This window comes from Hippopotamus amphibius, chromosome 10 (genome assembly GCF_030028045.1).
Source record: "Hippopotamus amphibius kiboko isolate mHipAmp2 chromosome 10, mHipAmp2.hap2, whole genome shotgun sequence".
Lineage (NCBI taxonomy): Eukaryota > Metazoa > Chordata > Mammalia > Artiodactyla > Hippopotamidae > Hippopotamus > Hippopotamus amphibius.
In genome coordinates, this window is record NC_080195.1 from 114,253,242 (window position 1) to 114,324,270 (window position 71,029).

Sequence of the window (71,029 nt, forward strand, 5' to 3'; positions counted from 1 at the left end):
TGCCCTAAGTGAGCCGAACAGGATGGTCCTTCCTTCCTTGAAGCACGTTTCTGACTGTGCTAAATTAAGGTCGAGGCTTCATTAAGTGCTGAGCTCTCCTCGGATCCCAGGAAATAAACACAGACGTTGCCACCCACGGGACCTTCCGGAAGCCCAGTCCCCCAGCCCAGAGCAGTATCAGCCCAGGTACCCGACACCTGGGCGTGTGTCTGAGCTGCCAGGGAGGCCTGGCTGGGCTGGGGCGGGGATCCGGCCCTCAGGGGCCGTGGGGTGAGGCGGCTCCTCCAGCCTCCGTCCCTCTGGGCTGCAGGGGAGCCCGGGAAGCTCCCAGCATGTCCTAGAACCTCCCACAACTGTTCACACAGATGCAGGCAAGCCTTGGGGAAGGCACAGGCCTGGGGCTGTGAAGAGGGACGGGCCAGGGGGCTGAGGGGGAGGGGCTTGACCAGTGGGGAGGGGTGCTGGGACGCCGGGCAAGGGAGAGCAGCGGTCCGTGAGGGCACAGCCCTGAGCCAGCCTGGCTGGGAGGCACAGCGTCACCCCCCTGTAGCAGGACGGGCCACCAGGGGCGCTGCTCACTGCCCAGACAGTGCTGAGGGGTGCAGACCCCAGACGCAGGTGGCACTCTGTGTGTGTGGCCCTGAAGCCGTGGCCTTGTGGGCTGCAGAGGACACGAAAGAGGGAGCCACTTTCTCAAGGCCGTGGGGCCCGAGGCTCAGCACCCCCGCCGAGGTCCCCACCAAGCGTAGCGAGAGGGGAGACGACGCTTCCCCTGGTTTCACGGGAATGCTGCTGGCCGGGCCGCCTCCCAGGGTGTTCCCAGGAGGCCCGGCAGCTGGGGCGGCCTGCGGTGGGGACAGCTGCCCTCTGGGACCATGGCATTCTCTAGGGCCACAGAAGGACCCTGGGGAGGGGATCTGGCAAGAATTAGCCTTCCTGTATCAGCAGCGGGGACCTCGGAGGGGCTGGTGATGGGGCACTGAGATAAGGGGTGCTGTTAGTACCCGCACCTTGCACGTGAGTAAAAGTAGGCCAACCCTCTAAGTAACTTGCCCAAGGTCACATGGCGAGGGCGTGACCTTGATAAAGAAGCTATTACAGAACATAAGTGCAATATATACATGTATATATATACACATACACATATACACACACACACACACGTATATACATATATTTATGGGACCCATACACGTACTGCACCCCTGATTCCATGGTGCCCTGTGGAGGTCACCATGGGGGTCACCATGCAGGTCAGATTGGGCTGTGGCCTCTCCCACTCTTTCTTTAGGTAGAAGGGAGTAAGAGGGATGCCAACAGGGACGCTGGCCCCTTGAAGCCCAAAACAGCAGCTAGGGGTGTTTAGAGCGCAAACCTCATCTCCAAATATATATGTAGTGAATATATACCACCTCTTCTGCATATGCAGTCCTCCCTCATGGCTCACAGGTTCCCTGTGTGCAAATTCACCTCCTCGCTGTGACTTGTTTGCAACCCCAGAGCCAGCGCTGCCCAGCTTTCATGGTTGTCTGCTACACGAGCGTGCCCACAGCAGGGAGAGGCTGAGGGTCCCCAACCGAGGGCGGATAGGGCGACCCTGCCTTCTTGTTTCAGCTCACCCTGTAAACCAGCATCCTTTCAGGGCCTGTTCAAAACCTCGTGTTTCAATTTTTTGTGCTTTTTTGTTGGTTTCACTGTTCACATGCCCCCAAGCACAGCGGGCATTGCTGTCCAGGGTCCCAAGTGCGGGGAAGGTTGGGATGGGCCCCCGGAGAGAACACGCGTGTCAGATGAGCTTTGTTACAGGAGTGAGTTATGGGGCTGCTGGCGTGAGTTGTGTTAACGAAACAACAATAGATATTAAAGAAGTTGTTTTTAAACAGAAACACACATCAAGCAAGGTCTCGTGCTGCTTGGCTGATGAAATTGGGTAACAGGCTTTCAGGCAGTGGTTCCCCCAGTCGCACTGGTTCGCTATTTGCTAATTCGAGGTCAATGATTTCACAGCGTAGAACTGCCTCGAATCACAGAATCCACTGCATGTGTATTCAGTATACAGGGGGCATGTGGGGAACAGGACGCGTACGTGTACATCCTGAGGACCCACCCCGGTCTGGGCGCAGTCACGCTGCTCTGTGCGGCATGTGGAAGGTGTGCAGACAGGAGCAGCAGACAGCCCTGGGAGGAGCACCGTTTAGTGGGAGCCGGCCGTGCACCAGGCAGCTCACAAAGGTCAGTTTTAATTCCCACCGCGACCTTGCTAGGGGTGTGGTCATCACCCATGATTTACAAACAGCACTCCCGCAACCCTGAGCAAGAGGAGAACCTCCCCTAGGTCACACACCAGCCCTGCGATGTCTCCTGCGGTTTCTGCCCCAGAGCCCTGGCCCACCCCCTCTCCGGTGACTGCCTCTCAAAGCAGCTTCGTTACCTGAACCCTCTGGGCAAGGACCTGGGTGGACCCCCGGAGCCGGGGGACCAGGACAGTGGGAGCGAGGCATGGAGCTGCATCCCTCCCACTGCCAGACCCTCTGTACCAAGCCTGCCTCCTCCACCACCAGCTACGTCCCAGCTGAGCCCAGCGGGGGCCGTGGGTGCCTCTGGAGGGAGAGGGCACGGGGCAGAGGAGGAGAGGGAGGGAGAGGAAACAACGGAGGAGGAGGACGTGTTCATTGTCTGATGGGGGGACGGGTTCCAAATGTCACTAGCTTCTGTTCCAGGGACAACACGGACGCCCGCCCCGCACGCCCACCATGAGCCACTTACAGAAGGAGGACAGGGACAGTCTGAAGCACGTTGGGAGACCAGGCAGTTCTTTATAATTGATTGTGCTGGAGCAAGAGGAGTTATAGAAATAATGTCAAACAGATTTGAACAGCCTAAGGACCCCCAAGCCTGAGGAATGCTACTGAAATTGCTTCCAAATCTAAAAATCTGCACTCAGTTATCAGAAGGGCCATTAGGAGTCGGCTGGGAAATGAGGGTGTCAGTGCATCCGAGAGAATCTACGAGAGGAGGTAGGATTGGGGGTGGGGTGTGAGGACTCCTGAGAAAGAACCAGGGCTCCTGGACCTGCAGCCCTGGAACAGGATGCCTGAGACCAGAAGCTTCCACCAGACGCTGAATCCAAGACAGCCTGGGGCCACTCCGGGAGCAGAACCGCCCAGCTCCCACTCCAGGCGTTGGGGTACAAATAATTCATGTGTCAAAGACCCTTTCCCAAATACGCCGACACCAGGGCCTGACTTGGTGCTGCGGTGGGGGCGGGGGCGGCTGACTTGGGGACACACGACCTGCACGTGAGGACACGGCACCCAGCGAGGAATCCGTTCACAAACGCCGAGCCTGTCTCCACCGGCCACTTGTCTTGAGTGTTTCAGGCCCCGTGTTCCAGGAGGAACTGGTGTTTTATGGGGCATGTGTGTGTGTTATTCGCAAGATAAAGATGCAACAGTGACCTAAGGCTGTTTGGAACCCCTTCTCAACATAAGGGTCCCAAGAGGGGATGTGGGGCCAAGTTCCTTCCTGGAAGAAACACCTTTGAAAATTCCCACCTTTCAATGCAAAGCCAGTGTCACCCAGAAGGAGAGGCCCTCAGTTTCCAGGGTGACCATGGGCCTGGGCTGGAGGAGGAGGCGGGGAGGAGAGACAGGCCACAGAAAGTCCAGCCTTGGGTCTCCCACCCTGCACTCCCACCCTGAGCCTCAGTATGTCAGGATCCCTTCACCCAGAAGCCTGAAATATCTTTCACGCAATAACCTTCCCACAGGCTGCATAAAAGCCTCGATGGAAGCTGTCAGCTTCCTCTGGAACAGCTTTCAAGTCGTAGCACAACGGATGCCACGGCCGCTCGCTCCCAGGCCTGGGGAGAATGCATAGACGCTAACATGGCACAAGTCCCCAGCTCACCTTTGGAAGAGATATTTGGGTGCGGTGGTCTGGGATGCACTTGTACAAGTAAAGCAACTTTGTAATTGCAACCTGAAATTATATGTTACTCCAAGAGTAGCATGTAATTTTTAATATGTTTTTAGATGTAAAGTCATTTGAATTTTTATACAGTGATTTGGTATGAGCGTTACAAAGGGATCATGGATTCTGAATCCCTTATGTGCAATATGTTTCACGGTCAGAGTAGCCTGAACGTATTACATGAATTCTTGCTCTTATAGAAAATGAAAGAATATTAAAACTACACACACACTCATACATGTACTCTCAATCTCTCTCTCGCTCTCTCTCGCTCTCTCTCGCTCACACCCACACGCTGCTATTGCCACCTGTGTCAATGAAACAAAAATGAAATTTAGCAGATTTTAAGGATTTTCTTTATTCGAAGAAACTGAATGTTAAGCCATTGAAAAGGATAAAAAGCAGATTAAGAAAACCCAGGAATTTGGGAACCATGAAATCTGAAACTGTAAGATGGTGTATGTTCTTCTTTTGTTTCAGAACATCCAAGGAGCCTGGCGGGTTCTCTGAAGCCACTGCCTCTTAATAATGACAGTCTAGAAATATAAATGCAAGATGGTCAGTGAGCGCGTCGGGGAGCCGGGGAGCCTGGGCTAAGAGGCTCTGTGGGTTCACGGGACTACAGCCCTAGTCCAGCCGTCCCTGCTGGAGAAGGAGCTGCCTTCGGGGACACAGTCCCTTGGGGCCAAAGGCCCTCTGGGGATCCATTCTCCCCAGGTGCCTGTTAATTTTCCAGGTAGACCCTTAGGTCACACAAGAAAATCACTTGGAAATTTCTGAAAGTAAAGGCCATGCTCTTTGGAGCCCCCTGATTTCCTGAGAAGGGGGAGAGGCACCCTTTGAGTACAAGGGCATCCTTCCCCTCTTTTGGAAACACCTGGTCTTTCTTTGATCTCATCAAACTCGGTGTCGGGGGCTCACTGGAGCTAAGGGGGTGGGGGAGGGGAGATGGCCCTCCTGGGACTGGCGCTGGGGTAGGACCTGTCACGGGCGATCGCGGGAGAGAACGGCGGGGTCCACGAGAGAAGGGACCATGTCTGCCTCTCCCTGGGTCCCACCCACCACGCCCAGCACAGCATGTGGCATTCAGAAACCTCCAAAATAGTGCCACCACCCAGCTGTGCTTGGACCTGGGGGGCGGCCAAGAAAGACTTTTACCACCATCACAAGAGACACAGCCGGCGTGCCGGAGGGTTTCACTCATTAAAAAAGAGCTGGCGTGGTTGCGAATACTCTGGAATTGCCTTCTGAGCCGGTTCACAATAAAGGTGGCTTCCCACACGAGTAGACTTTTTCCTCAGCTGGGCACCCATTGGCCGGGATGGCATCAGGCATTCTGTCCAGCCTAAGGCCTCCCCCAGCCCGGAACCGGACATTACCTTCCACAGGGATCGGGTAAAAGCACCAGGGCACTTGGGGGATGGTGTCAGAGAAACAGCAGCTTCTAGAGGCGCACTCCTCGGAGCTGATGCCGGGGTAGCCGCAGTCCTTGCGGTCTGAGACCTCCATGACGCACGCCTCTGACTCTGCCATGCGCCACCGGATGGGGGGACAACACGGGGACTCCATTAGGGCCAGCTAGCTAACCAGATGCATCCATCCCATCCTCCCAGGGGAGCACCCCTGGGCTCACAGGCTTGGGGGAGCGTGGGGGCTTCTGGGACTGTCACACCTCAACGAAGTCTGGGTGCCAGCAGGTGGCCACCCGTTCCTTCCCAAAGAGGGCAAAAGTCAGAAGATTTGGAGGGAAAATCATCTCACTTCCCTGGACTTGACACGGCTCTGTAAAGTGGGGTGGCCCACCATGCCTCCTATGGGGACCCTTTAAGTATGTAAAGCATTTGAGCAAAGAATTGAAACCCAATGACGCTTCCACTACCGGGAGAGCCCTGGCTACAGCCAGCCAGCAACCCGCTGTCGGGCCTGGGAGCCTCTGGCAGGCAGCCTCAGGGGATGTGGACGAGAGGTGTGGACGGGAGGTGTGGACAGGAGGCTGAGGGTGCTGAGTCCACACACACGGGTCTGCTTTGCACACAGACGTTTTTGTGTGCACGCCTTGGAATCCGTGACTTTCTAACTTGATAAGACGCACAGACACAAACCTCACTCTCAAAAGGTAACTCGAGGAGTCTTTTAACTGAGTTTCTCAACATTCGGGGTCTGTTTGCAATTACGTTAATAATGCCCTGATTTTAATGCCTTCATGTCCCTTAGAAGCTTCTTAAGGGGACTGAGAGTTGCTTTTTCTTCAAATACAGTCGAACAGATGGGTTCCCACAGGTCTCCTGCAAAGGGCACATGGCTGGCCCTCGGGGTCCAGTGTGGACATGGGGGTCAGGGCACGTTTTTCCCTCCCCTGGGGCTGGCCCGGGGGTGTCGGAGCCCTGGGAAGCCGGGTCCTGGGCTGCTGGCGGGGCACAGGAGGGGGGCCCAGTTCTCCTGGACGTTACCTTGCTTGGGGAGGGGCTTGAAGCACCAGGGGACCCTGGGGATGCTGGAGTCGAAGCAGCAGCTGGAGTTGAAGCAGTCGTTGCTGGTGATGCCCGGGTAGCCGCAGTTCACCCTGTTCTTAAGGCTCAAGCGCGAGCACTGGCAGGGCTCTGCGGAGAGGTCCCGGGTCAGCCAGCCCCCCACGTGCGCCCCTGCCCTTGGGCACGTCCAGCACCCCCATCAGGGTCGCTCCCACCCCAGGAAAGGCCGTCTCATCTCACTCGTATTTGAACCACGCAGTGTCCTTAAGAGGAACTGACAGGGCTTCGCTGAAAGTGTTTCATTAGTTTAAAAAAAAAAACCATTCTGGCAAGAGGGTGAACAGATGGATTCAGGCCATGGTTGGGATGAAAGTGAGCAAGTCTGGACCTCTAGGAGCCCTTGGTGGGCCTCCTACAGAGCCCCTGACCAATCCTGAAGGGAGTCCTCCGGGAGGTCTCTCCCGCCGCCCCAGCATCCCGCTGTCCTCCCTGAGCAGCAGGGAAGCGGGTGGACGCACGCCAGAGCCAGCATCCCAAACCCTAGGACACCTTCCCACCTGCTGCCCTTCTCAGGTTAGCTCATCCCCCGCCTTTTCTCTTTGAGGGAAACTACCGTGAACAGAGACCCCCCCACCCCACCCCCGAGGGGCAGAGAGCCAGGGCCTCTCACACACCCCCGCCCCCCACTGCGCGCGGGGCACCAGAAGCCTCCCCCGGGCTCGCTGGCCCGAACGCTCCCTGCCCCCGGAGGCCCTGAGCCTTGCACACCGGGTTTCTCGGCCTCCGCCAGGGCACACAGCGCCAGCAGGAGAAGCGCCGCCAGGAGTCGGGCGCCGCGGGGTCCCATGGCCACGCTCAGCTGCATCCCCAGGGCTGCCAGAAGAGTGCACCCTCCCCGCTGCCAGGGGTGTTTTATAAGCGTCTCTCTGTTTGCTCAGCAAGCAAGATAACCTCCTCTCACCCCGTGGCACCAAGGCTTTGGAGCCTTTGTCAGGAAAAGGAGCTGAGATAGCTTGGCTGGGGGCCAAGCGGTGACAGAGCAGGGCGTCGGGCTCCCTGAGCTCAGCCAGGCCTCCCCCTGCCCCAGGCAGGGAGCCAGGGCGTGCCAGGATGCCGACGTGGAAGGCGGGCCACGTGCGCGTGCGGCACTGGACACTCAGGGGTCCCACCTAGGAAGGGAGAAGTCGTGTACTTCTCCTGATACAGTACGTGGCTCCTGCAGGAATGTTTAAACACGGAGCCCAGGACTATTGGGGGAAGTGACTGGGCAGCTGCAGACAGAGAGGAGACCCCCTCCAGGAATGGGACGGTCTCCGAGGATGGCAGGAGACCCTCCTCCAGGGCTGCAGACCCCTCTCCTAGCCCCTGTCTGTATCTCCTTGTCTCCATCTCTGGGAGGGGGCTGCTTTCCGTGGAGATGAGGCTGACCGGGTAAAAGGAGTAGCCCCGGAGGTGGGTAGAAGTAACAAGTTCGTTTCAGCAAAGCCTGAAGTGTGCCATTTTTTCTTCACTGGGAACTGTCTGTGTTTCCTAAAAGATGATACCTGTAAGCCAGCCCGTGCCCAGGATAAGATGCTCTGGGGAAGGGAGTCTGTGGATGGGACCCAAAGAGAGAGAAGAGAAATGCAGAGAAGACGCCCAACAGAAAAAGCACAGAGATGTGATGGGGAGGCAGGAGGGGGTCATAAACTCCCTGCTCCAGGGGGCTTCCGGGACCCCCGGCCTGTCAAACACAGCTTGAGCAGCCAGGAACCCAGAGACGCAGGGAATCTGAATCCCTGGGTCCTCGGGTCTGGAAAGCGGGTCTGCGTGTTCAGGGCCTCTGCCAGACCCAGGTCCAGCCCCACCCCCCCCCCCCACCTAACCCCCGCTGAGGAATCACTATGATTCCGTCTTGGCAAACCTTGAAAAAGTGACCTTTCCCCACAGTGTCCCTGTCACCCTTAGTCACCACCAAAACATAAGGCCTTCAGTCCTCCCTCCTCCCCCAGATTCTCATCCCCACTTTCCCCTCCACTTCCTTCCCCTTGGCCTGACTTCCCAGCGTGCCCTCCTGGCCCTTCCAGGGTTCTCACCCAAGAGACAGCTCATCAGCCCCTTGGTCTCTGGCCCTCCTCTGGCTCTCACAGGAGCCTGCATCTTCCCTGAGATGCTCCTCTTGCATCCATCTCAAGTGGAGGTGTTCAGGCCCCCACCCAGGGCACCATCTGCCCACATGGTGCTTTTGTGCTTTTAGAAAAATGTGCATTTTCTTCAAGACGAGTTACTTCCACTTATGGGGAGGTCTACAGCTCGGGCAGTGTCTACAGCATGAGCGCACCCACCTGAGCGTGGAGCTGTGTGCACGGCACACCCTCTAAGCCGTGTTGGGTGGCTGTGCTCCCATCACGTGGGCTCGGGCTGGGGGCTGGAGGTTGACCTTGAGCCCCAGTGTCACCCATGCTCCTTGGAGACGCAGCTGTGACTGTACCACCTTCAAGGCCCCTGCCTCACCATCATCCGCTGACCGTCAGCCTGCTCCTTCTGAAGGGCTTAGCACCGAGCTCACAGTGTTCCTTGTCACACCAAGACATGCGACATCCCAGACGGCTCCAGCATTCCAGGGACGACTCACCCAAAGCCGCAGGAGCTCAGGCTCTTACTTCCTCCGCGTCTTTGGGAGCGTCCATCCCTCCTCCACTCTGCCACCCCTACCACGATCACACTCAGAACCCACGCTCCACCTCTGGAAGAGGACGGGCAAATGTCCTTCCTGTTCAGGTTGTCTAAGCGGGTGCTGCCACATGGACGCCCCGTCTCAGGCCCGCCCCCCCACCCAGTGGGATTGCAATTCTGCTTTGTAGTAATGTTGCCTATCAATTCTCACAGGAAATAGAAGCCAACAAATGGGGGCTCCCTCAGGTGTCACCCATGTCCCTCTGCTTCTGATTCTTCTGGAGGTGCTGGTACCAGACTCTCCCTTCTGCCATAAGTAACTCTGAACCTCGGTGGAATAACTGTTTACAGATGCTGAGCCACGGGCTGTGCGGGACAGAGAGGGGAGCAGTGTGGGGAGGCCCGCGGCCCCTGGTTTTCTGCCTAGAGACACTGTCTGGACCTCAGAACACGGGAGGCTTGCGGGGCTGAGGGACAGAGGCTGGAATCGGAGACCCCGGGGCATTTCCAGGGTGGGGGCTGGAGGAGAGGGGGTGCCCGAAACAGGTCGGGGGCTCCCTGGGTTTAGTCAGACGCTAAGCGGCCACGCACACAAAGGCATGCAGACACATGGGGGGGAACACGTGTCAAGGAGACTAGGCCATCACCAGCCGGACTCACGTGAGTTCTGACCAGCCACAGGGGAAGGCTTGGCAACCGCCCAAGCACGGAGCAGGGACGCAGAACGATCTTGCCGTGTCTTCGCTCGGGCGGCCATAATGCAATACCACAGGCAGCTGGGTTAAACAACAGACCTTGGTTTCTTACCATTCTGGAGGCTGGAAGTCCCTGATCAGGGAGCCCACGGGGTCGGGTTCTGGTGAGGGCTCTCTTCCTGGCTCACAGATATCGGCCTTCTCACCGTGTCCTCGCCTGGTGCAGAGAGAAAGAGACTAAGCTCTATGGTGTCTGTTCCTATAAGAGCACTAACCACACCATGGGGCTCCACCCTCATGACCTCCTAACCCTAATTTCCTCCCAAAGTCCCCACCTCCAAATATCACCACGTTGGGGGTTACGGCTTCAACATATGACTGTGGGGGAACACAAATATTAGGTCCACAACATCCCATAAGAGCAGGCTTGATCTCGTTGTGGACTAAAGCCACTCTATACCCCTTCCAGCAAACTTTTGAAACAAGTCTTTAAAAATCGAGGCACACAATATAGCATTCACAATATTCAACACAAACTCAAAAGTAACTGGACGTGTGAAGAAGCATGACCTACAATCATTAGAAATAACAGAGAACAGAAACAGACCGGAGGCTGCATTAAGATGTTCAACACCTTAAAGAGAAACATAGAAATATAGCTTCTAGTGGCGCAGTGGTTAAGAATCGCCTGCCAGTGCAGGGGACAGGAAGATCCCACATGCCACGAAGCAAATAAGTCCCTGACCCACAACTACTGGGCCTATGCTCTGGGGCCTGTGAGCCCCAACTATTGAGCCCTCATGCCACAACTGCTGAAGCCCTTGAGCCTGGAGCCCGTGCTCCACAACAGGGGAAGCCACCTCAATGAGAAGCACCACAGTGAGGAGTAGCCCCCCTTCACCTCAACTAGAGAAAGCCTGTGCCCAGCAACGAAGACCCAATGCAGCCAAAAAGTAAATAAATAAATTGAAAAAAAATTGGTAAAATCTGAATAAAGAAATGGAAACTAAAAACGAACCAAGTGGAAATTCTAGGCATGAAAAATACCATATCTGCAATGAAAAATTCTAATTTAGACTAGATACTGTAGAAGAAATGGCCAGTTTATTGGAAGTCACTGCAGAATTAGCTCTCCAAACTGGGGCATAGAGAGAAAGGGGGCTGAAACAAAAAGAAACAGAACCTCCGTGACCTGTGAGACAGCATCAGCAGACTAACATACATGTAATTAGTGTACTAGTAGGAGAGGAAGAAGTATTTGAGCAAGAAAATGTATTTGAAAAAAGTCATGGCCCAAGTTTTTTTGTAAACTTGATGAAAAATATAAACTCATATATTCTAGAAGCTCGATGAATGCCAAACAAGATAAAGAAAACCATGTCAAGACACAGTGTGATCAGATTGTTGAAAATAAGTAATTTTAAAATGTTTCACAGCAACTGGAGGAAAGACACTGCATACAGAGGAGCACATTAAGAATTATAAGTGACCTCTCATCTGAAACAATGCAGTCTGGAAGGCAATGGAAGGATGATATTAAAGTGTTAAAAGAGAAAACCTTGTCAGGTCAGAATTATATACTCACTGAAAATATCCTTCAAAAATAAAGGCAAAATACTTTTTAAAAAATAGGTTTTGTATTTTAGAGCAGCTCTAGATTCACAGCAGAATTGAGCAGAAGGTACTCAAAGATTTCAAAATACTTTTTTAGACAAAGGATGTAAGGATCTGTCACTTGCCAACCTGTTCTCCAAGGAATCGGAAGGTGGTTCCTCTGGCTGAAGCCGTGGTGGCCCCTGATGTAGGGCATGAGTTCTCCAGGTTGCCACTGCCACTTCCCATCTGGCTGGGTTTATTCAGTTACGGCAGTTGTTTGGCCTCTGTCGGCGTTTGTGTTTACAGCTCAGTCCAGTGTCATGATTTCTCCCACGGTTTGCTACAATTATTTCCTAACTACTCTCTCAGCCAGAGTTTTGTCCTCATCCAGACAAAAGTCTGGTGCCTTGATTACCTTTGTAAAGTGACAATCAGTATATGTCACTCTCCTGCTACTCCCTCTGTCCTCCCAGTCCAAAGGGTAAATAAAGCTCAAGTATGAGTTTCTTGGGCTTGAAAAGCAGGACCCTTTAGGAACTGGACCCCATATATTCCACCACCCTCTTCTGTTGCCAGGTCTCCCTCATAATGTGAGCATCTTGCCCTCTAGACACACCCTGACCTTTGGCCCTTTGTCTGCCTGTCCTCCTCTCTCTGCAATGCTCTTCCTCCACTCTTTGCCTTGCTAACGCCTGTCTGTCCTTCAGCACTTGACTCAGGAGCCACTTCTTCCAGGAAGGCCTCCTTCACTTCCCCTGAGAAGACAGGTGCCCTTCCCCCCTCCCCAAGCATCCTTTGTTCACCTGATTGACAACATTTAGCCACTTCTGCATTTTAGGTGGAGTTTTACTTTTCTGGCTCCTTTATTAATTGTACCAAAGGTAACAGCTAATACTGCAGGCCAACTTTGTGCCAGGTGATAACCTAAGGATCTCACATGCTATATCTCATTTAATCCTTACAGCAATCCAAAGGAAGATCTAAAATTATCACCCCCGTTTTATAGTCTATGTGGAAAAATAATTTCCCCAAACAACACAGAAAGTAAGTGTAGGGGGGCATCCAGAAGTGGATGCATGCCTCATTCATTTTGAATCCCTAGAACCAAACCCAGCATCTGCACAAACTAGATCCACTTAGTGAGGGGGCGTAGGGTGGGAAAATGGCCAAGTGACACCCAGGAGATGAGGAACAGGAGTCTGACTCCTAATGTCACCCAGCACCCAAATTTCCTTCTGGAATTCATAAAATGACACCGACGCGGATATATGCAAATAAGTAAGGCAAGCGTCTTCTCACCTCTGGGTTAGTTTCCTCATCTGTGAAATGAGAGCTGGAATGAGGGCTTATTAAGTTTTCTCCAGGGTCTCACATGCCTGGTTAAACCCTCACTAGGACCCTGACTAGGATAATACATCATTTTTACAGTCATCAGGGGAAAAAGTACATTTTTATCACCGACATTTACATGCCGGGTGTTTCTAAATATAGAAGGTGGGGCTGAAAAACATGGAAATTCCATCTCCCGCCCCAGCATGCTGGGTTCTGGGGTTTGGCTGTGCTGACCCATAGAGTGGGTAAAGAATAGGCTCTTCTAAGCCCAGGACTTGATTTATCTACAAAATAAAGAATGTGGCCAAAGCTGGGAGGAGGAATAAACAACCCAATGCTGATGAGAATTTGATGGAGTTTGGGAGGGAACATCTTGATGAGTCATCTTGGGGGTTACAACTGGACAGACATAAACCTTAGCATTTTTCAGTGTTTTGTGCAATTTAGCCAAGATTTACATTCCTTCAAAATGTCTTTTTTGTATCCCTTTTGTATCTAAATGGGAGCTTGCCAGTCTTAAAACTTAAAATACTTAAAGCATCTAGGTACCACACATCAAGGAAAAATGATATGTTAGAGCAGGAGTCAGCAAACTCTGCCCCATGAGCTCATTGCCCGTGTTTAAATAAAACTTTATCAAAACACAGCCATACCCATTCATTTACACATTGTCCATGGCCACTTTCTAGCCATGATTGCAGAGTTGACTACCTGTGGCAGAGACTGTATGGTCCAGGAAACCTAAAATATCTACTCCCTGGCCTTTTAAGGAAAAAAAAAGTCTGCCCATCCCTGTATTTTTGTCTTACAACTCTCTGAAACTCAATTTTTAAAAAAGGAGGGAAATATTTGTATTTGTACTTATAAATGAAATGTTACAGAAATGTGCCTCTGTGCTTTTTTCCCTTCTGTAATCTGGTCTTGAAAATGGTATACTTAGTATACTGATTTCGAGAGGCAGTTCCCCATGAGTCTCTCGCGTTTCTGCAGTCTGGAGAAAGAGGAACCAGCTGTCCCTGATGGCATAGGACTCAAAATTATAATCGAATGTTCAGAGCTGCCTTGACATCTGGTGAAACCTAGAGGCCTCACCACAACTTCCCCTCCCTTCTTGGCTCGCACAGATACAGCCCCTCCTGGAGCCAAACATCCTCCTTATCAAGGGACCCTGCACAGTTCCTGCTTCTTCCCGAGTAGCGGATTTCACTTCCCTGCCAGCCTGTGGAACTACTCCAACAGGCTAATCGCATCCTCCTGCAGGAACCGGGGGCCACCCCACCCTCTTGATACTACACAGCTCCTCCCGCAGCCCCTGGTTGTTCACTGGGCTCCCGAGTGCACCCCCTGTGTGGCCCTGCGTGGCAGGGTGTTTGCGTGGCAAACAGCCTTAGGAGGTAGATAAAGTGTCTCCCTCTGGAGCAGAGGCAGGCTTACTGCCCCTTGAAAGATCGGAGCCCCTGACTAGCTCAAGGTTTCTCTCCTGGAATGCAATCCACTGTGTGTGCTGACGTCCCTCTGAGCTCATCCGTGCCACCCCTGGAGGACATGCGGGCACAGGGAACCCACACAATTGCCATGCGATCAGCAATCAGGTCCTTTACCTCCGAACCAGGAGTCTCCTGGCCCCTGCCAGCACCTGTGATGCTATTCTCTTGCAAGCAGGGTAAACGCTCACCCTTCTGAATTCTCAGCACTGGTGAACCAGGCCAGATGAATTACAGAACATCCCATCAATGTTGTGTCTTTAGAATAGATGTTCCCTGCTTTCAGGTTCAACCAATCTCACCGTACCACATATATACGTAAGTGCGAGGCTGAGTCACAAATTATCCGCACTCTGGCTGTAGAATTTACGGAGCTTTTAACATAACTGGAGTGCGGATAATTTCTGACGTACCCTCATATGTACGGTTTTGCCTAATGTGATCTTTTGTTACCCCCAACATGTCCAACTCAGGGCAATGTCAAGAGCTGAGAAGAACAATTAAGAAATACCTTTAAATAATACTATTTCTCTTTCTGTAACTAATTATAATGTATCTGCTCGGACCTTTAAATGGTGGCTGTTTGATACCTGCCAGTACATTCCTGAGCTGGGATCTGCCAGGTACGTCTGTCTTCTTAGCTGACGTTGCCTGTTGGGCTCACGAGCGCTGAGTATCTCCGCACACCGTCCCTGCCCACGCTCACAAAGAAAGGTGAGGGAGTTTTCTTAAGCTAACAGTATCCTTCCCTACGACCCCACCAATAGGATTTGAAGCCACAACTTGGCTTCGAGAGTTGGTTCCTGGTCTGGTCCTTAGGTCAACATGTTCTGAACAGAAGCCTGTTGTTGTGTGGGCAGTTATCTAGAAGCACGGATAACCTCCAAGTACGTGACCAGCCGCAGAGTGGAAAGGCTCACGGATCCAGTTAAGGTGCTTGAGCCACGGGGCAACCTCCAACACGTGATCAAAAGTGACGGGCCAAAGTGGCAGGTTTGCACGTTGCATGGGGCACCAAGTGAGCGGAAGGACCACACACCTGGATCCTGGGTCGTGAGGTGCTCATGTGTCCCATTCCTCTTTGTTCCGCCTTCCCGTCAGTGTACGGTAACAAGACCAGAACGGTTTGCGCAACGGGCCAGGGTGTGGGCAGTGCCAGCACACTCGGGCTTTCCTGGGGAGACTCAAGGCAGGCAGAGCTGGCCCGGCTACAGCCCACAATGACCCGCAGAGCAGCCGTGCCGTGCGTCCGTGTTTCTGGAATGGCACGCGGGGCCTGAATCGGACCAGGACTAGGGTCACCATCGGAGGCCTGATGAGGGTGACGGAGCGGTCAGCCTGGAGGTGGGCAGTCTGCTCCCTGTGGATGGGCCTTTCCGTCTTGTCCCATCTGTGATGACATTCTGTCTCTTTGTCGCATAACACATCCTGCAGGGGACCCGCTCACCCACGTTGGCTCTTAAGGCACCTGTGAATGTCACCTGTGTCTCTGCCCCGGGTTTGCTCACTGCCTGTACTTGACACATCCTCAGTCTCAGTTGTTCCCTTCGCTTTCTTACCACCTAGAGAGGAACTGACTAGTCTCAACAGCAGTCATGACCCCCGCCCTTTGGTAATTTGCATTGATTAGGGCTCCTTGATTGCAAGTAAGAGACACCAACTGTTGTGGGCTGAACTGTCTCCCCTCAAATTCATACGTGGAAGTCCGTTAAGTCCTCGGGTTACCCCAGGACCTTGTGATGTGACCTTATTTGGAATTAAAGTCTCTAAAAGGTAATTAAATTAAAATGAAGCCCGTAGGGTGGGCCTTAATCGAATAGGACTGGCGTCCTTATAAGAAGAGAGAGTAGGACACAAACACTCACAGAGGACTGACCAAGGGAGGACACAGGGAGAAGACGGTCCTCTACACACCAAAGAGAGAGGCCTCGGGAGAAATCCGCCCTGCCCACACCTCGATCTTGGGCTTCCAGCCTCCAGCACTGAGAGAATAAACGTCTGCTGTTTAAGCCGCCTGGTCTGATGAGGACACCAACTCCAGCTGATGAAGAAAGGAGAGAGGGTGTCACATGGCGTCCGGCGTCACCAGAACCTCTGGGCGGGGGCGCAGCCAGCCTCGGGGGCGGGGCTCACTCCCTCTCCCCGGGGCCCCGCTCTGCACACCCTCCTCAGGCCACGTGGGGCGCTGTGCGCACGCGGGCCCCTCTGTTACACACGTGTTACTCCCTCCACATCTACTCCAGGGCGGACGCAGACACGACTCCCTCCCACACCAGCTGTCCACCAGAAGACCCCTGACGTCCCCCCAAAACGTGAATCCCTCCCCTCAGAAACTTCCTGAACTGTTGTCTGAAGCGCTTCAAGGACGTGGAAAATTCTAGAAAGTTCCCCATGTTGGTGGTTTCCAGGCTGGAGAGAGAGGGCCGCACGTAGGGTGTCGGACCGCCATGCTGACCGGCCAGTTAGCCTTGGAGCGTCACGTGTGTGAAAACCAAGGAAACTCTAAGCCGACACAACACTCCATGGCCTCGTTCTGAAGCTGGAGGCCTGTCTGTAAAAACGAAGGTAGAAAACATGCAGCTGTCCACTAACAAGCAACATGTTCAGACGTAAAAGTTAGTATAAGTTATAAATCCAGTGGTTTCGAAGGCACAAGAGAGCTCGCCCCCATATAGCCTCCCTCAGCCTCGTTTCCAAGCCTGGGAGTCAGGGGTGGGGGGGGGTGCAAGCCCTTTAAGAGCTGTGTGTACGTGTGTGTACGTGTGTGTGCCTTTGTGCGCGTCCATGCGTGTGACATGGTGCCCACACTGTTGAAGTCCCCTCGTGCCGTAGCGGCAGGGCTGTTCCTGTTGAGGCGCTTTGTCACACAGCCTGCCTTTGTTCCACCACCTCCCAGATGCCTCAAGGCCTCTGTGCTGCCCGTGAGAAGGTGCCCACGGCTCCTGCGCCCGCCACCCCGCCTGCTCCCCGGGGCCGTGGACTCCTGGCTGCAGCGAGGCATGGGGCGGGGAGGGGGTCCAGGTTCCCGGGAAGCCCAGACTCTCCTCCCCAGGAGGGATCACGAACCAGTCACCTTCACGGGGGCACGTGATGGGGAGGGCCAGATGATGGGGGGGGCACGTGATGGAGAGGAGGCCACAGGGGCAGGTCCGCCCCCGCGGGCGGTGGTGATGTCTTTACAGTCCTGGGTGTGCGGAGACATTTCATTCTCGTGGGACTTCACCCTGTCCTGTCTCCCACCCCCTCCTCTCTAGTCGCCCCCATTCTGGCTCTGCACATGGGAAGGACATGACACCCCAGCTCCCACCTCCCTCCCTGCACAGCCTCACTGAGCACAGGGACCCCCTGGGACATCCCAGACCAAGCCGGGACAGCACGGGTGGACATGGGCTTGACCGCCTTCTGAGGCCGCCTGGTGTCCCAGACGTTTCCACCGGCATCTATCCTGAGGGGTCCTCCCCGCCCCGCCGCGCTGCCTGGGCACATCTCTCTCTGCCCCCAGCTGCCTCCACTGTCAGAATTCCCATGGATTTTGTGAGTCTCAGAAAGCATAGTACAGCAGAGGCCAAGCCAAGTCCCTTGCCCACCCACACGGGGTGCTGGGCAGTGATGGGGCTGAGGCAGGGGTGCCCTTGCAGGAGTCCCCTGTTTTCTCTTCCATGTGTGGGTGAGCCCAAGAGGCCTGGTGTCCAGTTGGTAGAGCTACGAGATCACGTATCCACCCGGGTGGGCAGCAGAGGGGGTGACCCAGCCGTCGCGGATCACAGATTTCTTTCTGTGCAACGCGTCGGGGGTGGGGAGGGGGGAGGTTTGAAGCTGCTGGCCCTCCATCCATTCACTCCCTCAGTGGGTGGGCATCCAGAGAAACAAAAGAAAGGCAGAGGGCCCACCTGGCCTCCTGCCACCAGCCTCAGTGCCTGTGCCTGGAGGAAGGCACTCCCTGCTGGAAACCCCGGCTGCAGGAGTACTTAGGGTCAAGGAATCCAAATCTGTGCATCACGACTCCTTGGAAAGTGACATAACCCTCACGTCTCTCTGCCTGGGCAAAGGAGAAGGACACACAGCTCAGCTCGCTGCTGCAGGAGCCCCTGGGAGACCACGTCCACCTCTCAGAGCCAGGGGGTGCGTGTGGCAAGGAAGGGGCAGCATGGGTGTGACCCTCCTGTCCCAGACCCCATTCTTGGCTTTCTCTTGGCTGCATCCTTGAAATTACTAGTCAACTTCAATTCTGGAGGCTCTCTGGTTCACGAGAGTCTGATGTGCTGGTCTGATCTGTGTGTCTGCTCCCTTAGGTGAGTTATTAAACATTTCTTGGCTTACAAAATGGGGATGAAGATAAGGGTGAGATACCATCTGTAATGGAGTTTGTTTTGAAAACCTAAAGAAATGTCTTTTAATTCTCCCCACAGGCACCTCTCCCTTTGCCCCTGATCACTCCTGACCCTGAGCTCAAAGTTCCTCCTGGGAGCCTGAGTGGGGCAGACGCTTCAGGGAGAAGTCAGTGAAACACCAGCTGTGGCGAGGGGATAGATTGCCCATTGTTCTTTCACAGATGAAGGGCCCAGCCCAGAGGACTCATCCTGAGGACATTTACTCTGGGTGAGAGCTTATCTCTGTCCATGGTAGCTGGGGAGTCGGCTCACTGCTCTAAGGTACAGGGAAGATACAGTCCTTGGTTTACCATTCTCAAGGAACAGAAAACCCAACCAGCAGTGGTTTAACCCATAAGGGCATTTGGGTTTACTTAACGTGAAGTCTGGAGGTGGATGGTGCTGGGGTCAAATCAGCAGTTCAGGGATATCAAGGCTCTAGTTCTCTGGCTTTTCCTCATTATCACAGAATGGCTCCTTGAAGCACCCCATCGCACCCTCATACCACACAACATCCAAAGGCAGGCTGCAGGGGTGGTCCAGGACAGCTAGAGGGAGCTCTCCTCTTACCAAGGAGTAAAAGCCTTTCCCCAGAGCCTTCAAACAGATGCCGCCTCTGTCTCATGGGCCAGAATGGAGTCCACCTCTAACTGAAAGAGAGGTTGGGAAAGTGAGTACTTTTTCCATTCTTTATAGAGTGGAAGTCAGGGAAGGAAGAGGGGAAGAAATGGATGGCGGGACCTAGGAAACAGGCCTGCTGTGTCGGTGGGGAAAGCCCTGCTCTCTGGCAGTGGTGAACGTGGGGCGAAGGCACAGTGGATGGGACCGGCTGGGGTCTGGAGAGAACTGCAGCTGAGATCCCCAGACAGGCCAGCGGAAACCCAAAGGACATGATGGAGACCCAAGGACTCCCTCACTCCACAGCCGTGGGTGCTTGGTCCCCTCTCTGTTCGCCCAGCTCCAAGGCAGGGCAGGAAAGTGGGGAGGGAGGGGTCAGAGAGACTGACAGAAGCTGCATCAAGTACTGCCACACATGGCATTTCAAAAGTGTCGGACTAAACAAAGTTAGTTTTTACCGCTCACTGGCAGGCAAAGATTGTGAGAAAGATCAGATATGCTACGGATAAAAAAAAAAAAAAAAGAAAAGAAGCCAAAATTTCTCTGCACATTCTCAAGGGAAGGAAAGCCACCGTGACCCTCACAGCACACACGTGACACATATACTATTGCAGGCACACGTGTGCTGCTGGGGTCCCCACCCTGATGCTTCCGCGTGTGCCGTGTATCTCCCGGACCCCGGGCCCTCTGTACGTACTTTCCCTGGTGGCCAGAGGTTGGGGGAGGGGGTGATGGATCTGCTGGAAAATTGGGAAGAAACTGGTCACGCAAAGGGCAGTGGCTCCCTTCTCCCTGGGAACCAGCTGGCTGTGGGGGCGGGAGTGCTCCCCAGCCCCTGGGGCCCCAGGGACAAGCACCTGGGAGGAGGCGTCCGGGGGCACGGCTGGCTGAGCTGAGCTCCCTGGAGCAGGGCTGACTTCCCCGGGCGTGGGGGGCGCTTTCAGCCCAGCACTGCCTGCTTGGATGGGGCGTCTGCTCAGGTCCAGGCAGGTCCGATTGGTTCCCTTCCTATTGCCTGTGTCGGTGATAAGGGGACACGGTGGCCTCCGTATCCCTCTGTTTTGTTGTATTTTCCAGTTCAGAGCTCAAGAGTGGGGGGCCAGGAGGGTGGGATTCCTCACGATGTCAACCCACGTAGTCCTCTGCAATTTTAATATTAACCCTTTCAGACACTTTGCTATGGGTTTTATCTCCTAAGTCAGTTTCCATCTGGGGGAAGTGAAGAAATTGCCAGGCAATTTTTATGATGGCCATGAATATGCAGAGCCTGTGAGTAGAGTTTGGTACCTGTTTTCATGATTTGACAAGGGTGTGGTTTCGAGTCGCTTCTGAGACTTTTGCCATCCAGTGGCCTTGTGCATGGACCCGACGGCTGATAGCCACCGAGACAGCCTAACGCTGTTACAAGTCACGCTCCGTCTGGCCCGGGATAACCTGCATGAATGCGTAATCCACAAGAACCCAGAGGTGCCAATATCACCTTCTTCTTTCGGAGAAGGGAAAATCATTTCTATTTTTCAGAAGAAATACAAGCACAGAGCAACATTCATCTCTTTTAATTTTTAGGTTAATTTTGAGTACGGTCAATCCAGGCAGTGAGTTTGGGCTCCGAGGACCTCGAAACGTCTCGCCAGCGATGGAATTGAGTTCCTGGCGGCTGGCAGAGGCCTTTGCCACCCCAATGCAATTCCCACCGGAAAAGCGGCTAAAACAGGCACACCTCTGCAAGGGTGAAGTGTGGGGGAGAAGAGATCCGTTAGTGAGAATAAGTATTTTCTTTCCCTTTTAAATAATTACAGAGAATTTGCTTAGAAGCCTCACTGGGAATATTCTTTAGAAAACAAGGATTGTCTTTATATTTTAATTGTCATTCTTCCCACCCCCACCCCAAGCAAACGAGGAAGCGTTACCAGGGATAATTCTTCACAAATTTGTGGTTAGATGTGTGAAGAAACGCCAGGAAAAAAATAGGGTGCCTCACCCAACGGGTCTTTCAGCCCTGTCTTCCCAACCCCCAGCGCTGGATTCAGACTGACTTAAGCAAATCCACTTCTTTCTAGTCACCCATGGCCATTATGCTGGGTAAAAACACAGCTGGCCACGCGGATTGGGGGTCCCAGGGTCCCACGTGGTGGTTTTTTCCTCACTAATTCTGTCTCTTCAGATCTCACAGTGCTGTCATGGCCTTACCTCCTTCAACGGCCACAGGGTGGAAGCACCATGGGACTTCAGGGACCTTTCTATCAAAGCAGCAGCCTTTATTTTTGCACTCCGTAGGCGTGATACCGGGGTGACCACAATTTTTTCTTTCATGGGGTTCCACCTGACACGTCTCTGAAAGTATACGGGCCACGAGGTGCAGGTAAGTCATGGGCTGAGTCCCTCCCCGTTATTATGCACCCTCTGGCTCGCTTCCTTTCCCCAACTGAACCAGCAGCCAGCGGAGCAATTGATGTAGATGACCCAGGGCTCTGCGTGCAAGAGGAGACCCTGTCCTCACTTCCGGATGAGAAAACGCTGAAACCCTGGGAAAACGCAAGCTGCCTTTGATTTGTAAACTTTGCACCAACCCTGATAAATAACTTGTTTACTCATGCATTTCAACAATTGGTAAACTTTATTCACTCAATCAGTAAATATCTGTTGAGCACCGTTGGTGGGTGCTGGAACCAGGAGCTAGCACAGCAGAAATAGTCAGGGCTCTATTTATCCCCTCAGGGATCAAGTTCAGGCCAGGCCCTGAGCTGGGTGATGGGGACCCAGAAATTAAAAATAGAGAAGTTGTTAAGAAGCTAACAGTCTGATGGAGGAGGAAGCCGAGCAAACGTACAAAACGGCACAGTGCAACCAGCCAAGGGCAAGCTGGGGTGGGGCGAGTGACTGAACAAAGCAAGGAGGGCTTCCTGTTGGAGGAGGTTGACCAGGTGAGGACGAGGCAATGGGTGTTCCAAGCAGAAGGAGCAGCAAGTTCGAAGGAGGTGTAGAGAGAGAGCAAGGTGTGTTCAAGGTAAGATGGGGAATCGGGGTGGGGTGGTTTGGGGAAGCCAGGCTGAGGGATTTCAGCCCAAGAGCAAAGGGAGCCACTCAGAAGCTTTAACCAGGTAAGTGATGAAATTGACCCAAAGCAGAGAACACACGGGGGAGACGGGCTGCTAACATGTCCCGTTAGATGCAAGATCTGTAGGGTCTGAACTCGGGCCCAGAGCGCAGGGCTCTGAGAAGGCACACTGCTCGGACTTGATGGTGGGCGCGTTGAGGCAGGTAGCAGAAGAGGAGTCCGGAACCCCTACCCTGTCTCCGGCGGCGGCAGGCGGGGGTGGGGGGCGTGCGGGGGAGGGGGGATGGAAGGTGAGGGGTTCGGCGTGCTCGTGGATGAACACCACCAGCTGGGCTCCAGAGAGAGGACTGGTCGTGCAGATGCTCTGTCCACTCCTGGGCCAGAGTCTGTCCCCAGGAGAGAAGGATGAGCAATGAGGCCTTGGGACTGTGGTGGTAAAGAGACCAGGAGGAAACGAGCCAGAACGGAACAAGGAAGAGAGTCCAAGAGGAGGGCGGGACCGAGATTCAGGGCAGATGTGGTCCCCGGAGCAACGCGCTCTCAGAAAAAGGCGGTCCCTCCAAAGACAGATAGATGCGGGACCTCTCCTAGACTGAGTGCCAGGATGCCTGCATTCGGTCACGCGTGACGTCCAGCCGAGCATCCTAAAGCGGAGCCCATCGCAAGAGCTGGTCTCTGTGGGTTTCTCTCCTGACGTCTGAGGACTGCCTCCAGCTTTCTTTGAAGAAAGGGTTCTGAGGCTTTAGGGGGACGATATGGATCCATCTCCCACTGGCAGGGCAGCCTCTCGGGGACGTCAACCCCCCAGGGTCTGGCCTCCCCACCGTAGAGCAAAGGTGGTCACCGCCCGCTCCACCGGGCAGGGCGGTGGGGAAGGTCAAGATGGTCTGTGTGTGCAGAGCTTGGACCACAGGTCTTGTGTCCTTTTCCTCCCTCCAGGAGGCGATGCAGCAGCTGGGGGAGGGGCTGCTTTGCTTGGTGACCTGGCCCCCTCCCAGCTGCCATCCTAAAGGGGAGCTGAAGGTTTCCAAGGCTTCTGTCCCCAGCAGGAGTCCATCTGGCCTACCATTTCCTGTTGCATAACAGCATTAAGTGGAAATGGTTTCCATCCCTACTACGCTTGTCATTGGATGGAGTTTTCGAGTTTTCTGTTGCCATGGGATCGCTGACCCTGTGAGACCCGCAGAGAAAGGTGGATCCTTGGGCCACGGGGCAGGCCCGTGGGTGACCAGCAGCTGGTGTGGAGCGTGGGGACCAGGGCCAGGCTGCCCAGTGGGGCAGAGCTGGGGACAGGGGTAGAAAGGAAGACACAGACGGCCTGGGGGGCGGCTGGGCGCAGACCATCCTCCTCCATCCCCACAGCGATCACACCTCCTTTCAGATCCAAGCCCCTCCCTCCTCCTTGCCTTCAGCTGTGGGGCCTGCCCGCCCCCTTCCCCTCCCCACAGGCCTGGTCCTCCGTTCCTGCGCTGTGAGTTCCTTGGAAGGTTCCTGGGGATATATGGGACATCCTTCTACCTCCCTGCAAACCTCTATGGGAATCCTCATTTTGGAACCTTCAGACAATCCTTCTCCCAGCCCCTCCCTTTACAAATGTATCTACCAATAATAAATAGCGTTTGTTTAGCACTTTGGCTTTTCCCAAATGTCAGCACACTTACCTTTATTGACAACCCTGTAAAGCCGAAGAGGGACCCCATTTGGCAGATGAAGGATTTGAGATGCAAGCACGTTCAAAGGAAGCAGTCGTGTCCTCCCCGCTTAATTCTCTCATTTGGTGACACCCACGGACTAGGCACCGATGGGACAGGTGGTCCGGGTTCCACAGGGCAGGCGGCCCAGGAAAGCCCACGGAACCTGCCAGCAAGGCTCCCATGACACACCCATCCTCGGAATAGGTTCTTGGACGTCTGTGTGGACCTTGAGTGGGTCCAGCCCCAAGGGTAGAGTTTGGCTTGGGCATTGGAAGAGCTATTCTTATTCCTGACATGGAAGACAGCTCTTTGAAATGTGCCGCTTAAGAGCAGCAGAGTATTCTAGCATCGGTACTGAAGACAGATGCCAACCGAGCCCGCTACTTTCTCAGGGCAGTTCCCAAAGCTTTCACAGGCCCTCCCACCATGCCGCCATCCTCCTCCTGCTCTGCCTTCCAGAATCTTCCGAGGGCCGAGAACAGCCCCTGGTACAAAACAGTGCTTGGCTGAAAAATATGTTGTGAAACCATGACTCCCAGAGGCGGGCCTCTGCCCAGGTGCCCGCCACGGAGCAGGAAGGGGGCTATCTTACCTGTCTCGCCCCACGCCACGCTGCTGAGGGCCAGTGCAAAGACCATGACCAGGACGCAGAACACCTTGGGCTCCATGGCGGCCGTGACCTTCCTCCCCTGTCCAAGGGAGACCACGATCAATGATGAAGCGCGTCCGGGCCCTCAACCTTATACCTCAGACTCTGTTTGCTTTTTAAAGGGGGTCAGATAACGTTTGTCTAAGGAGGGCCCCAACGCCCGTCATTCTGAGTAACCTCCACTGATTAAAAGGTATTTCCTAATCCCAGCCAAGCCAAACTGACAAGTTTGCTGATAGAGAAAAATGCCGTATCGCACAGTCATCTTGGCTGAGGGATTTGAGATTCAGAAAGTTCCTCTCTTATCCTGCGGGAGTCTCCTCGGTGGCGACCTGGTCCAGCGCCTGAGTTTTTTGGAGACCCTCCTGCTAAGTCAATAGTACACTCACCGCAGATTGAGTCATAGGAGAGATGCCCACACCGGGCACAGCCAGTTGACAATGGCTCATGGGCCCCCCACGGCGATTCAGGGAAAGACAGGGCACAGGCGGGGCCCGCCCCCTGCCTGGTCCTTTCCAGGTGGGCATGCAGCTATTTTCAACGGTTTTAAGGATCCATGTCTGGTGGGACAGCTGTGCCCCGACAAGATGAGCTGGAAACACCAGGGCCTGGACGTCATGCTTCTCTCCCCTCGTTTGTCTTGTCAGACTTTTCCATGGCAAATGGGTATATGAGCGAAGCACCCTTAGGTCCTCCAGCAGGAAGCCCGGCCCTGTGCAGGGGGGCCTCTTCTGTTGGCATCGACACTGAAAACTCACAAATGTTCAACGTCCTACTTAAATTGTGGAATTACAGGAGCATTTTTACTTGTTTATCTAAATTAATTAATTTTAAAAAATTGGGGGGACTTCCTAGGTGGTGCAGTGTTGAGAATCTGCCTGCCAATGCAGGGGACCCGGGTTCAATCCCTGCTCCAGGAAGATCCCACGTGCCTCGGAGCCACTAAGCCCATGAGCCACAACTACTGAAGCCCATGCACCTAGAGGCTGTGCTCCGTAACGAGAGAAGCCACCACGATGAGAAACCTGCCCACCACAATGAGGAGTAGCCCCTGCTCGCTGCAACGAGAGAAAGCCTGTGTGTGCAGCAACGAAGACCCAATGCAGCCAATAAATAACAAAATAAGTTTATAAAAACAATTTTTTTTTTGTTTTTATTTTTCCTTTCACAGTGGGGTCCTTTTCACGATGAGGTCGTGTGTACGAGTGCTGACGTGACACTGATGAAGCAGAGGCCCTCCCTGGAGCAGAGGCCCTGCGTGGGTGTGGGGTGGGGGCCCCTCTCTCAGGTCCTCCTGGCCCAGCCTCCCTGAGTCTGTACCTAAAGGGTCACCTCCAACCCCAGCGTCCCGGGTCCCTCCCCTGCTCCGGCACTTCCTGTTCTGCAGCTGTCACTACCTTCTAAGGGACACTGGTTCGCGTACACCCTGTGTTATTTATGGACACCCCCCCAGTGGAATGGAAGGTCCACGATGCAGGGGGCTTCGTCTATTTTGTGCACTCACGTGGCCCCAGCACCTACGGCAGTGGCTGATTCAGTAAACATCTGCTGAAGAATGAATGAATGGATGCATATAAGAGAAGTGTTTCTTATTCAGTGAAAGATTAGGGTCCCAGGAAAATGCGTCTGGCCTTGGAGAGAGACTCACTTTTCTTGGGTGACCTGGTAAGTGTGTGCTGGCAGCTCCCCCAGGAGGAGAGAAGATCAGAACTGGGTCCACCGCATTCCAGCCCGCCCCTGGTTCCGGCGGCTGAGCCTGAGCCGGGGTCTCCAGGAGAGGTCGGAGGGGCAGGATTCATGGTTGTTTATCACACCATTCTCTGTGTGTGTCTGACTCTGCCCTCCCGTGTGGGTGGTGCGGCTGAGGGGCCCGCATTGCTCTCCAGACCGCCTCTCATACGTGCAGCGGTGATTCCCAGACTCCTGGCGGACAACGCTCACACAAGATCACGTGATGGTGTGATGACCTCATGGTCCTTTTTTTAAAGAATGACCATTTGGTGAAGAAGACAAGGCACTCAGTTGAGTGTTGGTCCACGAACGGGCTAGGTCACCTTGTACAAATATGGTAACTCCTCTTGGGTTTCACTTTTCCTACTGGAAAATAATGTGGCTGGATCCCATGGCAACTGGAACCTGATCTAACCTGCAGTCCTCTCATGCCAGGGTTCCAAGGTAAACATCCTGTTTTGTGTGCCCAGAAGACTGTCCTGCTTTGGGGGTAAAGTTCTCCATCAGCAGGCCCCCTCCCCCACTCCCAGTGTGCGTGATTGGACTTGGCCGGACCTGCCACCCTGCCATCCCAGAGCCATGCGGGTTCTGCCCAGGGAGCGTCTGAGTGGGGAGAGCTGGGGTCCTCCGTCTGCCCATCCCAGTCAGCTCTCCGAGCCCCTGGAGGCGGCCCTGCGTTGGCTGTGTCCCTGGCCTTCACATCCCTGGCTGCTGGCCTCTGTGGGTGGCCCCAGCAGGACAAGGGTACTTGGCAAGAGGTGAGCTCAGGGTTTTATGTCCTGGGGCCCCCCTGGCAGTGTCACCCTGGACTGGCTGTACTCCCATGTCCACCCACAGCCCCGGTGGGCAGCCCTCTCCACACAGCAGTCTTCTGGCTCCCCAAAACCAACCCCTCTCCTTCCTCCTCAGGCTGAGGTGTTCACTAGACCCAGAAAGAGGTCAACACGGCCTCCATCTAACTTTCCTTGAATTACCCGGTTTGGGAGTGACAAGCCAGCTTCCTGCAGGGCCTCTGATTGGTACAGAAATTGCTACCAGCAGTGACCCTGTGAACAGATCCTAGAAGTGAAACCTGAGGTTGGCTCCCTGGGCATGTCTCCTGGTCGGGGACATGGGCACAGGTGCCAAACCAGCCAGAGGGGATGTGGAGTGAAGTGTGAAGTAAGGCACCTGGGAGCATGAGTGGTGGGGCATCCCATTTCGGTGGTAACAGTCACATGATAAAGATGGGGTCAGCTGGCTTCTTCGGAGAGCTATCCAACATTCAAAAAGGAAACAAGAAATAGAGGACCGAGGGTGCCCCCTGAGAACAAGACAGTGGGGAAGGCTTTCCCGGCAGCTAAGCCCACGGAGTTGCAGGGCAGTGAGGGTGAGGCTCAGGTCTAGCCCGGTTCCTAGATTGGCAGAACCAGTTAGGTATCCATCACACCCTGCTTCCTTACGCCAAGGTCTTGGCATTGGAGAGCAAAGAGTTAAACTCTGAGACATGGGGTTGGGATGTTTGCGCAGAAACGTGAGGGTGAGAATTTGGGATCCCAAGCAAACACTCTGACCCTTCTCCCCCAGCAGAGATGACCCCTCCACCCCGTCTGAGGCCGAGCAGCTTTCCTTTCCATAAACACTTCCACTGACCATTGACCTACAGGACTCATACAGGATGTGGACACAGGACGGGGCCGTTTCCACAGACTGCATCACTTCCACGTGCACAAGGGTGAGATCCCTCACGGCCCAGACACAGGCATTGGCCTGCCAGGATGGACAGCCTGTGTCCAGGAGAGTTGCAGAGCTGCATCGGCAGAGTTCCGGGGAGGACTGCAGGTGGATCTGGGGGTGTCGGACCACGGAGGGTGGGGTGCCACACTCGGAGGACTGACATCATCACACTCCCCAGGATTCGGAGCAGATGTGCTGGCCACGCACACAGGAGGCTGTGACCGTCCTGCGAGTGGATAACCAAGCCCTGACCTAGAAGGTGGCCAAGAGTTCATGCAGCAGAAATGCTGGAGCCCCAGCCTCCACCCCCAAACACGACAACCTCGCTGCTCAAGGTGGCGTCATGTTAGCAGCCAGGGATCTCAGCAGACACGCTCCCTCCCGGGCTTAATAAAGTCAAATCTGCATTCTAGAAAGTTCCCGGGCTCTTCACGGACACATCAGGTGTGGGAAGCTCCGTGCCACCGCAGGCGAGGCGGTCCCGGGCTCAGGAAGGCTTTGGTGTTGGATGGACCTATGAGGGGCACCCTTCTCGGCCACCCTGGGGTTCACCATCCCTCGACTCTGCCCGCAAGAATCCCCTCCCCCCAGGCTCCTGCAGGTGCAGTCCTGCAGCTCTTTTGGGTGCTTCTGTCACTCAGGTGTTCAGAAATGCCCTGGTGAGAGGCCACCAGCATCCTTCACAAGCCCCGAGGCGCCTCAAGCCTTTGTAACCCACAGTTGATGTGGGACCCGGAATCCCTCACGGTGAATAGAGGCCAGGTCCCCTTGAGGAAGAGTCTTAGCATAGATGTCCGTGATGTGCCTTCCCCAGGCTTTCCCCAGAGTGATCTGAGCCTTCTGCTAGTGCTCCTTAGCTAGGGTTGAATTGTCTCCCTAGAAGATGTTGCAGTCCTAGCTCCTAATACCTATAAATGTGACTGCATTTGGAAATAGGATCTTTGCAGACAATCAAGCCGAGGTGAAGCATTATGATGGGCCCCAATCCATTATGACTGTGTGCTTATAAATAGAGGACATTTAGACACACACATACCCAGAGAGAAGGTGATGTGAATATACACAGAGTGAACACCAGCTACAGTCAAGAGAACACCTGAGGTTGCCAGAAGCTAGAGGAGAGTCACCCTCAGAAGGAACCAACCCTGGTAACATCTTGATCTCAGACGTCTAGCCTCTAGAAGTGAGAGACAATAAGTTTCTGTTGTAAATTCAGCTTGTGGTACTTTATTACAGCAGTCCTAGAAATTAATACAGCCTGGGTGACTATGTACTGGAGAAAGGAAAATATCTAGGCTTTCTAAAGGTCATTAAATATTAGCTCAGAACTGACCCTAATCCCCAGAGCCCAAACCTCATGTGGGTCACCAAAGACAGAGCCTGTGGATTTCACGTGCTGGTTGGAGTCTTGGCCCAAGTCCATTTCATTACTGATCCAGTGATGTGACAGACACATCCCTTGGGGAATTTCTCAGGCCCAAAATAGATACACTTAGTAGCTACCTTGCTTCTCTGATTTTTGGAGAGGGATATAACAGCGGAAGTCTCCCTCACCAAGACAGGGAAGCAAAACCACTATCACAGTCCAGGAAGGAATTGCAGAAACCAATGCCACTATTAAGATCATGAAAGATTCAGGAGTGGTCGCGACACATGCCCTTTGAGCTCATGTGTTTGGCCAGTGCTCAGGCCAGGTGAGTTGTGGAGAATGACTACAGAGCACACTTTCTCTGTAAAAGGCCACGGAGTAAATATTTTAGGTTTGGTGGGCCACATTTGATCTCTGTCACATGTTCATTTTTTTTGTTTTCTTTTTCTTTTCTTTTTAAATATTTATTTGTCTGTTTGTTTAGGCTGTGCTAGGTCTCTATTGCTGCATGTGGGATCTTTTTCAGTTGCGGCATTTGGGATCTTCAGTTGTGGCATGTGGACTCTTAGTTGCAGGATGCAATCGGGATCGAGTTGCCCAACCAGCGATCGAACCCAGGCCCCCTGCATTGGGAGCACCGAGTCTTACCCACAGGACCACCAGGGAAGTCCCTTCTTTGTTTTATTTTCATAACCCTTAAAACATGTAGAAATCATTCCTGGCTTACAGGTTGTATAAAAACAGGCCACAGGAAGAGTTTGGCTCACAGACTGACATTTCTCAAGTCCTTCAAATAGAGAATCATAAACGTAACCAAGTGGTGATGACAATTGCTGCTGAGGTTCTGAATGGATATCATTCGTGGAGCAAATTCCCTGGCACCTGATGAGCAGCTATTGACCTAGAAAATGTTCAGTTTTCCCCAATCCCTTCAGAAGAGAGAATCAGACGTACTGTGCCTTTGCATGGCAGGGGCAGCAGTATACCTCGACTGTGTGAGCTTGTGTTACATCTAGTCCACTGCCCTCTGATACAACACATTCAGAGGGACCGTGAAGATTGCGCTAAACCCCCTGCTGGCCTGTTACACTGATGACATGGTGCTATGTTGACTGCATTTGGAAAACGGGAAGTAAGATGCCTTATCAAAATACACACGTGTCAGAGATTGGAACTGCAAAAGTTCAGGTACCTGGCCTGAGTGAGATGTTGAGGAGACCCAGGGCAGTGGAAATATCCTCTTGAAAGAGAAAGATAATTTTCTGCACCTTGTACCACTCAGCCCCCAAAATACTCATGGGATTTTGAGACAATATACATGACATTTGGACATATTGTTCCGGCTCATTTAACAATAAGTTGGCAACTTTAAGTGGAGTTCAGACTCATAGACAGCTCTGCAGCAGCTGGTCCAGTAATGCAAGATGCCCTGTAATACAAGATGCCCTGACACTGGGCCCAGAAGTTTCAATGGCTTGTGAAATATTCATGGCAGACCTAGATAGCCTATGGCACCTGTGGGAAGTCCTGAGAAGAGAAACAGCATAGATCTGTCTTAGTTCTCTGTTGCCATGTGACAAATGACCCCAAGACTTCATGGTTTAAAACAACAAACATTTACTGTCTTTTACTTTCCGTGGGTTCGATGTTTGGTCACAGCTTACCTGGGGCCTCTGGCTCAGGCTTTCCCACAGGCTGCAGTAGGTATCAGCCAGGGATGAATGCAGAGCTCATGAATGCAAACACACATCAATTTTCTTTTCCCTGTCCATATGTAACTGGCCCATGTCAAAAGTGGCAGTGGTGGCATATAGGCTCAATCCAATGAGTTTCCACTCACTGTGGCGGAACTGAGTTATACCACTGAGTTCCCATCCTGCCAACAGCAGAGGCTGGCATGTGAGCTTGGATGGGGCATCGTTACCCAGGAGCAGCAGCTGCCACCTGGCAGCAAGTTAACCTGAGGAGATGCCTTCCATTACAGAGGGGCAGGGACGCATGCCTTCCCTCTGAACCTGCAGCCACTGGCAGCACCACCACTAGTGAATTGACAGAACACGTAACCCAATGCACAGAACACATCACGACACATTTGGGTCAAGGAAATAGAACAGCGTCCCAGTGATTCTCTGGTACCTTCACACGCCCCCGCCCAGCAGCTAGCTTCACAGAGGGATGGACTTGTCTGCTTGGCAGCCAGCAGCATATTCCTCAAAGAGGAGCAAAATATGGGACCATCTCAAGCCAAGTGTGCGTGTCCAGAAACCAAGCAATAGAAGTAGGAGTGGCTTTTCTGATGCCTAAAGGATGTAAGAAACTTCGCTTCCCATCCCCATGACCATGTCCTAAGCGGGCTGGAGAGCTATTGCCTGACAGAGGCTGGCTTCCACTTAGAAACATACTCTTGGTTCCACTGAACTAGCAGTGGAGACGGTCCCCTTGACCTCTTCAGGCCACTGAAGCAGCTGGCAGAGAATTATAAACTGGAAGGATTGGTCTTCATTCCCAAGGGAAACTGTGTAACTGCTGCACTGTGGGGACCAGGAGGACGATGCTTGAAGGGGGCCACTGGGGCCCTATTAGTGCTTTCTCACTCATCGGTCCTGGTTGATGGAAAACCCAAGCAACCAGTAAATATAAGACCACTTAAGGACTCATATCCTATAGATGACAAGATTCAGTCCCCCAATCAGGGAAATAACCACATTCAGCTGAAATGATGGCAGATGATAACAGGACATGAAATGGGAAGAAAGCAGTGACAACCCACTCTGACCTCTTGACCAATAACCAAAGCAGGTACTGTTGCAGCCACATTTAATGTAAATTAAAGAAAATGACAGTAAATACTTAAAAGCACATTTCTGGGAGGTTTAGGGATTTCTAAACCTTGTAACAAGAGAAATGATCTAAATGTATGTAAATACATAGGCAGAGAACAAATCTATGTCAAATATCTTGAACTTTGGATGTAAAAATATTTTAACTGTGGAAAGTTTATAGTATATACGATGGACAAAGGTTTAAAAACTTTAAGATATAAAGATATCACAAAATGATTTTTAAAATGCTGGAACTCCAATAATTAAAGAAGCAAAGAACACTAACACAAAATTCTTAGAAAACAACATGCAGATGCCTAAAAATTAAAGGAAAAAGTGAGAAAATGATTAGCAAAGAAATAATTTAAAACAACAGTATTCAAACCAATCAAATCATCAGATTTTGTTTTTTTAATCAGAAGATTCAATGCCGTGGAATGAAGTTCAGGAGAAATGAACACCTACATCCATAGTAAGTGGAAATTGGCATCACCTCTGTGGAAATCAACATGGTATTTTGTACCAAGAACCTGAGAAAGAGCACACTCTCTGACCCATAAATCTACTTTGGGGATGCCTTAAAGAAAGAATCCTAAGCACAGAAAAAAATCATTTTTTCCCAAAGAAAAATCATTTGCATGAAGAGGTTCATCAAAGGAAATCTTAGTAAAGGTGACAAATTATAAACAACCTAAATTACCAGTAAAAGCAAAATCACTAACATGGGTTGGTTACAGCAACATGGTGGAAATATGCAACCATCACTAGCGTATTTCTATGGAATTCGTAATCATGTGGAGAATTCTCATCCTGCAGTGTTAACTCAGAAAGAACAAAATAACAAAGCTTTACAAACAACTCAGTAGAAAAAAGGAGAAAAAAGAAGATACAGCTGTGGCATCACTTCTATCCCTTCCCTTGGATTCTGCTTTCCTGGTCAATGAAATGTTTCTACAATGAGCATAATTACCTTTTATAATTGACAAATACTGTATTTTAAAAAATAAAGTGTAATGACTTTGCTCTCCCCAAAAAGAGAAAAAGAAGGGAGTTTCCCTGCCCTCCCCCTCAGTGAGTCAGCGAGTCAGTCCTGGAGCAGGTATTTGACCTTGGAGGGGTTCCCCTCTAGCCACACCCTCTGACCTGCTTGCTCACACCTTCCCTAAACCTTCCCTAAAGTTAAACACAGGTCTGGGGTTGGTGTGAGCTGCCCATAATCTCTTAGATTTCAGCAACCCTGCTGAGCAAAGCTGCCCATTCTTGTCCCCTGAGTCCTCCACCCACCCAGAGGCTGCACCAACGAGGTGCACTCTCACCCAGGCCTCGCCACACTCTTCTCCCTGCTGAGCCCAGTGATAGCCCTCACCATCCTTCTCGTTCAGACAGGTGGCCCCAAGGCACAGCAATCCCTTCCACCCACCAAGTCTCCAAAAACCAACAAAGTCCGAACCATGGCTCGATGAAATTTAAAACTAGGGGAGACTGAAGTATCAAGCAGTATCAGCAGTATTTCGTCTTGCAGAACTGAAAATCACAGCCACAGAAAGATAGAGAAAATGAAAAAGCAAAGGACTTTGTACCAGATGAAGGGACAGGATAAAATCCCAGAAAAACAGCTAAATGAAGAGAAGATAGGCACCCTTACAGAAAAAGAATTCAGAATAATGATGGTGAAGATGATCCAGGACTTTGAAAAAAGACTGGATGTGAAGATTGAAAAGTTTACCAAAGACTTAGAAGAATTGAAGAACAAACAAACAGAGATATGCAACCACAATCACTGAAATGAAAAATACACTAGAAGGAACCAATAGCAGATTAACTGAGGCAGAAGGGCAAATAAGTGACCTGGAAGACAGAATCGTGATAATCACGGATGCAGAAAAGAATAAAGAAAAAAGAATGAAAAGAACTGAAGACAGCTTAAGAGACCTCCGGGACAATGTTAAACACACCAACATTCGCATTATAGGGGTCCCAGAAGGAGAAGAGAGAGAGAAAGGACCCGAGAAAATACTGGAAGAGATTATAGTTGAAAACTTCCCTAACATGTGGGAAAGGAAATAGCTACCCAAGTCCAGGGAGTGCAGAGAGTCCCAGGCAGGATAAACCCAAGGAGAAACACGTCAAGGCATATAGTAGTCAAACTGACAAAAATGAAAGGCAGAGAAAAGTTATTAAAAGCAACAAGGGAAAAACGACAAATAACATACAAGGGAACTCCCTTAAAGTGATGAAAGGGAAGGACCTACAACCAAGAATACTCTACCCACCAAGGATCTCATACAGATTTGATGGAGAAATCAAAAGCTTTACAGACAAGCAAGAGCTAAGAGAATTCAGCACCACCAAACCAGCCTTACAACAAATGCTAAAGGAACTTCTCTAAGTGGGAAACATAAGAGAAGAAAAGGACCTACAAAAACAACAACAAAACAATTAAAAAAATAGTAATAGGAACATATATATCGATAATTACCTTGAATGTAAATGGACTAAATGCACCAACCAAAAGACACAGACTGGCTGAATGGATACAAAAACAAGACCCATATATATGCTGTCTAAGGAGACCCACTTCAGACCTAGGGACACATACAGACTGAAAATGAGGGGATGGAAAAAGATATTCCATGCAAATGAAAGTCAAAAGAAAGCTTGAGTAGCAATACTCATATCAGATAAAATAGACTTTAAAATAAAAAATGTTACAAGAGACAAGAAAGGACATTACATGAAGATCAAGGGATCCATCCAAGAAGAGGAGATAACAATTATAAATATATATGCACCCAATATAGGAGCACCTCAATACATAAGGCAAATGCTAACAACTATGAAAGAGGAAATGCAAGGCAGAAATAGAGACACAGGTGTAGAGAACAAACACATGGACACCAAGTGGGGAAAGCAGGGAGGGTTGGGGGGGGAATGAATTGGGAGATTGGGATACCAAATTGTACACTCTAAATATATGCTGTTTATTGTCTGTTAACTGTATCTCAATAAAAGTTCTAAAAAAAAAAAAAAAAACAGCGTAGTGGGTTAATCGCCCTGGCCTGATTCAGCTTCCTACACAGGCACACACACACACACCCACGTGAAGTGTACCTCCTATCTTCTGGACATTCACAAGGATTATATGCTGCCTCCAGCCCAGGAAGGGAAACACTAACCAGAGAAACAATTCCACTAGCAAAGTTAAGGACACGTAGCCTAAGAAAAAGGCTAAGGTTCATTTCTTGCCAAAAAAAAAAAAAGAAAACTAGGGGCACCCGATATCTAATTCCTCACCTCCAAGCCATCCCTCCCAGCCTCCCTGACTCTGCCAGCTGCAGCCAAACCTCCTACACTCAGCTCAGCACCAACCAGGGCAGTTCCTTCCAGCAGGTGAGTCTGGAATCATCTGCTGATTCCTCACCTAGGTTCCGGGGAGCCTGGGGTAAGTGCAGCACTGTGTATCTGCCCATTGATCTGCACTTGAGTCCTCATAGTGAGGACTGGGCTGGCCGCCTCCCAGTGACGCTGACTGTGTCCCCTCCTCCCTCCTGCAGGCCCTGGCGGGAGTCTTGCCTCCTTGGACCTGGGTGCTGGAACTACACCTCTCCTGACCATGAGCACTGGTTGGTCCTGCTCCCGTGGTCCACCATGGTCCCTTCTGCATTTCCCCCTCCCCACAACTTCCAGATGGAGCCCTTTGATATGGTCCTTTGGTCAATTTCAATCCATGTCTACCCCAGACAGAGGTGTGTGGGTACATTTGTTATTTCAGGCATGAGGACTTTACATCTGGCTGGGACTAGTGGTGAACCGTCTCCACTCCAACGGAGAAAAGAATAAGAAGAATTGTATGTAAACTACCCTTAAGTAGGGCTTTCCAAGGATGGCAGTTGCTAGCCCCTGCCTTGCTCTAAGGCTGCTTCTGAGATACTATTTCATAAGCCCCAAAGTATCTCGTGGTTTAGTGATCAGTCACAATTGACCAATAAGGAGAGTTTCACTTACTGGACAAAGAGCCTGGAGTTGATCATCTCTAAAGAGCCTCACTAAACTTTATTTCTATTTTTATACCTTTTGTTCATGTCTTCCCTTTACTTCTTCTAAATAGAGTACCCAAAGGCAGGGCTCTAGGACTCAGGCAAATCTGATTGCACATCCCCTGGCTGGATTACGACGTATAAAGGATTATTATTCTTGGGCCAAGTCCTATCTCACTGGTTGTGTCCTTATCTGGTCCTCATGTCCCTGCTATGCAGCATCTTCTGCAGGACAGAGGCCCCGACAGTGAGTGTGGCACTGCTCAGTGGGGTGTGGACTAGGCCACTTCCCAGAGTTAATTACTCGCGTTCCAGCTTCAATGCAAATGTCACCCTGACGAAGACAAAACCAAAAATGTTTATATCGCTTTTATCATTCGCATTGCTACAAAAGTTTATGCAAAAACCAATGACCAAAAGAGTCCCCTGTTTCAAGGATCTTGTTTTTTCCTTCCTAACAGTCCTAACATTTAGCCAAGGCCAGTCATAAGGAAGGACTCAGGGTGGGGGTGGGGCTGGGGGGCTCGGGGGGTGAGGTTAAGAGCATGTCCTGAGCCCTGTGGTTCCTCAATGGCAGGTAAGACATGGAGCAGGTGCCCTGACCCCGCCCCTCACCCACTAACCTCCGGGATGGTGCTGCCTCACTTCCCGGTGAAAACCAGAGGCATCTCACCAAAGCAGCCAGATGGCTCAGGTGACGCTCACGTACCCAAGGTGTTCCCCCAGAAAGTACGAGCCGGCTTGTGTGGTTCAGCATCTTCTTTATGGTGTCACCAGCAATGTTAAAATGAGTGGCTTCATTTTTAAAATATAAATTAGAAGAGATTCAAGGTTCTCCCTATATGATTGTCTCTCCCTTGGGTTTTCACACTTTCTTCTTTGGGGGAGAAAGAGGCAGCCATGGAGTAATCAAGCTCATGGCCACACACAGCCCTGGCTCCTCGTGTGAAATTCATCCCTATGTATATGTCAGGGAATGGCTTCAGCTCCACTCATGCATCTGGAATGTCCTATTTTTAAATCCTTGCTTTAAAAGGGGGGTGTCATAGTACTTAAGTGTTTTAATAGGATGTTTACGACATTGCCTTGCATGTTTACTCTTAATCTTTTTCATTTTTCCACATAAGGAGGTAAAGATTTCAAAAAAATATTAAAGGGAAAAGTTAGTTTCTGAGATGCAGACCTCTGTAGACCTGGCCTTTCCTTCCGTGGTCAACATGAGGATAGTGTGATGAGGAAGTTGAGAGTGGTTTGCGGTAAAAACATGTAGTGTGCATATTCTCACATTTTTTATGATGTTTACATGACTCTTAAAAAATTATGCTGCATTTAAAATTTTCAAAAACTTTACAGCTTACAAGAAAAAACCAGCCTCCAAATAAGTGAAACAAAAGCTGATACAGCTGAAAGAAGAAATAGATGATAATTGGAAACATCAAGTCGCTCTCCCCCCTGCAACTGATGAGTCACTAGACAGACAAACACCAAAGACATAGCAGATGTGAACTACACACCAGCCAACAGGATCTAACTGGTATTTGTAGGACATTCCACCCAACAACAGCAGAATACGCATTTATTCAAAGTGCTCATGTAAATTCACCAAGATAGACAATATACTGGACCATAAAATAAACTCAACAAATCTAAAAGCACTGAAATCATACAGAATGTGTTCTCTGACCACAATGAAATCAAATGAAAAATCAATAGCAAAGAGTAGAAAAAGCTCTAAATGGGTAGAAATTAAATAACACACATGCAAATAATTCACAGGTTAAGAAAGAACTTTCAAAAGACATTTAAAAGTATATAGAGCTGACTTCCTAGGTGGCGCAGTGGTTAACAATCCTCCTGCCAATGCAGGGGACATGGGTTCGATCCCTGCCCCAGGAAGATCCCACATGCCTTAGAGCAACTAAGTCTGTGGTCCACAACTACTGGGGCTGCACTCTAGAGCCCGTGAGCCACAACTATTGAGCCCCTGTGCTGCAACAACTGAAGCCCATGCGCCTAGAGCCCGTGCTCCACAACAGGAGAAGCCACCACAATGAAAAGTAGCCCTCACTCTCCGCAACTAGAGAAAGCCCATGTGCAACAACGAAGACAAAACACAGCCAATAAATAAATTAATTAATTAAAAAAATAAATAAAATAAATAAATAAAACCAACTCATTTTTTAAAAAGTATATAGAGCGGGGGCTTCCTAGGTGGTGCAGTGGTTAAGAATCCGACTGCCAATACAGAGGACATGGGTTCGATCCCTGCTCCAGGAAGACCCCACATGCCGTGGAGCAACTAAGCCCGTGCGCCCAAAAAAAAAAAAAAAAAAAAAAAGTATATAGAGTGGAATAGAAATGAACACACAACATATCAAAATTCATGAGACTCAGCTAAAGCAGTGCTGAGAGGGAAATTCATTGCATTAACTTACAATAGAAATGAGAAAAGTTGTTAAATCAAAAAATTGTTCCTACCTCAAAATTTAGAAAAATAAGAGTCAAATAAATCCAAAGCAATGAGAAGGAATGAAGGAAGAAAAATAAGAGCAGAAATCAATGAAATTGAAGAAACAGGAAAACAGTAGGGAAAAAACAATGAGATGAAAAGCTAGTTCTTCCTGAAAATGAATAAAATTGACAAACCAAAAGCAAAATTGGCAAACATTAAAAGCAAGAAGGCACAAATAACATCAGAAACGAAACAGGGGATATCACTACAGACCCTGCAGACATCTAAAATAATAAGGAAATTCTGTGAAGACCTTTAAGCTTATAAACTTGACAACAAGGAAGAAATGGATTAATTCCTCAAAAGCTACAAACAACCGAAATTCAATGAACATGGAATAGACAATCTGAACAGCCCTATAAACATCAAAGAATTTTAATTTATAATGTAAAATCTCTGAAAAAGGGAATTTCCACCCCGTTTTGAAAGAATAATTAGCAACAATTTTACACAATCTCTTCCAGAAAATAGAAAAGGGATAAACATTTCCCAACTCATTTTATGAGGCTAGTATCACCCTGATACCAAAACCAAAGACAACACACAAAAAAAGAAACCACAAACCAATATCTCTCATGAATTTAGATGCAGAATTCCCCAATAAAATATTAGCAAGGTTAATTCAACAATATATAAAAAAGAATTATATACCATTGCCAAATAGGGTTTATTCCAGGTATACAAGGCTGGTTCAACATTAGAAAATAATCAACATCAAGTTAAAGAAGAAAAACCATATATTATCAAGTGATGTGGAAAAAATATTTAACAAAATCCAACAGCCATTAATGACAAAACCTCTCAGCAATTTAGAAGTAGCAGGGTATTGAAAAACAACATCTATACCTATAGCTGATGTCAAACTTAAAAAAGACTGAATGCTTCCCCCATAAGACTGGGAGCAAAGCAAGGCTATCTGCCCTCATCGCTACTATTTAATATAGTCCTAGATGTTCTAGCCACTGAAATAAGGAAAGAAAGAGAAATTAAAAGAAACACAGATAAGAAGAGAAGAAATAAAACTGTTTGCAGATTGCATGATCACCTATGTATAAAATCCCAAGGAAACTAAAAACAAACTCTTAGAAATAATAAGAGAGTTCACTGAAGTCACAGGATTCAAGATCAGTATGTGAAAAATCAATTATATTTCTACAGGTTAGCAGCAAATATACACAAACTGAAATTAAGAACACAATACCATTTATAACCACTCAAAAAATGGAACACAGGTATAAACTTAACCAAACATGCTGAGGAACTATAGCTGGAAATGACAACATTCTGATGAAAGAAATCAAAGAAAATCTAATAGAGAAACATGTTGGGAGACTCCACATAGCCAAGAGGTCAGTTCTTCCCAAATTGATCTACAGGTTTATGCAACCCCAATCAAAATCCCAGCAAGGTTTTTGTAGACATAGAGAAGCTCACTTTAAAATTTATATGGAGGACCCAGAAATAGACCCACACAAATATTCCCAGCTGAGTTTTGACAAAGGAGTAAAAGCAATTCAATGGAGAAAAGACAGCCTTGTCAACAAATCGTTCGGGGCAAATGGATAACCCACAGGGAAAATGACCTAAACCTCACATCTTATACAAAAAATTAACCAAAATACAGCATAGAATTAAACATAAAGCATAAAGCTATAAATCTTTTAGAAAAAAAATGCAAAAATCTTTGGGACAAAGAACTAGGCAAGAAGTTCTTCAACTGGTGCCATGAACACAACACATAAAAGGAAACATTGATAAGTGGACCCTCCTCCCGAAATTTAAGACTTTTGCTCTGTGAACGCTTGCGTGAGGAGAATAAAAAGGCAAGGTATAGACTGGGAGGAAATAGATTTGTTGTTCACACCCAAAAAAAGGACTTGTATCTAGAATGTATAAAGAACTCTCAAATCTCAGCACTGGAAAACAATCCAATCAGAAAATAGGCAAAACAGGAAGAGACCTTCCACCCAGAGGAGGCACAGACCGCAAATGGGCACCTGAAAAGGTGTTCACCATCATCAGCCGTCAGGAAAACGCAAGCTGCAACCGTAATGAAACACCACCACATGCCCATCGGAAGGACTCAGATAGAAACCAGGGACCACACCAGATGCTGACCAGAGCTCTCGCGCATTTCTGAGCTTGTCAAATGGTGGAGTCGCTCTGGAAAAGAGGGCAGCAGTTTCCTGAAAATCTAATCATGCCACTATGGGATCTCAACAAGTGTTCTTCTGGGAATTTATCTGGGAGAAATGGAAACGGTATACTTTCATTATGAACATTTGGAAATGACTATATTTTAGAAATGGAGGACAGGGCTTCCTAGGTGGCGCAGTGGTTAAGAATCTGCCTGCCAATGCAAGGGACACGGGTTCGATCCCTGCTCCAGGAAGATCCCACATGCTGTGGAGCAACTAAGCCCGTGTGCCACAACTATTGAGCCTGCGCTTTAGAGCCTGTGAGCCACAACTATTGAGCCCATGTGCTGCAACTACTGTAAGCCCATGTGCCTAGAGCCCGTGCTCTGCAACAAGAGAAGCCACGGCAATGAGCAGCCCGCGCACCACAACAAAAAGAGTAGCCCCCACTCACCACAACTAAAGAAAGCCCAAGCACAGCAAAAAAAAAAAAAGACCCAACACAGTCAATAAAATAAATAAATAAATAAACATTAAAAAAAAGAAATGGAGGATAGATCAGTGGTTGCAGGATTAGAGATGGGGGGCGGGGGTGAGGGTGGTGGATTCATGAGGGAATTAGGTAGGGTTTTGTTTTATTTTATTATTTTTTAATCTATTTTTTAAATTTTTTATTTTTTATACATCTTTATTGGAGTATAACTGCTTTACACTGTTGTGCATTTTCCACTGTACAACAAAGTGAATCAGCTGTGTGTATACATATATCCCTACATCCCCTCTTGAGCCTCCCTCCCTCCTTCCCTAACCCACCCCTCTGGGTTGTCACAAAGCACCGAGCTGATCTCCCTGTGTTATGCAGCAGCTTCCCACTAGCCATCTATTTTACATTTGGTAGTGTGTATATGTCAATGCTGCTCTTTCACTACGTCCCGGCTTCCCCTTCCCCACTGTGTCCTCAAATCTGTTCTCCACGTCTGCGTCTCTATTCCTGCCCTGGCACTAGGTTCATCAGTTAGGTGGTTTTAAAAAGGGCAGTTGGAGGGGTCCTTGCAGTGACGGAACTGTTCAGGGTCTGCATTGTGGTGGTGGGTACACGGACCCACACGGGTTCTACACGGTGAACTGAGCTAATCACACACACACCACACACAGACACACACCACATACACAGACACACACACCTCACACACATACATGCACATATAAACAGACACACCACATACACACACAGACACACGCAAGACATATACTACATATAAACAGACACACCACATGCACACACATATACATACACATACACACAGAGACACACGCAAGATACATGCTACATATAAACACACACACACACGCACACGAGTACAAGAAACACTGGACGCATCCGAGTGAGCCCAGTGCCCTTTGTCGCTGTCCACCGTCCTGCCTGGGATGCTGTCCTGTAGTTTTGTAAAAAGACATCATGAGGGAAAACTGAGCCAAGTTCACAGGAGACCCCTGTCTGCATTATTCCTTATGCCAGCGTGTGATGCTGTAATTATCTCAATAACAGTTTCAACTAAAACAATATTAGCCTGATAAGAATGTGTCTGAAATCATAGGACGTGTGGCTCAAACACAACTTTAAAAAATCCTTTTCATGGTTATTTTTCTCAGCAGCGCTCTGTGTAGCTGGCCATGGGAAAGTGGTTAAACAGAAACCTCAGCCTTCCGCCCCTCCCGGAAGTGACTGCACCCAGAAGATAACAGCCCCCTTACCAAGGGCCCGTGGAGGAGCTCTGGCCTCAGCCTCAGGGAAGCCAGGGGGCTGAGGGGGTGTCCTCACAATTTCACAGCAGAAGCCCTCACTCCTGCTCTGGCTGAAATGGGTGCAGACTCTGGTATCTCGCCCTGGGCCCTGCCGCCCGCCTGGCATCCCTCCTGCCCTGTGGCCGCCTCGGAGTGACCGCGGGCACCCTGGGGATGGGGACAGGAAGCAGCCCTGGCCTGATGGTGGGCAGTCCGCGCACAAGCCAGGAGGACGGTGACCTGTGGCCCCGAGGTCACAGGCCCAGCAGGCCTGGGAGAGCATCTGGCATTTTCCAGTGACCAGGGAGTGGACACTGCCCCCGATCCCCCTATGGCGGCCAGGCCCGGGAAGCTCCTAGGTTTCCCTCGAAGCATGTTCTCTGAGGGCGGGTGTGACAGACCAGCAGCCTCTGGACCCCGGGACGGTCCCCGCTCCATCCCTTCCCTTTCCTTGCCTTGTCCTCTGGGGCCTGCAGGAAATCAGCACTAAGTTGTAACACCATGCTGGGAACCAGTGATACTATACACTTTATAATGAACCAGGCGGGGGGGGGGCCTCCTGCCTGCCCAGCCCCCGGGGATGGAGGAGGGAGTAGAGGGAATTGTGCAGATGTGGGAGCTGCACTCCCCACAGCACCAGCTATTCCGGGGGAAGAGGGGTCGGCAAGAGGCCAAGGCACGCGTGGCGGGGACAGCAGACCCCGGCGCTTCCTGCAGCCTTCCCTCGCTGCTCTGACCCCAGCAAGGAAACCAGGGCCAGTGGAAGCTTCTAGTTTGCACCGAAGGTGAAAAGGAAAGAAAGGGGGAAACAGTAAAAAGACTCTGATAGAAAATTGTGTCTTAAGAGTCCATTTCCCCAGCTCTGAAAACACATCAGTGCTTAGCGGATGGATTTTAAAGAGTATCACTATTGTTTTCTTTTCATTCTTAAATTAAATCCCCTATTTTGTCATTTCTCATTCCTTAGTGATATCACTTTGTTTTTCTGTGAACTAGCCTTGAGTCGTAAGTTTTTACAGAGTATCTTGATCACTCTAAGGCAGACCAGGATACAGGGTCGACGTGTCGCAGGATTCGGCTTTCACACATCGGTTCGTTATTTTGTACTTTTGAGGAGAGAAATATGGATGGTTTTTTAAATGTCATAATTTTAAATATAAATGTTCTCGTTAGGTTGATTTTCATCTACGTCCGTATATAATCTGTGCTGGTTTATGAAACGATGGCATCCAGGCGATCTGTGCTCTTATTTCACAGTCAGCGTTTGGTCGGTCACTCCACTCGTGTCCATGAGAAGCTTCTGGTCCTGGGTGCCGGGCTGGATGCTGGGACGTGCAGGTGAACAAAACACAGCCCATCCTTGGGAGCCTCAGCCTAGATGAGAGGCAGGCTCAGGAACAAATGAGTTTGTTGCCGTGTAAGTGTGCGACCATCTGTACACACACACACACACACACACACACACACGGGCTACAGGAGCCCAAAGAATGACCTCTCTACAGGTCCATGGAATTTGGGGAAAATTCAGACCATTTAGGAACTCAGAAGAATCACATGAGCCGAAGGCAGCCAGTCTCCAGAAGCTGCTCCCAACAGATGGACAGGCCCCGTTCTCGGTGGGAGCGGCGGCCAGACACAGGGGATGCTGAGTCCCACGTCACTGAGATGCAGCAAGCCAGCCAGCTTTTCTCATGCTGTGGGGAAAATGTGGCCCAATGAGTAAAACTGCCTAAATTAATTGACTGGAAGCCAATGTTGTTTAAGATTCTGTAGCAGGAACTCAATTCTCCTTGGTCATCATCCATACATCCCTTTACCTCCCTGATGCTGCTGGCCGGGCCATCGGGAAACGCATCTACCCAATAGGTCACGGCTTGGCTCCCACACACGCCCCACAACCCCAGTGGTGCTGTTTGGAAATTCTCACAGAGGACCCGCTGGACCTTGAGACCAGTACAGCCACACCCACACCTGGAACTTCTTCCACCAGCAAGGGCTCCCGGGCTGGGCTGTGGGACAGGGTGACAGGGCAGGGGCTGCAGAGCCAGACCTTCCTGGCATCTTCCTGCCCAGCCCAGGTGGTCTCTCCAGGAGAGAAATGGAGGAAATAGATGTCAGCAGGTTCCTCAGCTCCTGGCCAGAAGCCCTCCTGTTAGAAGAGGGAGGCAAGTGACAGTTTTCGTGGCCAACTATAACATTCAAGTTGTTGATCAATTTTTAATACTCTGTTTCCAAGCTTTCTATAATATAGTTAGGTCTTCTGTAATTCTTATAAACATGTTTAAATACAGCCATATCAAATACTAAAGTACCAGAAAGAGAAGGAGAGAGAAAGAGACAGAGACAGAGAGAGAAGAGAGGAGCCATTTCCCAGGCACTGTCCTGGATGTCTGGACACAGGTAGGGGCTCCCCCACTCATTACCTGGGGACATGGATGCCCCACAGCTGCTTCTTTAGGTCTGAGCCAGCAGGGGAGGTAGCCCACCTCATCTATGGTGTGTTCTCCTGGCTGTGGCTGGACTGTAGGTTACAGGTGCTCCAGCCGCAGTCTTAGCTCCCGGATCCCACTCTGGCTGACAGGCTAAGCTGTTTCCACGGGGAAAAAGGAACACGATGGCAAACAGCTTTACTCACAAACCTCAAGCCAGCAAACGTCTCCATTGGGACCAAAAGTTTCTAGAGGACAGAGAAGTCTATCGTGACTGTGAATCACTATTACATCTCAAATGGGTTCAAACTGGTGGTGCAAAATCCCTTTGGACTGAAATGCCAAAGATGTAGCTTTGCAATTAGTTAATTGCTTTTAATTCCCACCAGTAGGATGTACCCTACTGGCCCGATGTGTGGTCTTGGGACAGTCTCATCACTTCCACATCTGCAGATGGCATAGTGATAATCCCTGTGTCACAGGGTTGTTGCAACGAAGGAACAAGTAAGCGTATGAAACAGGCTTAGAATGAGGCCAAGACCCGGGACATGTCGAGTAACTGCTTGCCGTGAGCGTAACCCAAGACCTTTCTAAAGATGTAAGACAGCAAGTCTTTCCTATAAAATAGCAGAAGGAAACCACAACAGGCTAAAGAACATTTTGGGTGACCCCAAAATCAAGTTTTCACATTTGAGATGATCCCATATGAAATCTTTCATCTTTTCACAACTCGGATCTTCAAGACCTGAGTTATCACTTCTTTCTTTTCTTTTCTTTTTTTTTTTTTAACTGGGGTATTTTCTTATTTCTAACAGGGTAAATTTAATGAAGGTTTGTTTAAACTAGCAAGTGATTATGTGGCGTGATACCGTTATAGACTGAAATCTGAAGAACTCGATTTCTCTTTCTTTTTTCCTATAGAACATTGTTTTTTATTGAAGTATAGCAGACCTACAATATTATGTTAGTTTCAGGTGTACAGCATAGTGATTCAGCATTTAAATACGTTACAGGACAATCACTGGGATAGGTCTAGATACCATCTGTCCCCATACAAACTTGTTACTGTATTATTGATTGTATTTGCGCTATGTATTACACCCCATGGCTTATTCATTTTATAACTGGAAGTTTGTACTCCTTAGTCCCCTTCACCCATTTCACCCAGCCCTCACCCCCTCCGCTCTGGTGACCACCCATGTGTTCTCTGTATCTACGAGTCTTTTTCTGTTTTGTTATGTAGTTCATTTGCTTTGTTTTTAGATTCCACATATAAGTGAAAGATTTCCTCCATTTTTTGTGTTTGTCTTTCTCTGTCTAACTTATTTCACTTAGTACAGTATCCATGTTGTCCCAAATGGCAAGATTCCGTTCTTTTTATGGCTGAGTAATATTCCATTGCAGATATGTACCACATCTTCTTCATCCATTCATCTGCTGATGGACACATAAGTTGCTTCCACATGTTAGCTACTGTAAACAAAGCTGTAATGAACACAGGAGTGCATGTATCTTTTCCAATTAGTGTTTTTGCTTTCTTTAGGTAAATACCCAGAAGTAAAATTGCTGGATCAAATGGTAATTCTATTTTTAAATTTTTTGAGGAACCTCTGTACTGTTTTCCACAGTGGCTGTGCCAATTTACGTTCCCACCAACAGAGCAGGAGGGTTCCCTTTTCTCTACACCCTCTCCAGCATTTGTTATTTGTCTTCTTTTTGGTGACAGCCATTCTGACAGGTGTGAGGTGATAGCTCGTAGTGGTTTTGATTTGCATTTTCCTGGTGATTATTGATGTTGAACATCTTTTCATGTTCAGCCACCTGTATGTCTTTTTTGGAAAACATGTCTATTCAGGTCCTGGGCCCATTTTTAAAATTGAATTGTTTGGTTTTTTGCTATTGAGTTGTATGGGTTCTTCATATATGTTGGATATATCGTTTGCAAATATCTTCTCCCATTCAGTAGGCAGCCTTTCTGTTTTGTTCATGGTTTCCTTCACTGTGCAAAACGTTTTGTAGTATGATGTAGTCCTATTTGTTTATTTTTACTTTTTTTGCCCTTGCCTGGAGAGACAGATCTAAAAAATAATACTAATACCAATGTCAAAGAGTGTACTGCTTATGTTTTCTTCTACAAATTTTGTGGTTTCAGGTCTTACATTTAAGTCTTTAATCCATGTTGAGTTTATTTTTGTGTATGGTGTAAGAAAGTAGGTCAATTTCATTCTTTTGCATGCAGCTGAAGAGATTGTCTTTCCCCTCATTGTATATTTGGTGTAGATTAATTACCCATATAAGTGTGGGTTTATTTCTGGGCTCTCTATTCTGTTCCAGTGATCTGTGTGTCTGTCTTTGTGCCAGTACCACACTGTTTTGATGACTGAAGCTTTGTAGGATTGTTTGATACCAGGAGACTGATACCTCCAGCTTTGTTCCTCTTTCTCAAGATGCTTTGGTGAGCTAGTGCTGCTTTCAAAGAGAACTGGGTGAAAACACTCAAAATGAAAATGGTCTTGTCACTTTCTGACATGTACAGAGATCTGTGCGGTGACTCTGATTTGGTGAAGTGCATCCAAACACAGTTTGCCCTTAACCCCCGCTCCATATCTTCCTCCACTGCCCTCTAACGCATGGCCCAGGAGACTCCCTGGAGCCAGCCCTTCCCTGGGCACCTGGACCCACCTCTGATCTCCTTGAAACTCACCCATCTTTCTTACTATTGCCTCAAGGCAAAGCAACAGATTCATATTGTGATGACATCATTCATGGTAAAGCACCAATGGACAATGATTACTTACCAAGTAACCTTCCTCCGGTATGTGTGTGATATGGGGACTGCAGAAAGTGTGTGTGTACCAGGAGGGGTCTCTAATCCTGCAGCTGCATGGGAGGTTGTTAACAGGCCCACACGGAGAGGTAGGGAAGCCTCTGGCTTCTTGATGACTCGAGATTGTCTAGTCTGCCTTCAGTACCATCGTGTGGGGTTTAGGTGGTCCTGGCTTACTACTTTCTTTTCGGACTCTGCTTCCGAGTGCTGCAATAGGAGATAGTTCTCATCTGCTGAGAAACTTGCTCTAACAGAAAATGCAAAACCCACAATGGGTACAGATGAGATCAAAGTAACTGAGCTGGAATCAAGCTTGTACGAGCAGTCAGGATTCATTCAGACAAGTTTGGAGTGATGAACGCGCTAAGACGGCATATGTCCTCTGGAAGAAAGGGACAATGATACATCCAGCACCAAAGGCTACAAAAATATTAGAAATAAACCTCAAAACTATAATCACTTATACGTTGAGTCCCCACATGTCAAAGGAGATCCTGGTAGAAAATTGGTTGGGTTCTGGTGCCCCGATAGACAGCTGTGTCTACACTGACCGCACTCCTGCAGGTCCCGGCTGCCATGTCTTTGTTGAGGGGCTAAGGTGTGGATCACTTTGCAGGGGAGGAAACCAGATGGGCCAGTAGGAGAATGTAGCACTTCAGAGGTGTTCCTGTTTCTGAACTTAGTGAACGTCAGTAGGGAAGTTGAGGGTTGTTTTAGTCTGACACCCCTGTGGTTTGTAAGAGGTATCAGAAAAAAATTGTTCTAGATGTAGAGGAATGAAAGGACGCTTCTTCTTTTGGCTCTGCTCTTAGAATCCATGAAAAGATGGGGATGTCTCCATCTTGGCAGGAACTTAAGGTGGTAACTTGCCTCTTTTCTTCAAGTTTTCAGGTCCCTCTAGAAATGAAAACGTAGGTATTACCTTTTCAGCACTTCGAGCCATCTCTCCAATATTAAGATGGAGAGAGCACCTGCATTTTACCCTGAGTGACGCGTCAGCAGTTCACGATTGATGGGGACGAAGTTGGCTTCTGCTCTACGCAGACCCCAGGTAAGTGTGAAACAGCTTCCCTTCCCTGTGCACCTCCAACCGGCCACGCCCCCGCCTGCTCCACCAACCTGAGACTTTTCCATTGTTTCCAGCTCTTAGCATAAGTATTCCTGTCTCCTGCTTTGAGTCCCAACAATTTTGTTTTACGCTCCCAGTAGAGAGAGAAAACTACTGCATGAAAACAAGGGTGATGCCGCAACCTTTAGCATCAGCTAAAAAACGGGGCAATTCCCCCTTGAGATCTGTGAGCTCTTGGAAGGCCCTCACATCGAAGTTCAAAACAAACAACTAAAAATGCAGGCACGCTGGAAACCTCTCCTAGGACGGAAGCCTCTTCCGCGTCGTCCCTGAGACGTGAAGAGAGACGCAACTCACACAGGCCTTCAGGACCGGAGGCAGCTGTGGTTGAGATGCTCTCCCAGACCTCGGGGGAGCCGTCCCCCCATCCATAAGAGCCTGGTCCTCGAGCTCTGGGAGGAGGGGTGCCCTTTCTAATCCTCCCACATCCTCAGAGTGTGCCCTGGAGGCCCCTGTGTCGGAATCGCCGGGGCGCCCGATCAGGCCCTCTGGAGCAGGTCCTGGGGACCCTCCAGGTCGGGGAACAGCCAGGGGAGTGTCCCGCACCCCTGGGGTAGAGGTCGGTCACTGTGCTGTGCAGCGGGGGCAGGGCTGGGCTCGCCGGGCTGGGCTCACGGAGCTGGTTAGACTCACACGCTGCCCTCATTCGCGGGGTGGGGCCTGACGAGGGTCCCCTCACCGCCCGTGTGGGGATGGTCCTAGGGCCCGACAGCCAGGGCGGTGCTGGAGGGAGATGGGCTGGGACGTCAGGGCACCTCTGTCAGAAGCTCCCAGAGTGACTTCAGAACCTTGCCCCACCCCCACCCCCCGCCCTCCCCAACAGCTCAGGTCTGGGCCAAGCTTCTTCAGCCTGACCCTGCAACAACCTGGTCACAGGGACCCTCTGACCCCGTGAGCAGCTGCGTGGAGGCGCACCTCCGAGGCTCCCTGGGCACAGGCGGAGGGTCCTCCGCACCCCCATGCCCACGGGGCTCCCCCTGCCCATGTGGCCCTCTGCCCTCCCCCCCCCACGTGGCCCTCACCCCGCCTTCGTCTCTCTGCAGCCACTGCGAGGAGGCTGCTCTTCCAAATGCCTGTCCTTCGAGGGAGGGACGGATTTGGGCTGACTCTGTGCTGAAGAGCACGTACGGCCCTCAGCGCCGGGCCAGGCGGTCGGCTCAGCACCCGGCACGTCCCCAGCACGCCTGTGTCCTGGCCTCGCCCTGCGATGGGCCGGCACCGTGGGCCCGCAGAGGATGCCCGGCCACGCGACAGCAGCGCTGGAATCCAAACCAGGCCTCGTCCCCGTGCTGGGCCCTCAGCCCTGCACGTAGCTCCTGATTTAAGGCAAATATTGAAGGAGGAAGAAGTGGAAATTAACGCCAAAGCACTTGAGGAGTTTGGTGTCCTTCTTCGCCAATTGCTTTCAGTGAAAAGGAGCATTTAAAAAGGTCTTGATCCACCAGGACAGAAAGCAGATTACTGGTTGCTGGAGGCCGGGGTGGCGGGGGGCAAGGAACAGGAAGCGACTGCTTAATGAACTCTTATTTCCAGGAAATGAAAACGTCTGGAAACAGACAGAGGCGGCGGCACACCGTGAATGGGCTAAAGCCCCGGGTTTTCACTTTAGAATGGACAATTTCACGATGCTCAATTAAAAAAAAGAAAAGAAAAGAAAAAAAAGGTCTTTGAAACTGGTCCAAGGCCCAACGTGGGGCTAAGAGCTGGCGATCAGGTCCGCAAACGCTTGCTGCGCCCCCCGGGTGGGAGGACAGGCTGTCGAGGCTCCCGCTCCCTGGGTGGGTATCAACCCCTGTCCTCCAAGCCACCTCACTGGGGCCTAGAGCAGGCTGGGGACTCCCTGTCCCTGGGGGTCCCGTTCCTGCCCCCCGCCCCCCCATCTCAGGGCACCCCCTGCAGCCCTGGTGCTGCCAAGCCAACCTCACTGACCCATCTCCCTCCTTCAGCCACCCCCCCCCCCGCCCCCGGGGGGGCCCCACTGCCCAAGGCACAGAGCCGCCCAGGCCCCTCCTGACCGGAGACTCTCCATCCCACCCTGGCTCCAGCAAGGTCCAAAATCCCCAGTGGGCACTGGGGGCCTTTCGTCCAGACCGTCCCCCAGCTGTCTCCACGCCCACACGTGCCCACCTGACTGGTTCCCATCCCCCAGGGCTTGGCCTCGCACGGTGTCCTTCACGTCCCAGCCGCACTCCCCCATGTGCGCCCACCTCACCAGACCCACCCTGCCAGGGCCTCGCCCGTGGGATTAGCCGTGTTCAGCCCGACACCTAGGAGCACAGAGTCTCCACTTGATGAGTTGATACGTGGTCATTTCCTGGCTCCGGACAGCAGGACTGGGGTCCCACGGCAAGGATGCTAGAGGTGGAATGACTGATGGGCACCAGCATGGGATTCGGGGGTGGGGGCGCTGCACCCACCTCCAGCTGCTCGTGAATCCAGTCCAGGAAGGAGGTGATGCGGGTGTAGACTCCGGGCTTGTTCACCTCGGCACAGCCGATGCCAAAGCTCGTGGCTCCCACCAACTTCCACACCCTCCTCTCTTGACACACCAGGGGCCCCCCGCTGTCTCCCTGGAGGACAAGGAAAGAGCAAAGGGCACACAACAGGCACTGCCAGGGCTGGTCCCTTGTCCTGGGGGCAGGGTCCCCCCTTGACTGTATCACAAAATACGGCACGAAGATGCCTCTGCATTCAGCCCCAGCTCTTCGGGAACGGACTCGCCCCCCTGAGAGCGGGGTCCTTATCCTTCAGGGATGGTCCCCCTCCAGCCGTCTCCCTGCCAGATCTCAGTACTCTGAACCCGCGGAGATCAAGGCCGCCGGGGGAGCAGAGGGGTGCTCTCCGAGGGAGGATCCGCCTGGCCAGGGGTTTCGGCTGGACCAGGCAGTGTTGGAGTCTTGCCCACTGTGGCTTTGCAGGTTGGATTCACTGGTTCCTGCCTGCCCTCTGCCCCTTTGGTGCCCCTGCAAACTCTGAGACCCCTCCCACCGCCCAGCACCCAGGCAGAGGGGAGCGTTGGGTAAACAAGAGCCGGCCAGACCGGAAGGGAGTGCTATCTTGAGCAAACTTCTTCCCACGCCCTGCAAATTTGCTTTTCAGTCATCCTCAGGAATAGCAGGCGGTGGCCTGTCCCGAGGGCTGGGTCGCCACGCCAGAGCCTCGCCTCGCCCATGGCGTGGCCCCAGAGATCCCTGAGGGCCCCTACCTGGCAGCTGTCCACGCCACCCTTCAGGTAGCCAGCGCAGAGCATGGAGGGGGAGATGATGCCACCATACACGTCCCTGTGGTTGCAGATCTTATTGGAGATCAGAGGCACAGCCGCATGGTTGAGGACCGGGGAGGCGTCACCTGGGTCAGAGCGGGGGGACGGGAGGTCCGTGTGGTGAGGGGGGCCCCTCTGGGAACTCAGAGGGCCTGTGTGGGGGCGGGGAGCCTGGAGGACCGCCTTAGAGCTCTGCCCCTAGTGAGCGGGCCGGAGGACCCCGCTGCTTCATGCGAGGGCCACTCACTTCCCACCAACATGGGGGTCAACCATAGCCAACAGGGCCCCCCTCCCCAACCAGGGCCCATCCTGGGCCAAGCACTCGACCCACAGCAGCCCGTTCAGTTCCCAGAACAACCCAGTGACAGCCGGGAAACTGGGGCTCATGAGGGTCCCACACACAGCTCTGGGGTGGAGCCTGGCGGTGGCCAGCAGAGACATGTCCTCCCAAAGGCATCCACGTCCCAAGCCCTGGAACCAGGGACCGTGTCACCTTCCCTGGCAAAAGGGACTTTGCAGAAGTGATACGACCTTGCGATGGGGACAGGATCCTGGGCTATCTGGGTGGACCCTCACAAGGGTCAGAGGAGATGTGATGTGGAAGGAGCAGAGGTCAGAGGGGAGAGACTGGAAGATGCCGCGCTGCTGCTGTCAGGGTGGAGGGAGGGGCAGGAGCAAGAGATGCAGGGGCCCTAGGGGCTGGAAGAGGCGGGCATGGACCCTCCCGGAGGACCGCAGGCCTCCCGACACACTGATTCCAGCCCACGGGGACTGATTTACAACTTCGGACCTCCATAACTGTAGCGTAACATGTGTGTTGTTTTAAGCCACTGAGTTTGGGGTCTTTTGTTGCAGCAGCAACAAGACACTAACACATCTGCGGTGGGTCAGCCTTGCCACCCACCCAAAGGGATAGACACCCTCTAACTCCACCTGTTTGTAAACTGTGACCTTCATGCCTTATAGGCTCACTGAAGGGCACACCCCCCTCCTATTCCTCTCATGTCTCAGCAGCCATCCGGGGGTGGGGGGGTCTGTGCTCCCCGCTGACCAGGACACATGGGCGGGGACATTACACTGGGACACCAGAGGGGAACAGGCACCCAGCCCTCTGGGTTCTGGGTGCCCTGGACTCAGAATCTTGATTTCAGACCACTGACCTCCATCCTCTGTGGCCCCCCAGCCTGACGTCCAGCACACTTTCCCATCAGGAAAGATCTCTTCCGAGTTGGGCAGACAGACTGGCTGGATCATCTCTGTCAGGAGAGGAAACAAAAGCTCTCAAGCCCGTGCATGGCAGCTGTGGTCTGAGAAACCCATCTCCTCAGGGCCAACCTCCCTGGTAGGGCAGGGCGGGGAGGTCAAGCCGCCTCCCAGGCAAAGGACAGGTCCTTGGTCATTTGGAAGCTGTTTGCTCAGAGCAGGGACCCCTTCCCCATCGGAGTCCTAAAACTTTAAAACAACTTTAGATGGTGGCAACATGAGTTCAGATCAGGATTCAGCTTATTTTCTATAAAGGGCCAAACAGTATATATTTTAGGCTTTGCAGGCCACTGTTTCAACCCTCACCTCTGCCACAGTAGCGTGAAAGCAGCCACGGGCAGTGGTGAACAAACACGCCGGGCCGTGTGCCAATACAACTTTATTTACAAAAGTAGGCAAAGGATCCCACTCAGCCCGTGGGCCCTAGTCTTCCCACTCTTGGTCTAGACCCTGGGCACGTTGCTTTCTGGACCACCACTCCGTGAATCTTCCCATCCCTCTGGACACATCTGGAGGCCACGAGTCTGCCTGTCCATGTGGGCTGTGTCACAAAAGCCCTCCACCAAAGACTGTCCTGGGGTGGTCCCATGACTGCATTCTGAGACACGCTGAGCTTTCGGGGGTGGGACAAGGATAGAAAGGTAGAGAAGGGACAAGGGCACTCATTTTAATTGTTGGCGCAAGTTTTGGCACCTCATTTTTGTAACCAAGGATCATTAATCACAGTTAACAACGAATGCCACCATTATAATTTCTCTTTGTTTATCTAGAAATATTTGTTTCAGAGTGTGACGCGTAGAGAATTCCATTTGCTGTGTGGTAAACACACTGATGTTCCTGCCAGGTCCAGCCAGCGGCTGGTCCTGGGCCAGGATTCCGCTCTCACAAAGGCCTTGTTTATTATACTCTGCTCTAGTCCTTGGGGAGCAGAAGCTGCTCTAATCCTTTAGGAGTAGGCTCATATGCTTTGTTGCAGCTGCAAAAACTTGGAAAGTTCTGTCCCGTGTGGCTTTTCAACTGTTTTTGAAAACTCCAGAGGTTAGGACTTGACATTTCTGTGGAGAAACAGCTGCTGGACTCAGCAGCTGGTTGGGAGAGAATGTTTCTGAGTATTTCCAGGACCTGGAGATGCCCAGTGTCTTTAACTTGTAAAGAAAGGGCCACACGGGAGATCCCACCACAACCAGCTGGCTGACCTGGGAGGCCCTCTCCTTCTCAGCCAAGATTGAGACATCTGGCAGGTGGGTGGCACTGACAGGGGACCACAGTAAGCACCAAACAAGGAAAAGCTCTTTGTCCCCATAGGCCTGAGATCCCCTTCTACCACCCACAGACACCAGGTGGGTGGCCTGGCCTGTGGAAGTCCCTTTAATCTCCAAGTGGCATCAGCAGAAAGAAAGTAGCACAAGTGAGGCCCCAGTGGCCCCAGACAAACCAAGTTGACCAAAGTAGAACCACAAAGGCTCTGAAATCAAATACCATCAGAACCACAGTCCACAAAAGTAGGCCAAGACCTGCACAGTGAACCTGAACAGCATGATCATCTGCTAAAATCGAAGATGTATGTCTCCTAATGCTAGGGCCCACGTGGCCAGGATATGATTGAAAATTTCTCACGGTACCAAAAAACCAGGAAAATCACAACTTTAATGCAAAGAGACCATCAACTGAGATCCTGCTGGAGGTGAGTCCCATATCGGAATTACCTGGCACAGACTGTAAGGCAGCCTTCATCAACATGCTTCACCAAGCAATTCCAATTCTCTTGAAACAAATGATGGCAACAGCATGACAGACACCCGGACGTACCATTGAAAGTGACCGGCCCGGCCAGCTTCATGAGGGCAATGTCATTGCCCAGCCGCTTTGGCTTGTACTTGCTGTGGTAGATGATTTTTTCCACCAGATGGGAGGGGGCTGGACTGTCCAGCAAGGAAACGAGGCCCACCTGGATGGTCCACGACTTGGGGAGGTAGAGACTGAAATGACAAAGCCCCAAGCACTTTAACCCACGGACTGCAGGTGTCCCGAGAGCCAGAGCCAAGGAAATGGCAGCAGACGCCCTCCTACCCCCCACCTCTCCCCCCACCAAGCCCTGCAGAAGCACAGACCCACCCCATGTGTTTCCTAGACAGGCCTTGCTCTCTGCACCTCTGGACATTTGAGAAGTGAGCTCAAATTTGCTGCCTGTGAGAGTCCATCAGAAACCAAAATAGGGACTTCCTTGGTGGTCCAGTGGTAAAGAATCTGTCCTGCAATGCAGGGGATGTGGGTTCAATCCCTGGTCGGGGGACTAAGATCCCACATGATGTGGGGCAACTAAGCCCGCACCACAACTACTGAGCCCACTTGCCTCAACTAAAGAGCCTTCATGCCACAACTACAGAGCCCATGTGCCCTGGAGCCCACATGCCACAACTAGAGAGAAGCCCACGTGCCGCAACTAACGCCCGACACAGCCAAAAAAAAGAAAGACACCACAACAGAGGGAGGTGGAAATAACAGGGACAATTGCTACTGTGTTTGGAAGCATTTTCTGTGATTTTCTTCCACGTCACCCCCCCTGCTTGAGATAGACTCTTGAGATAGACCCCGCCCACCCTGCACAGTCCCTCTCCCTCTTGGCCACAACATGGTCCACTGTAAGGAGCTACAGGGAGGTCTACGGCCTTTATGTTGGTGGGTTTCCTCCTGCGAGAGCTTCCTTCCTCCTCTTTCTATCTCTCCTGTAAGAGCTGCAGGCCCCAGGTCCTTAAAATGAGCCAGGGGTCACCAGTCTCACCCACAGGATGGAGCTGGGTCCACAGTGAGGAGGGAGGGGTCCCTCCACGTGCACATTACTTTGGGACGATCTGGTCTGTTTTCCTGCTTTCTGAACCTGCCCTGGTGCCAACCACCCAAATCAGACCCGTCCCAACACGGCCCGGAGTGGACGGGGGTCACGGAAGATGAGCCCCCCCCGCCAGGAGGTCAGAAGAACTCACTCATAAACACAGTGTGCAGCAGTGACGACCCACACGGGGGTGATGACGGCCCCTCCGCACAAGTGGTAGCCCTGGAACTGCAGGCTGGCCTGCCAGGGCCACTGCGCCGGCGAGGACACGTTTCCTCCCACGATGCGCGGGCTGGAGCCCGTCCTCAGACCGCAGGCTGCGGAGGGAGAGCGAGGCGCGGGGGGCGGGCGCTTCAAGGGCAGCACAGCGTGAGGGGTGGGGGCAGGTCACTGAGACATGGGGAGCAGGGAGTTGTGGGGGTGCAGTGGGAAAAGCCCATGAGGGCAAAGAGCACGGTGCTGGCAGCACCCCCGTGACGTACGCTCTCCCAGGATGGGGACAGCGCACGGGAGCTAAGCAGGCTCACAAACGCAGGGCCTGACTCCTTCAGACCCAGCCCTGCGACAAGAGCCCCCCTGCCGGGAACAAGGGGCGCCTGCCCAGGCTAGCGGCGGAGTGTGGGGGGAGGAGAAGAGAAAGTGGCATAGTGTCAGGCTATTGGGGCCACCACAGAATGACAGCACGTCGTGCACCGTGGTCCTCTGTGCTGCTGACGAGTTGTTCTAGGCTGCCTCCCCCGACCTGGCAGGTGGGGTCGCAGAGTTCCCACTTGGCACCTGGGAGGAAGGGACTGCCGGCAAAGCAGTCCAAGGAAGGGGAAGGAGGACAGCAGCCTGTGAGCCCGGGCTTCCTTCGTTTCTCTCTGTGTTTCTGTAACTCTCACCTGAGCACTTCAAGGTAACCACGCGACCCGAGACACATCCCTCCCTAAAGTGGAAAAAGAATGCACTTGATAAATGCACGAGGTCTATGAACTGAACGCTTTTTTTTTTACTTAAATCTTGGGGTAAAAGAAAAATAAACTCTATTCCCCTGTTCTTGAATACAGATTACAATTTTAGTCTATATTAAAAAAAAAAAAAACATGAGAACGAGGTCATATGATTCATTGTAGACAGGTGACTACCGTGAAGTACAGTGCGTGCAACCAGCTGTTGAGTATTTGTAGGCTTTGTATAGCTAATGATAAGAGATGCACAGTGAGCTATATTATATAAACATATACTCGTGTCATTTGGGTGTCAACTTTACCCTGATGTTTTTCACCAGCCCTGCGGGACACAGTGTTCATCGGATGGCGTGACAGGCTCTCCTGGCACGAAGCCCTTGCAGCCTGGGACACGGCACGTCAGATAGGACCCCCCCAGGAGCAGAGATGTGATTGCCCGGGAAATGACACACACTGTCCCCTGCATGGGTGGGTGCTTTTCCTACAATCCACCCTGGGATCCTTTTGTAATTTTTCCTGCTTTTAGAGCCCCAGTCCTATCACACAATCATGCAAGAAAAAGACAGCATCACCAGATCGAGGTTTTAGGACCCAGGAGACGCACTGCCTCCGCAGGTTGCATGTAGGTCTGGGGGGAGCTGTCAATTACATGACAGGCTGACAGGCTTATTTCCCCAAGCAGAGAACACACTCCTTTTGGGTTTGATCCAAGGAGTCAGGAAGAGCACACGGAATGTTGGTTCAGAATGCCTGATGTACCTCCACGCACCAGGCAGGTGACCCCTCGAAGCTTCAGGTACCTGACTGTCATTTATGAATACCTCATTTCACCTTCCTCATGAGTTATGTGGGGAAACATGGAATATAAGCCGTGAACACTAAAGTACTTTGTAAATAAAGAATACGTTTCTTAATTTCTTTCTAACATTTTTCCCCTCGCTCTCTCCCTCCCTTTCCCCAAACACATCAGCAGCGCCCACCTAGGTGCAATGCTGCGCTTCGGACACGCACATCACAGGACCATCCTTCCTCCCTTTCTGTCGGGCTGTATTCACCTGGTTTGGGATTAAGGTCTTGCACCCCAGCCTGGTGCATCCACCCAGCCTCACCAAAGTGGCCACGCCCACACCTTGCGCTTGGAGAACACAGCCTCGTGCACACATCCAGCAGATGACTGGACACGTGTCTCAGGCAAACGCAACACCACCTGGTTGCTTACCTCACGTACACCGAGTGGTGTAAAGCAGTCACTTTGTCATCTGGCAAGAGGTGATTGATGGAAACGAAGTCCTCTCGGAACTGCTCCTCAAGCGAGTCCACTCTGAGGGTATCTGAACTCACGTAGCTGCAAGCACATTGGAAACTCAGACCCGACATGTGAAATTCACTCTGCATCAAATCACCCTGGGCTCAAGTCACAATGTTACAAGTATGAATATTGGGGGAGTCATTTAGTGCCCCCCAAACCATAGATGGCTTCCTTCTGCTGACTTAGCAAGGCATTCCAGACCGGGAATAGTCTGGGACAGCCCCTTCCCTGCAGCCCATCGGCCCACCATGGGCTCCAGGCGTGCGGGAGGGAGGACCACTTCCTGACGTAGCTGGGTGGAGCCCCCTTGATGCAGTCAGCTGAACTGACCTTTGCTTGGACTGAAGCAAGCCCCCGAGGGAACAGAACAGGAAACCGGGTGGGGCGTTTTCAGGTGGGCACCAAAGTGGGGGTGCTGACCACCCCAGGAACAAGAGGCTGAGCGCGGGGGATGAAAGACGTTCCCAGGCTGCGCGGAGCTGGGACGTGAGCACATAGACGGAAAGATCTGGGGGCGCCAGGACAAGCCAGTGCTTAAAGGGTCAGGAGACAGGTCTGGAGAATGATGGAAAAGAGGGCATAATTTTTTTCAGATCAGGCCTTTGAAGAGTTATGAGCTGGGAGGTCACAGGACGAACAAAAGACAAACTCAACAGCTTATCAAACAGGATTTCATGAGAGGACCACGCACACTGGGGGGCGGGGGGCGGCAGCGTACGTGGACACAGAGCCCAGCCAGGTGTGAATTTCGAGGAAAACGTAATCAAGGCAGCAGCAATGACCCTCCCAGCCTCCCCAGGTGTGGCTCAAGCCGCTGATACAGGCAGCAGCAGATGAAAGAGCCAGTCGTGACCGAGACAGAGATCCTGGTGCAGGTGGGCTGGGCTACCAGCCGGGCGGTGTGGGTGAGGCAAAGGGACCCGAAAGGCCGCAACTGGAGTCCCACAAATTGTCAACGTCTCAGTGGTAACAGCGGCCACGACCACAGGCTCTTCCAGGGCGTCCCTGTGGTCCAGGCTGGCTTTGAAGCCCCGAGACCGCCTGAACCTCACAGCGACCCTTTGATGCTGGTACTAGCACCATCCTTATTTTTGAGGCCTCGGTCATGTGACGGGGTTGCATGTGCGCTGGGATTTGGACCCAGGTAACCTGAGTTGCCAGTCGATCTTTTTTTCTTTATCACAGACCTCTGACACAGGGCGCTGTAGAGCAGGGGGGATCAAAGCAGAGCTTTCAAGACAGACGTAGGAAGAATAAACAAGAAAGGACACAGAAGTAAATCTTAGAAGTGAAGCAACAGATAGGGAAGGATAGACCACATCTAGAGGGAAGAAGACAGGAAAACTGCATCCTGCAGGCTTGCCCTGAGACGGAGCAGGGCAGGACCATCTCAGCTGATGGCTGGGCTGCGGGGAGGTCTGAGGGCTGCCAGGAAGGGCTGGGGAGGGGTTGAGGGGGAGGGGACCACTGGGTCCTTCTTCACGATAGAGAGGAGGCCAAGGATTCGGGGCGGGGAGGCGCTCCAGGAGGGAGAAGCAGGGGAGGCAGATGGGAAGAGGAAGGGACGCCCGACAGGGAGTCCAAGGAGCCACCTCCTAGGGGGCAGACCTGCCAAGGGGAGCTTTCAGCTGGGAGCCGTGCTGGTGGGGGTGTGTGTGTCTGTGTAACTGGTGTGTGTGTATGGTGTGTGTGGTGTGTGAGTGTGAACTGCATGGTGTGTGTGTGTTTATGGTGTGTGATGTGGTGTGTGTGTGTGGTGTGGAAACTCCCTCCTTGTCTGTGAGGAGTCAAGTCTACATAATTCCTGAAGGCAGCTGTGTGAGTGGTTTTGCTGTTGTCGTGGGGCTTGAAGGGCAGATGATTTCTGAATCCAGGTCGTCCCAGGTGAGTCGGAAGCAGACCTCAGGGATAGCAGGAGGGCAGCTTCACAGGCTTTGGAGGAAGGAGCTGAGGAGACATGATGTGTCAGATTTGCAAGCCAGGGCTCCCTGGGCTCAGAGCACTGAGGTTTTAACGCCTGTTCCCTTGGGCGCAAACAGAGATGCCTGCTTCCTGCAGGGTATGTGGGCACTGAGCCTGCTGGCTTTGAACTCCAAGAACTCAGAGCAAAGAGGAGCAGGAGTGTCGTCCTGCACACCCAAGGAAGACAGCAGCTGCCAGGGGTCCAGGAGAGGGCAGGGGCCACACCAGGGCCAAAATGCGTCACCCCAGTGCAAGAAGTCACCAAGGCAACACAGAACGCTGAAACTCGGAGGTTCCACTGCAGTCGTTCTTCCTTCTACCTGTGTCTTTCTTCTACTTGTTGCTAATCAACTGTCTTGGATAACTGGACTTTCACTAAATGGCTGACTTTTCAAACTTGGGTCTCTGGGGCTTCTTGGGAAGTGGGACCAAGCTGGGTGGTGTCGGGAAGCTGCCCTACAGCTGTGGCCTGAGGAACTGGGGGTTCGGTCTTCAGTTCTGACGTTATTAATTGAATGTTTGCATCTAGGCTCCTGGCCCAAGGTGCCCCCAAACATGCCATGTCCCATGTGACACTGAGCAAGTCTCTTTAGTGTGTGGGGACCTTGGTTTGCGCACCTGTGATGTCAGGCACGGCGGGGTTGCCGTGGGGATGTCAAAGCACCTTGTGTGTGCCCGGCGAGACGGCAGCTGTCTGCCCTCACCGTAATCACCGCTCGGGTCCTGCCCACCGCTGGATGCTCTCTGACTTACCTTGGAAACCCCAGCTGGGCACAGGCGACAGTAGCGTGGTGACTCTTCCAGTCCTCGGAGCACACGGTCCTCCAGGTGGCAGCCGTGAACACCTGGAGGGCGGCATTCTGACCGCTCACGCGGACTGGCGGGTGCACAGGAAGACAGGCTGTTAGTGAACCAAGGGGCCCTGAGCCCGGCAGAGTTTCTCTGCAGCCAGCCCACACCCTCCTGTGCTGAGTCTGACCTGCACCTGGCCCACAGCACCGCACCCATGGAGGGCAACCACAGTTCTTATCATCTGGGCCCCTCAGCTCTCTTGGGGGTCTCTTCTGATTGCTTACAGAGTCTCCCAAACCCAATTTAAGCTCCGTGTAAGAGCCCTCCCTTAACACCCAGCCCAGGGTCCCCTGGGGCGAATGCCAGCTGTATCCCATGACTTGACAATGGCATTGCTTTGGACCCATTTCACAGATGGGGAAGGTCAGGGCTGGGTTGTGATGACGTCCTCCTGTTTCTGAAGTGAAAAGGTGTGACCTTACCACATCGGTACTCATCCTCCCCATCTTTGCAGTCTGACACCCCGTCACATCGAGCCGTCAGCTCAATACACTTAAAAGATGACCGGCACCTGTACTTCCCGGAGCAGTCGAAGTGGACTGAGGAAAGAGGGGGTGGGGGTCGAAGAAGGGCTGCTTCGGTGCACAGCACTGACAACTGTGCACCTGCCACGTGGTCATGAGCCCAAGAGTCATGAAAGCTGCACTGAAACTGCACTGCTGCCAGCAGCCTGCCTCCCTCCACCCAGTTTCTGTTCAGATTCCTGGGGGTGGGGCTGCTGCACTGTGCTGTGTCTCCCTAAGTGGCCTCAAGCCACAACTAGAGATGAATTTAGACTCCAGAGGCTCAAGGTCAAGAACGTGCCTGGCTGTGGCCAACTGGCTGAGCCGGCTGAGCAAGGAGCCCTAAGTGAGGACCCCCAGCCCCCAACCTACCTCCTGTCATCTCTGACTCTGGGCGAGAAGTGAGGGAACTATGGACCCCAAAGCCGAGCACATGGAGAGTTAAACTGATCTGAGATCCGCTTATTTGAAGAGTAAATAAGAAATTGTTCCCTATCAGAGACCCATTTGAATGACTCACTTTCTCAAAAGCCACTTGCACCTTATTTGAAACCCAGCTTGGCCTGGCATGAATGGTCTCCTTGTCTCCTCCACCAGCTCCCACCCCCTCCTGCCTGTGGGTTTGGTTTCATCAGCTGCCTTTGGACACATCTAACTGGGCAGGCTCCTTGGTGACAAAGCCTCCAGCATGGCCAAACGCCCCCACAGGGGCCCAGGTCGTCTTCACAATCCTGCAGGCAAATAAAACTCAAATCAGCAAACCCAGAGGGTGTTTGCCTCAGTAATGAAGGCTGCATGGCGGCCCCAGGGCTGGTGTGAGAGGGGAGCCTGTGAACGTCTAAACGCCTGGACGGGTATTTGAGAACCTACTAAATAATGGGTCGTACTCACTGCCCAGACCAATGGCCAGCGCTAATATCAACGCAATTATCCCGATGACGATGACAGGAAAGAACTTCAGTGGCAGCAGAGACAGGATCTGGGCAGCCACCGCGTCAGCATCTAGAAAACCAAAAAGGGAGGAGAGCAAAAGGCCACCAAACAGCAAATTTGAAAGAAATAAAACAAAATGTAGTAAATCATCCCACCTGCCCTCAGTGTAGAGAATGTTCCAGCCCAAAGAAAGTTAACTTAGAGAAACAGCCACCTCTGCAGGGGCGCATTCTCTAAAAGCTGAGCCCCAAGGTCCCCAACACCAACCCAGCCCCATCCGTCCTCAGTGAGGGGGTGGTGTGATGGGTTGAATTGCATTCCCCCAAAGACGTGTTTGTGTCCACATCCTCAGAACTCAGAATATCATCTTATTTGGAAATAGAGTCTTTACAGCAGTGATGGAGTTAAAACAAGGTCATCCTTGTGGGCCTTAATCTAAGAGGACTGGCGTCCTTATAAAAAGGGGAAATTTGGGCACAGAGACAGACACACACAGAGGGAAGATGATGTGAAGAAACACAGGCAGGAGGCCCTGTGATGATGAAAGCAGAGATTGGGGTGGTTCACCGATAAGCCAAGGACACGTGAATATCAGCAAACCCCGGCACCTAAGAAGAGGCAAGGAAGGATTCCCCTGCAGCTGTCAGAGGGAGCAAGTCCCTGCCATTACCTTGGTTTCAGACTTCTACCCTCCAGTTGGGGAGACAATAGGTTTCTGCTGTTTTAGGCCACCAAGTTTGTGGTGTTTGGTGGCCCTAGGAAACTAATACAGAGGGGAGGTAGAACCCCAACTCCCAAGGATGCTTTCCTACAGAGGGGGGCAACGTATAAAACCCAAACAGAGTGCTTTCAGGAGAGACAGCTGGGACCTCTGAGAAGGTCACCAGATGACGTGCAGGTCATTCTCCACCAGGCCTACGCACAGACTCTGATGGCCTTCATTCCAGACCATCTCTTGGAGGATGCTGGCAGAGTAAACTGCCTCAGAAGACAGAGATAGTGTCTTTCTCCGGAGCAAGGGGCATGTTATTTACTGTCTGGCTTAATAAATATCATCTCTTCCTTTGGGGCATAGCTTGTGCAGGTCTGTTTCAAACCCATTACAAAAGATGTGGATCCCTTCAGCTCTGGGTTCCTCGGCTCTGATGCAGACTCACTGTGTGTACAGCGTGCACCTGGCCGGCTCCATATCAGCACCGCTGGACTTGGAGGGCAAGCGTGACCTACTCAGACAGGATGCTTGTGCCACCTGTGCTGTGCATACACGTGTCTCACTGTGTCTTATGCCAGCATCCGTGGGACTGGGGCAGGCTGACTTGTTAGCTTGCAAGTAGGCTAAAGCCCCAGACCCTCCCCAGTTCTCGCCTATAGAATGAAGCTGATTTGGTAGAAAAGAAGATGTGAAGAGCTTAAGATACCCAAAGTTGTAAGCCTCTCTGGGCAACAGAAGAATTTCCATTGGCAACCTTTACTCTCAGGCAAACAGACCATTTCATGCAAATTACCACATCAATCCTGAAAGTACATCCATGCTGAAGTTGCCTTCACTTAAAATTAGAAAGATTAGAATGTAGGAAGGAGAGGAAGACTTCAAGCGTCACATGACGACACAGGACAGATTATGCCCCAGCCTCTCTCCTCCTGCTCTTGGAGATGCTGGGCAGAGAGTCTCCCATGGCAGAGCCAAAAAGAGTCCCCCTGCCTGTCTTTGGAAACCCACAACTTCACCCTCTGGCTATAAAGACTGTAATTGTAAAATGGTCAATACCATTCCAGGTTGCTCAAAACAGAATGGAATTGGAAAACAAAAATGGAAAAAAGAAAGTGATGAAATGGGAGGAAAAGCAGAAAAGTGTAAAGAAGGAAAGGGAAGAATGGAGGCATAGCAGGTGCACACCAGGCTCTGTGGTGCGGGTGCAGAGCGGAGTGGAGGGACCTTCCACATGGTTCTTGCTTAGCCTTGGATGGAGGAACAGGCAGCTTGTTCCAGGCTGCGCCCTCAACACCTAGAATAGCACCCGGCATGCCACAGTCCTTGATAAATGTTAGTAGACTGAAGGAATGAATAGATGGATGGATGGGTGGATGGATGGATGGATGGATGGATGAATGACTTCATGATAATGAAGGTGGTTTTATCTCAGGGCCAGAGACCGGTGTCTGCCAGGATGACCAATCCACTGAGTCAGCAAAGCAGACCCCTCCCCTCCCCCTCCCCTGCCCCTGGAAGCCTGCCCCAAATCAGTCACTCTCCCTATTGAGATGCCCACTCTCCAGTCACACTTTAAAACTCAGCAGGAGCCCCAGAATGACCTCTCGTCATTCTAGTTATTCAGTATTTAAGACGTGAGCCCCAATTGTAGACCCAAAGATTGTCCTTCAGTTAGAACCTTTGTATCAGCTCACACGTGCCCCTTTACAGCTCCTCGGCCGCGTGCCCTGTGGTCCCCCTGTGGCCCCACCCTCTCCTCCTTGCCCTGTCTTTGAGGGCAAGCTTGGAATAAAAAGCAGAAGGCATGGCATCTCTCCAAAGAAGGAATTCAAATGATAAACAAGCACGAAAAAGCCTTCAACCTCTCCAGAAATGAAAAAAAAACCCCACAAATTCGATACAATTACTTACAGCTTTGCAATGTTATTAGTAGTATCACTATTACTACAACTACCAGCATCCCCACTGCAGTCCAAAATGAAAGGAAATGGGTCTCCACTTAACAGTCAATAGAAGTATAAATTGTATAAACTTTCTGAGAGTCAAATTGGAAATATGTACCAAAAAACTAAAAAATGGATAGAATTTTTGACCTATTAATTCCACTTCTAGGAATTTATCCTAAAAAGTCATCATAGATGTACACAAATCTCTACGTACAAGGACACTTAACACAGGGACCTTGATAATGTTGATGTGTGGACACGTGGAAACAGACTGAGTGACCAAAGAGGGAGCTGGTGAAAGAACAAATGGAACCGAAATACCTAACACAGTGGAGAAGGGCTCGGCAAACTCTTTCTGTGCAGGACCCTATAATACGTGTTGTAAGCTTTATGGGCCATAGGGGGGTCCTGTCACAGCTACTCAACTCTGCAGCTATGGCCTGAAAGCAGCCAGACAAAATGTGAATAAGTGGATGTGTCTGCGTTCCAATAAAACTTTATTTATAAAAACACACGGTGGGCCAGATTTGGCCCAGGGGCTATCTAGCCATGGAAAGATGAACATGATATTTTTAAGTTTTAAAAAAATGCTTCAAAATCGTACAAATAGTGCAGGGAGACCTCGTTTCACCATGCTGGGCTGATATTGCGGTTTTCATAAACTGAAGGTTTGTAGCAATGCTGTGTAGCCAGATGATGGCGAGCATTCTTTAGCGATGAAGTTAATCGCTTCGGTTAAAACAATTTTTTAAGTAGGGTATGTACGTTGCTTTTGTACATAATGCTATTGCACAGCGAACAGACTACGCTATAGAACACACTTGACTTTTATGTGTGTGGGGAAACTAAAAAATGAGTGTGACTCACTTTCTTGCAATTTTCGCTTGTTGCAGTGGTCCAGAATCGAACCTGAAATATCTCCGGGGTCTACCTTCATATGTCACTTCCAAAGAGAAATGCAGATAGGTTGATAGGAAAAAGGCAAGAAATCCAAGAATAAAGCACGAATAGGGTTACCGTGGGTTATTTTTAAAAAAACTTTCTGATTAACTATATTCTCTAAATTTCCGTCATGCACAATGAACTGGTTTATCTAAAAAGAAAAGTTTTTAAAAGTTTTTATTCTTTCCCGTGACTGGGAATTAATCATGAAGAAATGATCAAAAAATTACTGAAAAGACCATGTATTAGCGCTATTCATGTTCATGTGATTTATATTATAAAACATTAGGAACAATTATGTATCAAATGATGACAAAACGGCTATGTAGATCACACATCTACTTGATCCTATTACAAAGGGCATTTAGAAAACCAAAAAGCACATGGAAAAATGCCTGTCTGTATCTGCACCGTGCGTGATGCTGGACACCGAGAGAATAAATGAGTTGTAAAAACCAGGTAAGTTTGGGTGGTTAGGTAATTGCAGCATTTTTGGTTTTTTTTTTCTTTCATGTACACTGATGCTTATTTTTGAAAAGCGTTTGTAAATTGTGTGCCTCTTCCCCTACTTGAAACCTCCTCTCCCACCTCCCATTCGTCCACATCAATTGTCCAGGTGGTTTAAAAGGAATCGCTAGGGCAGCCTCCACGCCACACTTTCTGGAACCTCAGCCAGAGGTCCCAGCTGTCCCTCTGCCCCGCCCCCGGGCTCAGTCCTCCTGACTGCACTGGGGACCGGGGCCGCAGCTTCCTGCCACAAGTCCTGGTAGGCTCTTGACAAAAAATCCTATCCAGGCATTAAGGAGTCCGCCGTTTCTCCAAGAATGTATGACCCATTTACAAAACCAACTTTCCTTCCTTTAGTTGCCAGGAGCAACTCCGTTGCCTGCGGCTGAATTTTAATCTAGGCATGCGATACCTTCAGGGGATCCAGCTTATTTCAAGTTTTCTGGAGGGGCTGGTGACCACTGATTGCCAGGATTTCCGGGAGGGCTCAGAGATTTCCTGGCCAGGATCTGACCCTAACTCCCCATGGCCAGTTGGAGCCTCAATTTCTGAAAACCTCCATCCAGAAAATACCAATACCTGTGTCCAGGAAGTTGGCAAGAGGCTGAACAAAGTGATGGCCCCTCTAACGCCCCTTCTCTCCTGGATTCCGCAAACTCGAGGAAGCAGCTTCCGGGTGTGAGGGCTCCTGGGGAGCTATTTCTCCAGAAATACACTCAGAAACCTCGACCATCTATATGGGGGAGGGGAACTGGGGGCAGAAATTACACCTGGTCCCACTTACCTGGTGCAACAGGACTTATTTTCAAATCATCAAGGCCAAAAAGCGATCTGAAGGAGAAGGGGGCTTCCGCAGCAGGTGGGCCATTGTCCCCCATGGTGACTATTTCAGGACCTCGGAGACCGGGCTCCACCTCCACCTCCACCTCCTTTGCGGGGAAGAACAGAGAGCGTTTGCTTCCCTATTTATAGTATTAGCACCAAACGAATCTTTGTCGTGTGAAATCTTTGAAATCTGGCAATCCACATAAAGCACATTCAGTGCTGATAAACGGAAACTATTTGTCCGGGGAGAACGCGTTTTCTTTTACGGCGCCACGGCAGATAAGAGAGAAACGTCTACGGTGAGTGAAAAACTATGAATGTAATTCTGCCAAATGTATGACCCTCCCACTCTTTGTTCAATCTTCAAATCCATAAAATAGCATGTCTTTATAGAGATATGCCCTTTTACCACTGAAAAGTTAGTGTACCATTATTTTTCAGAAGATAAAGTACTTTCAAACACTTTCCTTCTCTCTTTTGTCCCACGTAAACTTGACCTTTTGCTTGCGCAGGGGATACACCTACCATAACCATAAGAAGGCTGGATACTCACATCATGTCCGCACCCCCAAAATGCAGATAGCACCAAGCAATGGATTTTCACCCACAGTATTTGGAGCTTCCCGTAAACACAACCCTTTCCTGGCTCGCACAGGCTTGACCTAATTAAGGATGAAAGTATCCTTGCCCTTCGGGTGCCCAGTAACCCCCTTACCTTGCAAAGGGAGGAGTGACTGGGGACTGCGGTGGGCTCACCCCAAAGCTACACTGGGGATCTGTTTTCTCCAAGAGAATTCCACCTATCGCAATGCTAGGCAGGACAGAAGACTTTGGAAGTCATTTCCAGTAACTCAAAGAGGGGAGGAGCGACCATGAAAATGTCCGGATGTTCCCAAGTAAACTCCAGCTCACTCCGCCAGGAATCAGACTCCGGGAAGCGGCTTCTGCAAAGTGCTAAAACCTAGACGTTCCAACAGTCACATAAACATGGATACTCAGATCAGCCATTGTTAGTCTCTCTCTCTTTAACTTGTAATGTTTGAAGTTCAAAAGGGAACTACTAAGCCACTTAAACTCTGTCTTCACGCCGTTTCACGTGGTCACGGGAAAATCTAAGCAAGTATGTTTATTTACGTGCTAAAATGTTTGTTTTATTTCCACTGCAAGAGTAGCTTCCACGAATAGCGTAGGAAACTGACAAATTCACATTCAGCCTTTTTTTACTTTGATTCTTGCCGGTATTTGCTGCTTATTATCCGCTTGTGGCAAATTCCACAGCCTAACTTCAGAACAAGAATAAGAATCAACAGCGAAATGCTTTCTGGAACAGGGCACCTAGGTAAGGAAGTCCCTTCCCAACAGGCCATGGCTGGGAGGTTCTCTTAGAAGCGCCTTCTCTCCCCCCGCCCCCTCCACTCACCATTTCTGGAGCCGCCATCATTCAAAGCAGAAATAATTTCCTTTTTCATTATAAAAGCAAGCGTAATGCTAAGAAGGCCGCCAACAGGACAGTCCAGGCGGGAAGTATGTCCACCGAGTCACTCAGCCTTGTCGACTCAATCATCGCGGCAAATGGCTTGATGGCGGGCCTCTGGGTAACCCTAGCTGGCAGTGACTATCAGGTAGCCACGGGTGGTTGACTGCAGAGACCAGGAGGGGGAAAACGTGGCTCGCCTTTAATTAGTAAGTAAGGTAAGCAAACCTTTGCAGAAACATCTCATAAGAGAGGCTTTGGAACACAAGCACTCCTTTTATTTAAAAGAACAGATAGGTCCTGCCTGGTGCTAAACAAGCTCACTCAGAGGGGCAGGGAAACGCTTTGGTGGGGGTTTCTAGCCCCCCGTGTGCCTGAGCTCAGGTTTAGACTTGCAGTCGCTCTGCAGACAAAAGACAGGGGACCTGCAGCCAGCACTCTGCAGAGACACTCCGCCCGCTCCGTCCTGTGGGGGCCTCTGCATCCCCAGAGGCGTCTGCACATGATACAGCTTAAAGGTAGTTATCAGGGGAGCACAGAGCCCTGCTGCTGTGAGCAAGGGCTAGGAGCCCCTTCGGAAGGCTGGGTGAATGTAAGCTCGATGAGAATCGTGCATTCGTTGACTCAGCAAACATTTATGGGCCATCTGCCCCGCGCCAGCCACCTAGACTCAGAGCGGATGGCAGTGGGGACAGAGCACTCACCTGTGGCCTCAGGTGATGACAAGCACTAGGAAGCGATGAGGCTGGGAGGGGCTTAGAGAGTGATGGGACGGGGTGGTGTAGGAAGGCCTCCAGGAAGGTAGCGAAGTTTTAGTCAAGCCCTTGATGATGTGATAAAGTGGGTCTTGTGAGCTTGATACGAGCCAGGATTCTTGGCCTCCTTAACCAATAGAAACTGGTGAGAGGCCAGATGAGACATTCAGGCAAGGCTTTATTGGGGCTCCTGTGGCAGCAGGAAGCAGCAGAAACAATTAACAGTTTCCCTTGATCTCTCCCGGAGGGGTGTCGAGCCAGTACCTTATACAGGGTGAGGGTCAGGGGTGTGTCCAGCAGTCGGGCCGGAGTGGGACTTAGGTGGTCTGCCTGCCCCTTTGGTGGTGTTGAGTGCAGGGGGCCTGTGCAGGACCCTGCTTTTGCTCCCAGCTCTTCAGAAGTGGCAGCTGGGTTCTTTTTTGCATCTTGTCAGAATTTGCCCCAACTGTGCACACGTGCAGTTATTCTTATCGTTTCTTTGTATTTTGTTGCTTGAGGAGATGTTTGTCCAGATGCGAGCATTGCAGCACTGCAGCAAAGTCTCCCAGGTCCCAGCCTCTCTCACGTTAAGAGGGGAGGTTGCTCCAAGCACGGGACCAGCAACGCCAAAGGCCCAGTGGAGAGGATGAGACAGCAGTGTTGGAGAAACTCAGGAAAGCTTCTGTGCGCCTGGCGAGGCCGGTGGGCAGGTCACGGAGGTGCTCTGGTCTGGCGTCCGTGTGAGGGAGGAGCTGACGTGGCAGACCCTCTGGTGTGGTGGGGATCTACCCGTGTGCACCAAGTATAGGGGCCGGGGTCGGTGGACAGAGAGCCAGGAGGAGCCTACGGAAAACCTGGGCCACCACAGCCATGACCAGGGTGCTCGTGGTGCAGACGGAGATCAAGGGCTGGACTTGGGATCGATTTTGAGGG

The 71,029-nt window shown here is 51.1% G+C and overlaps 2 protein-coding genes across 2 annotated transcripts; both read right to left on the bottom strand.

Annotated features, from left to right (window-relative positions):
- Positions 1-778: 778 nt before the first annotated feature.
- Positions 779-24,613, bottom strand: LOC130829907 (skin secretory protein xP2-like). The gene is given in 9 exon segments (XM_057696450.1): positions 779-904; positions 1,199-1,332; positions 5,352-5,498; positions 6,423-6,572; positions 7,212-7,233; positions 7,235-7,612; positions 20,051-20,208; positions 21,384-21,527; positions 24,538-24,613. Coding segments are annotated over 9 exon segments (1,335 nt in total).
- A 24,208-nt stretch (positions 24,614-48,821) lies between these two features.
- Positions 48,822-67,956, bottom strand: TMPRSS3 (transmembrane serine protease 3). Its single transcript, XM_057697422.1, has 12 exons — positions 67,848-67,956; positions 62,915-63,025; positions 61,943-62,059; positions 61,422-61,545; positions 58,617-58,742; positions 57,332-57,375; positions 56,599-56,764; positions 55,424-55,593; positions 53,512-53,607; positions 52,295-52,437; positions 51,507-51,659; positions 48,822-48,857 (listed from the first exon to the last, which is right to left on the bottom strand). The coding sequence occupies exons 1-12, from the start codon at positions 67,939-67,941 to the stop codon at positions 48,840-48,842; spliced, it is 1,362 nt and encodes a 453-aa protein (XP_057553405.1). The 5' UTR covers positions 67,942-67,956; the 3' UTR covers positions 48,822-48,839.
- Positions 67,957-71,029: the final 3,073 nt, after the last annotated feature.

What these genes read in the sequence shown, in the direction of transcription:
- TMPRSS3 (XM_057697422.1), bottom strand. Translation starts at nt 67,941, where the DNA reads ATGGGGGACAATGGCCCACCTGCTGCGGAAGCCCCCTTCTCCTTCAGA. An exon ending in GCCCAGCTGGGGTTTCCAAG is followed by an intron (nt 58,743 to 61,421) that starts GTAAGTCAGAGA and finishes ATGTGCTTGCAG; the next exon opens with CTACGTGAGTTCAGATACCC. An exon ending in GCTGCACACTGTGTTTATGA is followed by an intron (nt 55,594 to 56,598) that starts GTGAGTTCTTCT and finishes TTGTCATTTCAG; the next exon opens with TCTCTACCTCCCCAAGTCGT.